Source organism: Triticum urartu, chromosome 4A (genome assembly GCF_056163025.1).
Source record: "Triticum urartu cultivar PI428250 chromosome 4A, HENAU_Tu73, whole genome shotgun sequence".
In the NCBI taxonomy this organism is placed as follows: domain Eukaryota; kingdom Viridiplantae; phylum Streptophyta; class Magnoliopsida; order Poales; family Poaceae; genus Triticum; species Triticum urartu.
In genome coordinates, this window is record NC_141876.1 from 138,598,610 (window position 1) to 138,670,698 (window position 72,089).

The 72,089-nt window shown below is 43.9% G+C and overlaps 2 protein-coding genes across 3 annotated transcripts; one reads left to right on the top strand and one right to left on the bottom strand.

Moving 5' to 3' along the window:
- The first annotated feature begins 19,685 nt into the window (after positions 1–19,685).
- LOC125551026 (uncharacterized) lies at positions 19,686–22,572 on the top strand. 2 transcript variants are annotated; one of them, XR_015600563.1, is made up of 3 exons: positions 19,686–21,327; positions 21,417–21,527; positions 21,596–22,572. XR_015600563.1 is itself a non-coding variant. In XM_087518018.1 (2 exons), the coding sequence occupies exons 1-2, from the start codon at positions 20,010–20,012 to the stop codon at positions 21,470–21,472; spliced, it is 1,374 nt and encodes a 457-aa protein (XP_087374144.1). In that variant the 5' UTR covers positions 19,862–20,009; the 3' UTR covers positions 21,473–22,572. The 2 variants fall into 2 exon arrangements, 1 of the variants encoding a protein (XP_087374144.1); XM_087518018.1 differs by having other exon boundaries at positions 19,862–21,327; positions 21,417–22,572.
- Positions 22,573–24,175: 1,603 nt separating this feature from the next.
- LOC125551027 (calcium-binding protein CBP) lies at positions 24,176–27,721 on the bottom strand. Its single transcript, XM_048714176.2, has 5 exons — positions 26,915–27,721; positions 25,136–25,182; positions 24,853–25,028; positions 24,588–24,606; positions 24,176–24,497 (listed from the first exon to the last, which is right to left on the bottom strand). The coding sequence occupies exons 1-5, from the start codon at positions 27,543–27,545 to the stop codon at positions 24,393–24,395; spliced, it is 978 nt and encodes a 325-aa protein (XP_048570133.2). The 5' UTR covers positions 27,546–27,721; the 3' UTR covers positions 24,176–24,392.
- Between the last annotated feature and the right edge of the window lie 44,368 nt (positions 27,722–72,089).

The window sequence follows — 72,089 nt, forward strand, 5'->3', positions numbered from 1 at the left end:
TCTCAAGTATGTCATACGAATCGAGTGTCTTGAAATCAGGACGTTCTTGAATCATCAGGGCTAGGGTGTCAAACGAACTGTCAAGTGATCTTAGTAGTGTCTTGACGACTTCATGCTTGGTGATCTCAGTAGCGCCAAGGGCTTGAAGCTCATTCGTGATGTCAGTGAGTTGATCAAATGTGAGCTGGATATTCTCATTGTCATTTCTCTTGAAGCGGTTGAAGAGGTTGCGAAGGACACTGATTCTCTGATCTCTCTGGGTTGAGACGCCTTCGTTGACTTTGGAGAGCCAATCCCAGACTAGCTTAAATGTTTCCAAAGCACTCACGCGGCCATATTGTCCTTTGGTCAGATGACCGCAGATGATATTCTTGGCAGTAGAGTCCAGTTGAATGAACTTCTTGACATCAGCAGCATTGACACCTTCTCCAGCCTTGGGAACGTCGTTCTTGACGACATACCATAGGTCGATGTCAATGGCTTCAAGATGCATGCGCATCTTATTCTTCCAGTAGGGATATTCAGTTCCATCGAAGACGGGGCACGCAGCGGAGACTTTAATTATCCCTGCAGTCGACATAGCTAAAACACCAGGTGGTTAAACCGAATCACACAGAATAAGGGAGTACCTTGCTCTGATACCAATTGAAAGTGCGTTATATCGACTAGAGGGGGGGTGAATAGGCGATTTTTATGAAAGTCTTCAAAACATGGAAGTTTCGAAGACAACCAATAAAAATAAACCTATTACCATGCAGCGGAAGGTAGACTACACTAGGCAAACCATAGTCAAGTATTCAATGGAGTGAGAGCACAATGACTAATAGCAGCAATGTAGTAAGGATCAGGTGGGAAGATGTTATGAAGCCAAACAGAACACACAGTCACTCAGTGAAGACAAAAGATAGTGCAAACATATAATGACTTCACAGGGAGTAACAGTAAGTAAAGGGAAGGGAAGGATGAAACCAGTGACTCGTTGAAGACAATGATTTGTTGGACCAGTTCCAGTTGCTGTGACAACTGTACGTCTGGTTAGGGGGCTAGGTATTTAAACCTGAGGACACACAGTCCCGGACACCCAGTCCTGAACACGCAGCTCAGGACACCCAGTCCTCACCATATTCCCCTTGAGCTAAGGTCACACAGACCTCGCCCAATCACTCTGGTAAGTCTTCAAGGTAGACTCCCAAACCTTCACAGACTTCATTCACCGGCGATCCACAATGTCTCTTGGATGCTCAGAATGCGACGCCTAACCGGCTGGAGGATTCACAGTCCTCAAGTGTAATAAGTCTTCAGATCACACAGACAAGAAGACTTAAGTGATGCCTAATTCTCTTTGGCTCTGGGTGGTTAGGGCTTTATCCTCGCAAGGAATTCTCTCTCAAAGGCTTCGAGGTGGGTTGCTCTCAAATGACAAAAGCCGTACTCTAACTCTGAGCAGCCAACCGTTTATGGTTGTAGGGGGTGGGCTATTTATAGCCACTAGGCAATCCGACCTGATTTGTCTGAAATGACCCTGGGTCACTAAGGAACTGACACGTTTTCCAACGGTCAGATTTCAAACTCACACGGCAACTTTACTTGGGCTACAAGCAAAGCTGACTTGTCCGACTCTGGACAAGATTCGCTCTCATAGTCTTCACTCAAAGACATAGGTTTTGGTTAAGCATCACTTCAGTCATTCTGCCTGGTTTTCTTGGACCCCACTTAACAGTATGGTGGTTCCTATGACTCAACAAAGAAGAAAAAGAACTACGAAAGATCTAAGTCTTCGAGCTCCATAGGCTTTATGCGATGTCTTCTCTTGTCATAGTCTTCAATGTGAATATCTTCATATACCACCTTTGACATCAATGTCTTCATACATTTTTAGGGGTCATCTCTGGTAGGAAAACCGAATCAATGAGGGACTTCTACCTGTGTTATCCTGCAATTCTCACAAACACATTAGTCCCTCAACTAGGTTTGTCGTCAATTCTCCAAAACCAACTAGGGGTGGCACTAGATGCACTTACAGAGACGAGCTTTGTTTCTGACAACTTGACCATGCTCATCTTGCTTGTTGCGATATATCCATTTGGTGCCTATTATATTGTGCTTCCGAGGATCAGGACGCTTAACCAGTTCCCATACATTATTCAGCTCAAACTGTTGAAGCTCTTCTTGCATAGCTTGAATCCATTCAGGTTCCATGAAGGCTTCTTCAACCTTCTTGGGTTCTGTTATTGAGACGAATGCGAAGTGCCCATAGAAATTTGCTAGCTCTGTTGCCCTTGAACGAGTGAGTGGACCTGGTGCATTGATGCTATCAATTATTCTCTCAATTTGCACTTCATTTGCAACACGAGGATGTACAGCACGAAGATTTTGCTCTTGCTGATCATTATCATTGTTAGAGGGATTGTCTTCAGACTGGGCATTGTCTTCAGGTTGATCAGGTGCGGAGATGATAAGTTCTTCTTCAGGTTGAGCTTCAGAAGGTATGATTTCTGCAGTTCCCATAAGTTTGATTGATTGACTGGATGGAACTTCATCTAGCACATTTGGCAGTTGTTCTCTTTGTGAGCCGTTAGTTTCATCGAACCGCGCATCCACTGTTTCAACCACTTTGTAATGAAAGAGATTGAAGACTCTGTCGGAGTGCGAATCCTTTCCATATCCAAGCATAAAACCCTCATGTGCTTTTGGTGCAAATTTTGACGTGTGATGTGGATCCTTGATCCAGCACTTGGCGCCAAATACTCTGAAGTAACTGACATTTGGCTTCTTGCCAGTAAGGAGTTCATAGGATGTCTTGTTCAGAAGCTTGTGAAGATAAACATGGTTGATGATATGGCATGCAATGTCAATGGCTTCAGGCCAGAATTTTCTTGGAGTCTTGTATTCATCAAGCATCGTCCGAGCCATCTCAATAAGTGTTCTGTTCTTGCGTTCGACGACGCCATTTTGCTATGGCGTGTACGGAGCTGGGAATTCATGTGTGATGCCCAAAGTATCAAGATATGTATCAAGGCCAGTGTTCTTGAATTCAGTGCCATTGTCACTTCTGATGTGCTTTATCTTGGCGCCATAGTTGTTCATTGCTCGATTGGCGAAGCGTCTGAAGACATCCTGCACTTCAGTCTTGTAAAGGATTATATGCACCCAAGTATATCTTGAATAATCATCAACAATGACAAAGCCATAGAGACAAGCAGTAGTAGTAAGAGTTGAGTAATGAGTGGGACCGAAAAGATCCATATGTAGCAGTTCGAAGGGTTGAGTCATTGTCATGATTGTCTTCGAGGGATGCTTGGCCCTCGTCATCTTTCCTGCTTCACAGGCACCGCATAAGTGATCCTTTTTGAACTTGACGCCCTCGATGCCTATGACATGCTTCTTCCTTGCAAGGGTGTGGAGGTTCCTCATACCAGCATGCCCTAGCCTTCGATGCCAGAGCCAGCATTCAGAAGCTTTTGCTAGAAGACATACTGCAAGTTGTGGTCTTGCTGAGAAATCTACCACATACAAATCATCTTTTCGATACCCTTCAAACACTAGAGACTTGTCAGATTCCATTAGTACAAGGCAACGATATTTTCCAAACATCACAATCATGTTTAAATCGCAAAGCATTGAGACAGACATTAAGTTGAAACCAAGGGATTCAACAAGCATGACTTTATCCATGTGTTGATCCTTTGAGATTGCAACTCTACCTAGACCCAATACCTTGCTTTTACCAGTGTCAGCAAATGTGATGTGACTTTTGTCTGATGGACGTAAAGTTGAGTCCATGAGAAGGCTTCGCTTGCTAGTCATGTGATTTGTACACCCACTATCAATAATCCATTCTGAAGCAGCTGGTGTCGTACCCTACAGTGCAGTTAGGGGGATAGGCTCCACGAAGAGAATTGTGAAGCAAAAACATTTGACGAACCAGTGGATTATTAAAGCTTAGGTCGAGATTAGGACTGATAGGGCAAGTTGCAAGCGATTTAGAAACAAAGTACATAGTAAGACCATTTGGGCATTTGATCTTGCGCCCTACAAGATGTTTAAGGTCCCCAGCAATAGTGTCAGACGATTTTGGTTTTCGGCTGGAGACCTTTCCCTGCAAAAGAGAGTTAAGCTTTCTTAGCCACCCACAACTTCAGGGGTGGCTTCGAAGCAATGAGTCTAAGTGCAGCATCTGAGAACTTTGGCTTTGGAGCCCTAGCAAAAAGTCTTGCAGGTGGACAGTAGTACTCATAAGAATAAGCAGAATAGTTCTTGGTCTTATGAACATGGCGGTTTAAAGGACCGCGCTCATATTCATAGGCCTGAGTATGGCTTCCCTGCAAAACATTTGCGTTAGTTTGACTCCGGTGAGTCCCTCTGTCAGTATGAAGCCTTTGGACCGTATGAAGCCTGTGGTCTGGGGTTTGTCTTCTTCACCTGTGGTGTCATGATGACATTCACAGGAAGATTCTCCAAACACCTTTTCGGCACCCAGATCTTCTTCATAGGCGGTCCATTCTTGTAGTTAGTACCAATGTACCTGGCAAACACTTCACCATTCTGATTCTTAAACAGTTTATAGTTTGCATCAAAGGATTCATCAATAACAATGGGGTTAGCACAAGTGAAGCCATATAGAGTGGATGGATCTGCTGAAGGTTCCTTTGCAGCAACCCATGTGGTTTTGGGGTACTACTCAGGTTTCCAGTAAGAGCCATCAGCATTCATTTTCCTTACGAACCCAACACCCTCTTTCCTAGGGTTTCGGTTCAGGATCTGCCTTTTGAGGACATCACAAAGCGTCTGATGCCCTTTGAGACTTTTGTACATCCCTGTTTCAAGCAGTGTCTTCAAACTAGCATTCTCATCAGCAATAGCAGTGGTGTCCTCAGAAGAGGGGTTAGTTTCCACATAAATAATTGAAGATATTGCAACAGTAGCAGCAGTAGAGCATTCAGCAACAGAAGTAGATTTATCATGCTCAATGCATTTAAGACATGGTGGTTCAAATCCTTCCTGAGCTGAACTGATCTGTTCGGCGCGAAGTGACTTGTTTTCCTTTTGAAGATCTTCATGAGCCACTCTCAATTTCTCAAGATCTTGCTTCCTTTGAAGATAATCATAGGAAAGCCTTTCATGTGCTGTTGAGAGCGTTTCATGACGACTTTCAAGTTCCTCATACTTAACGTGAAGATTTTTTATGTCTTCAATTAAGGACTGAGATTGAGTCATTTCAGCATCTAACAGATCATCGCTTTTGTCTAATAGTTTTTGAATGTGTTCCATGGTTTTCTGTTGTTCAGTTGCAATTTTAGCAAGTGTTTTGTAGCTGGGTTTGGAACCACAATCAGAGTCATCGTCACTAGATGTTTGATAGTGAGTAGTGCGTGTGTTTACCTTGGCACCACGTGCCATGAAGCAGTAGGAAGGAGCGGAGTAGTCCTTGTCATTTGCATCGGTGTCGGTGATGAAGTCATTGTCTTCAGTGTTGAAGATGGACTTGGCAACGTATGCTGTAGCCAGACTTGCAACGCCAGAATCGGACTCCTCCTCAGACTCCACCTCCACCTCCTCAGAAGCGGACTCATCCTCAGAGTCCATTTCCTTGCCAACAAACGCACGTGCCTTGCCAGATGAGCTCTTCTTGTGTGATGAAGACTTGGAGGAAGGCTTGGAAGAAGATTTTGAGTATTTCTTCTTCTTCTTGTCGTCAGAGTCATACTCCTTGCTCTTCTTCTTCTTGTTGTTCTCATTGTCCCACTATGGACACTCAGAGATGTAGTGACCAGGTTTCTTGCACTTGTGACATGTTCTCTTCTTGTAGTCATGAGCAGAAGCTTCATCATTCCTTGAGCTTGATTGTGAAGACTTTCTGAAGCCTTTCTTCTTGGTGAATTTTTGGAACTTCTTCACAAGCATAGCAAGCTCCCTTCCAATGTCTTCAGGATCATCAGAACTACTATCAGACTCTTCTTCAGATGAGGAGACAGCCTTTGCCTTCAAGGCACGAGTTCGCCCATAGTTGGGACCGTAGATGTCTCTTTTCTCAGAAAGCTGAAACTCGTGTGTGTTGAGTCTTTCAAGTATGTCAGACGGATCGAGTGTCTTGAAATCAGGACGTTCTTGAATCATCAGGGCTAGGGTGTCAAACGAACTGTCAAGTGATCTCAGGAGTGTCTTGACGACTTCATGCTTGGTGATCTCAGTAGCGCCGAGGGCTTGAAGCTCATTTGTGATGTCAGTGAGTCGATCAAACGTGAGCTGGACATTCTCATTGTCATTTCTCTTGAAGCGGTTGAAGAGGTTGCGAAGGACACTGATTCTCTAATCTCTCTGGGTTGAGACGCCTTCGTTGACCTTGGAGAGCCAGTCCTAGACTAGCTTAGATGTTTCCAAAGCACTCACGCGGCCATACTGTCCTTTGGTCAGATGACCACAGATGATATTCTTGGCAGTAGAGTCCAGTTGAACGAACTTCTTGACATCAACAGCAGTGACACCTTCTCCAGCCTTGGGAACGCCGTTCTTGACGACATACCATAGGTCGACATCAATGGCTTCAAGATGCATGCGTATCTTATTCTTCCAGTAGGGATATTCAGTTCCATCGAAGACGGGGCACGCAGCGGAGACTTTGATTATCCCTGCAGTCGACATAGCTAAAACTCCAGGTGGTTAAACCGAATCACACAGAACAAGGGAGTACCTTGCTCTGATACCAATTGAAAGTGCTAGTGATCGACTAAAGAGGGGGGTGAATAGGCGATTTTTATAAAAGTCTTTAAAACATGGAAGTTTCGAAAACAAACGATTGAAATAAACCTATTACCATGCAGCGGAAGGTAGACTACCCTAGGCAAACCATAGTCAAGTATTCAATGAAGTGAAAGCGCAATGACTAATAGCAGCTAGGCAGTAAGGATCAGGTAGGAAGATATTGTAAAGCCAATCAGAACAAGTAATCACTCAGTGAAGCCAAATGGTGATGCAATCGTACAATGACTTCACAAGGACCAACAGTAAGTAAAGGGAAGGGAAGGATGAAACCAGTGACTCGTTGAAGACAATGATTTGTTGGACCAGTTCCAGTTGCTGTGACAACTGTACGTCTGGTTAGGGAGGCTGAGATTCAACTCAGAAGACCTCGTCTTCACCTTATTCCCCTTGAGCTAAGGACACCCAGTCCTCGCCCAATCACTCTGGTAAGTCTTCAAGGTAGACTTCTGAACCTTCACAGACTTTGTTCACCGGCGATCCACAATGACTCTTGGATGCTCAGAACGCGACGCCTAACCGGATGGAGGATTCACAGTCCTCAAGTGTAATAAGTCTTCAGATCACACAGACAAGAAGACTTAAGTGATGCCGAACACTCTTTGGCTCTAGGTGGTTAGGGCTTTATCCTCTCAAGGAATTCTCTCTCAAAGGCTTCGAGGTGGGTTGCTCTCAAATGACAAAAGCCGTACTTTAACTCTGAGCAGCCAACCGTTTATGGTTGTAGGGGGTGGGCTATTTATAGCCACTAGGCAACCCGACTTGATTTGTTCGAAATGACCCTGGGTCACTAAGGAACTGACACTTGTTCCAACGGTCAGATTTCAAACACACACGACAACTTTACTTGGGCTACAAGCAAAGCTGACTTGTCCAACTCTGAACAAGATTCGCTCTCATAGTCTTCACTCGATGTCTTCTCTTGTCATAGTCTTCAATGTGAATGTCTTCACATACCACCTTTGACTTCAATGTCTTCATACATTTTTAGGGGTCATCTCTGGTAGGAAAACCGAATCAATGAGGGACTTCTACCTGTGTTATCCTGCAATTCTCACGAACACATTAGTCCCTCAACTAGGTTTGTCGTCAATACTCCAAAACCAACTAGGGGTGGCACTAGATGCCCTTACAAAAGCATGTTCTGAATAAATGCCTGGCGTAACAGCCTACTATTCATCTACTATCAAAACCTATGAAATGATCTCTGAACCATGATCTAAAAAAAGCATGCTAAATTAGATATTGTATATACATGAAAAGAATTAAAACTACTATGTAGTGTGATGTTGCTGCATTGAATCATAACTACAAAAATCTACACCATTTCTTGACAGTAGCACCACCCCCAACCCAGCCCCCTCACCTGTCTTTGGCACACTGACAGCAGCACCAAACCCAAAAACACCCTCCAAAATCCATCCCAACCAAACTGCATCAACCATATTGATGTTTCCTATGAAGCACGAAGAAACACCAACACCGCCCCCCTACTGATGCAAATGTATCCATCAACCCACCCTCGCAGCAGATCCGGACGAGCCTCATCGCACAAATCACACACCTCCCACCTCCCCCACAACAGATCCAGCGACACATGAGCTCAATCAACCACCATCATGCCCCAGAACCAAAAAACCTCCAAAAATCCCCTCTATGAACCCTAACGCAACACTATGGAGAGGAAAAATGGAGGGGCTTCGATTGCTTACTTCGCCGGAGGAGCAGCGATGTCCATTGCTTCTGTTGGGTCTGTGCGAGGGACTTCCCTCCCTGCAACCTTCGGCGCCGCCGCCTGCCCACCTCGCACTCGGGAAGATCGTCGCATCTAGTCTGAATCTCGTCCGACGCGGAGGGAGAAGGAAAGGGAAGAAGGCCGAGAGAAGCAGACACAGATGCGAGATCGGGATGTTGCAATTATTGCTCAGGTGGGAGCCCAGGTACGACCTGGTCCACTCGCGTCCCACGCGCAACCAGAAGCGTTCGATCTGTCCCGATTGGACGGCGCGCGAGGCGGTTTTCTTTCGCCAAAAATCATCCGGTTTAAGTTAAACGTTTTCCTAAAATTTATTACATCGTGAGATCAACATATTTGGAGACAACAACTCACGGGTGATATGAAATATGAAATTTAGACAGCCTTAAATGACATACAACTATGCACTGTTGGCATTGTTGGACCAATTCTAGATCAATCTTAACTGAAGTTTGCCTTTGAGTAATTTCTCTACAAATAGACAAATATCAAGAGAAACCAGTGCGACTTCTCTGAAACAAACTACACAAACATAGACAGTACAACATCACCTTGCTCGTTGTGACCATGTGCCCTTCTATCCTGAAATCCATCGGGGAAAACAAAATCAAAATCAGAGATTATCTCACAAAATATGCACTTAATTGAATAGTTTGTGCATGGAGTTGGCTACGACGGTGGTGAGATCCTTGGCGGCACGGCGTTGCGTGCAGGACTGCGGCATCACAAGGAGGAGCTCGTCGAGGACACAAAGGAATGGCTGGACATGGACCAACGCCCTCCCCTCCCCGTCCTGGTAGAGGCCCAAGAATGGAGCACAAGGAGCTAGTCGTCAACGTGGGTGAGCAGTGGGTGCCTCTGGCTCGGCACGAAGCCATGGCGGCGTGGGGTTAGGGCATAGGAGAGAGGAGGCGACGATGGCGTGGGGTTAGGGCATAGGAGAGAGGAGGCGACGACGGCGTGGGGTTAGGGCATATGAGAGAGGAGGCGGCGGCGGCGTGGGATTAGGGCATAGGAGAGAGGAGGCGGTGACATGTGGTTGGGGCATAGGAAAGAGGTGAGGTGGATGGTGTAGTGGAGATCAAGATTTTTTTAAAGGAAAAGATAGAAAAATGTTTGATTTAGTAATGCTGATTATTTTTGGGAAATGGTAAGTTATGATATAGTTCTGTTTTTAGCCGTATAAGATTCCTTTATGTGTAGGCAAACAAATCGATCCTTGAAGGGCCACCACGAGGGTGTTAGAAAGGAATCGGGAAACAAACAGAGACAAAGCAAATGATTCCAGTGTTCTTTATTCATCATGGATGTACACTTATATACAAGGGGAACGGATGCGTCCATGGGACGCGACCGTTCACTGAGGCGCCTCCTCGAGAGGCAACTGCCAATATGGGAAGCGGGGATTATCCCTTAATAACCACTGGGTTATTATTTTCAACACTCCCTGTTGGGGAACGTAGCATAAATTCAAAAATTTCCTACGTGTCACCAAGATCAATCTATGGAGTCATCTAGCAACGAGGGAGGAGTGGATCTACATACCCTTGTAGATCGCGCGCGGAAGCGTTCAAGAGAACGGGGTTGATGGAGTCGTACTCGTCGTGATCCAAATCACCGATGATCCTAGCGCCGAACAGACGGCACCTCCGCGTTCAACACACGTACAGAGCAGCGATGTCTCCTCCTTCTTGATCCAGCAAGGGGGAAGGAGAGGTTGATGGAGATCCAACAGCACGACGGCGTGGTGGTGGAAGTAGCGGGATTCCAACAGGGCTTCGACAAGCGCTGCGGGAGGAGGGAGATGTGTCATGGGAGGGAGAGGGAGGCGCCAGGGCTTATGTGGTGCTGCCCTCCCTTCCCCCACTATATATAGGGCCAAGGGAGAGGGGGGAGTAGCTTTGGCCCTTCCTCCAAGGAAGGGTGCGGCCAGGGAGGAGTCCCTCCTCCCCAAGGCACCTCGGAGGTGCCTTCCCCCTTTAGGACTCTTCCTTTCCCTCTTCTCTTGGCGCATGGGCCTCTTGGGGCTGGTGCCCTTGGCCCATATAGGCCAAGGCGCACCCCCTACAGCCCATGTGGCCCCCCGGGGCAGGTGGCCCCACCCGGTGGACCCCCGGGACCCTTCCGGTGGTCCCGGTACAATACCGATGACCCCGAAACTTGTCCCGATGGCCGAAATAGCACTTCCTATATATAATTCTTTACCTCCGGACCATTCCGGAACTCCTCGTGACGTTCGGGACCTCATCCGGGACTCCGAACAACTTTCGGGTTACTGCATACTAATATCTCTATAACCCTAGCGTCACCGAACCTTAAGTGTGTAGACCCTACGGGTTCGGGAGACATGCAGACATGACCGAGATGACTCTCCGGTCAATAACCAACAGCGGGATCTGGATACCCATGTTGGCTCCCACATGTTCCATGATGATCTCATCGGATGAACCACGATGTCAAGGACTTAATCAATCCCGTATACAATTCCCTTTGTCTATCGGTACGACACTTGCCCGAGATTCGATCGTCGGTATCCCGATACCTTGTTCAATCTCGTTACCGGCAAGTCTCTTTTACTCGTTCCGTAACACATCATCCCGTGATCAACTCCTTGATCACATTGTGCACATTATGATGATGTCCTACCGAGTGGGCCCAGAGATACCTCTCTGTTTTCAGGAGTGACAAATCCCAGTCTCAATTCGTGCAAACCAACAGACACTTTCAGAGATACCCGTAGTGTACCTTTATAGCCACCCAGTTACGTTGTGACGTTTGGAACACCCAAAGCACTCCTACGGTATCCGGGAGTTGCACAATCTCATGGTCTAAGGAAATGATACTTGACATTAGAAAAGCTTTAGCATACGAACTACATGATCTTGTGCTAGGCTTAGGTTTGGGTCTTGTCCATCACATCATTCTCCTAATGATGTGATCCCATTGTTCAATGACATCCAATGTCCATGGTCAGGAAACCGTAACCATCTATTGATCAACGAGCTAGTCAACTAGAGGCTTACTAGGGACATGGTGTTGTCTATGTATCCACACATGTATCTGAGTTTCCTATCAATACAATTCTAGCATGGATAATAAACGATTATCATGAACAAGGAAATATAATAATAACTAATTTATTATTGCCTCTAGGGCATATTTCCAACACTCCCCCTAATCACCGCTTGACATAAGAATCCATTATCTTGATTAAGTCTCCTCCAAAAACCCTGTGGGAAAAATATGAGGAGTATAGAGTTTGATATGTTGCTAAAACTCCTTTAAACCCAGTGGGAAAAATAAGGAGAAAATGATGCAACATATAATGGTTATTGTCTCTTTTAACTCAATACAAGAAAACCAATAGAGTTCAGAGGACAATAAATATGTCGTATATACTTTCCCAAAAACCCCGGTGGGGAAAACAGAAAGTATGACATATGATCTCATGTTGATATTACCTCATTAAAACCTTTATGAGAACCTGTATAGTAAACTCATGAAGGGAAAAGGAGTATAATATGATGCTTTTAACAGGAACAATTTAGGAAGATACTCCCCCTGATTCTTGCATATTTCGAAGTCGTCATATACCAATTCCATGTACACATTCCTGGAATGTAAAAGTTGGTAGAGACTTGGTGAACAAATCAGTTGCATGATTTGACTTGCAAGATATGCAATATAGTGATATTGCTTATTATGTAACCTGTTTGCATCCGGGCAACACAAGAAACATTATCCTTGAGATAATGGTTGGTGGATGTAGTCATGAGGTCTGTTTCGAAGACTCTTCATGAGAGAGCTACCACACCTAGTAGGAACACTAAGCCTGTCTACGATCTGACATAGTGGGCATATGATCGATGTATCCAATGATATCGGTGTTCACATTTTTGTGAAACTAAAAAACCAGGACAAGATGTTTGATGCCTTGGAGATATCGAAAGATATTCTTGAGTACCAACCAATTGTGTTTGGTGGATCCAATGGCATTATGGAACGTTGAGTCCCGATATCTCATTTCCATCATCTCTTGGTCTAAATAGATCTTTCTCTACGTCTAGGGAATGAACCACCATGAGAGTTATGGATGTATAAGACTTGTCCACAATGAATTTCTCCAATATATTTTGAATATAGACAACATAGTGTACCAAAATGTATGAGTAAAGGTGCTCAAGTTGTAGTAACGAGCGGTATCTTGGTTTTACCCAAATCCTTCATTTAAACTCCGTCGTTTAGATGATTACATGTATCGTCATTGCAGGAGTAATCACTGTGTATGACAGACAAACATGGATAACCATCATTGTAGAAGTAATCCTTGTGTAAAGGAACTCACTAAGTCGGTTGTACCAAATGTACTGACAACAATAAGTCATATGGTGACTTACTGATTTTTACACAATGTATGTTGCATTTTGTATTTCGATTCAGAATTGAGATTCCATTGGAAATCAATCATATATGTCTGAATCTAGTGAGCCACATGGATATGTGATCACTACATCTATCAACTGCAGAGATAGATGATTTTGAACTGCCAATGATATAAATTATCGGAAAGAGATTCCACCTCTGGAGAATAGTTGGGTATCTGCGTGAACCCTTGTGCTACAATACTTGCTCTATGTTTCACCACCTCGTTGTTCTCAATTCTGTTTCCAGAAGAAAATTGATGTAGGTATTGCTTATGAATACCTTCCCATTATTGAGCAAGATCATTTCTACCTAGATTATAACCTTTGCTTGAGTTCAGTCCGAGTGTTGTTCACACTTTGCCATGGCCATGGTCTTTGGATCTGAATCACTTGAAAGGTTTTTCAATCTAGTTGAGAAATGTATGTCGACAATTGTAGACTTCGGGTTATATGTTTCTCCAGAATCTGTATATCAATATATAGTTGATGGAAATATCGTTACCCATAGTGACTGCTCGCGATTTCCCAATGTGATTGAGTCGGGTATTCCGATGTCCCGGTCATTGTGTGCACTATGACCTGGATTGGCGGGGGTTTCCCGTCCACTGGGTGTATACTACCCATTAGGTGTCTGTCAACGTGAAGTTGACTTGCATTTACTGAGTCACGGGCCTTGATATCCTTGCTTGCAAGAAGCTGAATCCTGATGTACTTTTCTCATACATCTCCCCCTGTTGCTTTGAACGGGGAGTGGAGTGAATTTTGTTTCTACCTCCACTCTTTCAGGCGTACTTTTGTGGGATTGTAGGATTGTGTGACACCTTTATAGTCAGTAAATGAATCTGGCAGGTTATTTGCAATGTGTTACAAATCTTCTGAACGCATGGTTCAGATCTTTGAGTACGTGGATTTGAGGCAGAAATGTGTTGAACATTCCACTAATTTCCTGGCATTCTTTATGGTACTTGAAATCTCCCCCTAATGCCTGGAAATGTTCCTCATTGAATTAGCATACTGGCCTTGAATAACTCCCCATGCGAGGGGCTTGAGGTATTGACGGAAATACAGTTATTCCTCACATAGATCCCAACTATATGTTGAGGGGCCAATGATGTATGCCGGGTGGTGATATCGGTATGCAACCGAATTACCGCGGATAGGAAATACTTGGTAGATTTCCACGTATCAAAGATAGTGGGGAATAATATAATGCAGTTATGTCATGAGCGTGTAAAACTGCATGACTCCAACGTAAAGTTGGTAAGTTGCAATTCCAAAGTAAAGATAATGCAATGAGCTTAACTCTTTGGATAGGATTCTACCAAACCATTTTGAGTCTAGACATTAGGAAAAATTGCTAAACTTCAATCCAAAGGCCATAGAGAAGGCCCTCAAGGAGAATTCTGCAATGTTATCCATTCGATTTGCTTGAAATCGATGTCAGGATAATGAGCCAATGGTTTCGTGTGAATAAAGCACACACTTAAGACCATCATATAGATATGTCTTTTAGAACCATGGAATCCCTGAATAGTCTACTCAATGGCTGGGAAGAGCCACTTACCTCGACTTGATGCATTCAAGGAGTCTGAGTGGTTCAGCTTAGACTTTAAGGTGTGCGAGCCTTAAAATTAGCTTTCCAGTGTCACTTGTAGTGCACATAAAATCCAAATGTTATTAGAATTTAGCATCATAATAATCATAAACTATTGAATTGCGCATAGTTCCGGTTTCAACCCAATGTCTCGATGACCATGGCGTGTATGCCAAGTTTGTCATGTACAAGACATTTTGCAAACTATCTTGGGCGCAACATGTGCTACGGGTTTTGTAGTATGTGTAGTACAATCCAGATGATACATAGAGAATGTGCTTGCCATATCTATTGCATATGGTAAAGAGAAGTTATTTCTCTTTCTTGTCAGCATAAGTTTCGCTATGGAAACCATTTTGACGAATATCTCTATAGCTTAGTAGGGTACGAGTTAAACTTGGGAAGCAATGAAGCATCCCGACGTTACTGGAGTACCCACAGGGATAGTAAATATGATTCGAGTTGAGCCAACAAATACCTCCTCGCGTCTAGCGATTTTAAAATAGCTCATTTCTCTCAATGAGAGTGGAAACATTGAACTTCCCTGAGTATAGAGCTTGTGGTGCGTATGTCCACAAGGCACATATCATCTTTCATCGGATTGACTCCCGTAGAAATCTATATATAGACATGCAGATCCTCAATATGAAAATCGCTGTCAGATATTTAGAATACATACAAATGTATTTGTACCAAAGTACTGATACAATATATTGTGATATACAATATATGATGACAACAATAATTATGTTCTTATTAGAACATCATAAATGGACGTAAATAAATAGATCACTAAGGAGACTAAGGGACTAAATGTATAGTCTCCAAACATGTCAGTTGATGCATATTCAACCATCATGCTCTCCATGCTCATAGGGTCTCGTGACAGCTTGATGGTGTCATGTTGAGGGTTTGAAGTGAGTTTCAAACAATTACCCTTGAGGTCCTTTGCGTCCCGATGGCATGGCTTGGATCGCACGCGTTATCCCATGGGATGCAAGACTGATCTTGATGTCCATGACCCGCTTAAGTAAGTTGTGGCCATTGAGGGCAAGAGCCTCAAATTGTTAGCCATTGATTACTTATAGGGGCAAGCCAGAGATAATTAATTTACAAGAAGTAAATTAAAAACCATCATGGTTTTATAATAAGAATGCAAAAATTTGACTCAAGTGTATAACTTGAAAATGCTCAATCTCAATTATGGGAACATAACACATTGAAGATCATACAGATCTCACAGTAATAGAGAGTCTGCACATGGGCAGAAGATCCAACTCATTACCTTATGTTTTCCTAATATAATGAGGGAGATGTTATTGTCAAAAATTTACAAGTTTGTTGTGCGGGAGAAATCAATCTCGAACGCTGTATGTATTTGCAAGAAATTGAAAATCTCAATTGCAAATAGATGTATTATTCTCGACATGTGTTTAACATGGAACTAGATACATCATAGAAATATTCCGAAATACTGTGTACTCAACAGAGAAACAGTACTGCAGAGGTACTGAATTTATCTTTGCAAGAGATTAAAAATCTCTATTGCAAATGGACATAATTAACCTCAATACGTGATAAGCGTGGAAATGTATTACATCAACTTAAGATCTGGAATACATCTCGGTACTCAACAGAAAAACACTACTATTGTAATGAATAGTAATGATGTTGCAAACTTGATGTTCAAGTGAAAAACTTGAATTGTATTGACCTCAAATTAAATGAGATGATCTTGTATCAAGTTGCAAGATAATTCAGCAAAGTGAATTAATATTTTGTGAGAGAAAATTAATCTCAATCGCAATAAGATTGTTTTGCGAGAAAATAATAATTCTCAATCGCAAATATATATTGTTGTACGAAAAAATTTAATCTCAATCGCGGGAAACATGTTCTAAAGAATCTGATATGTAGTAAACACATTGAACATGTCAAGTATCAACATACGCATATTTCCGGAATTTTAAAACTCAACAGAAAAAGGGTTGAGAATGCAAAGTCCAAGTTGCCAGATGGCTCGATTGTAAAATACAGTAAAGCGTAGAGCTAAACTGAAAAGATTCATAAGCCTGAGAATCGAATCAGAATTTACTTGGACGTATTTAGCATTAAGATAAAGTCAGAGGGCTAAATCCAGAAATGGTTGAAAGGATAAGATTTCCTTTCTTCCTCCTGTGCGGATATGAAATTCCCAATGGGGAATTTTCTACGCCACAGCCATTCGAGATGGGCTCCGCCGGCCGGAGGGGCCGCTGCTTCCGTCGCGGGAGGGGCCGCTGCTATGGGCGCACCGTCGTCTCCGCTTCCAGGAACCATGCCGGAGGAAGCCTCGCGACGGGCTCGGGCCTGGCCAGCGCCGGGTGCAGGCTGCACTCTGCCAGGCGGAGGGAGAGCCTGCTCCATCTCCGCCACGGCTGGCCGCACCTGGAGGAGTGGGGTCAGCGGATAGCGCCGCACCCCAGGGCAGAGGTCCACCACGTCGTCGAGTAGGAGCCGCGGGAGCGAACTGCGCCGAAGGCGCCGCTGCAATCTCCACCGCGAGTCGTGATGGGGAGGGCGCATCACATTTGACAGAGCGCGGGAACGCCGCGTGTCTCCGTCGTAGTGGCCGGCGAGTACGCCGAGGGTGGGTTCTCCACCGCGCCTGCTACTGCATGCGTCCTCGACGAGCAAGTTGCTTCTGCATTGATGGCGAGAGGGTTAGACTACCCACAATGGGAGTAACATGGGTGATAACATCACACTTATCTATGCAAAATAGATGATGTGGCATGTAATTAATAAAGTATGAGAGACATGTGATAACATAGCTAGTTACCGTAACATCACACATATCAAAAAAAGATGAGTCTACAATTTAATAAATAAAGTAATGCATGACACAACACATATTTTATTAGCCATTGTGAAGGTAATAAAATAGACTAATAACATATTCATGTTACTGCTTTAAGTTTACTCCGCACTGTGACTAGTCTTAGCGGCACCGGCCGCTAGTTACAACGTAATGGAGATTAGGAAATTATACAAGGTAGTTACTTCCCTTTGCATCATTGGTTGTTTTCGTTGATGTGCCTGAACCGAGGAAATGCTCCAGAAATCACTCATTGAATCAACAGATCATGACGCCCACGCGCGCAACCGGGCGGCCGGGCACGGAGGCCGAGGTCTGGGGCGCGGAGGGCGCGAGTCCGTTGGCGCGGACGGGCGCGGCGCAACAGGGTGGCGGCCGAGCGGACGGGCGCGACCGAGGCGCGGGGCGGCCGGCGCGATCAGACGGCGATGGCGCGAGGCGCGGTGTGGCCGGGCGGAGCCGACCACGGCCTGGCTCGGGCGGGCGCGGCCGCGGAGGCTGGGGAGCGGTGCCGACGCGGCCAGGGACGGCCACGGCGCTGGCGGGCGTTGCCACGGAGGGATCTACAGGCTCATACCTTTATCTGTTCTTGATTCTCCAATGCTCTTGGACTTGACTCCTAATCCAATCGCTCCAAGGCAGCGATGCACCTGTAGATGGAGATCGCCGGAGTTGCTCCACGACGTTGCCGCTTTCCTGTTTCTTCGTTCTCGCTGTTGAGCGCCGATGGAATCGCTCCGCGGGAGCGTGCTGATAACGTGTTAGAAAGGAATCGGGAAACAAACAGAGACAAAGCAAATGATTCCAGTGTTCTTTATTCACCATGGATATACACTTATATACAAGGTTGGATCATATGCCCCAATTTACTTGGGCATTTGATAATTTGCCTCACTTTACATAGGATTAGATGATTTGCCCTGCTTTTCTTTTCTCTTTAGATAATATGTCTTTTTTATTTACTGTAATCATTTTTGACTTTTTATCCCTATTTTCACGACACGAAATGACTCTACTGCTCCTGTAGCAAATTTGCAATTCTTCTTCTTATCTTCTCTCCCTACGTTGCTATACCCAACCAAACAAACAGATCAAGATATCATAGATTGATTTTGTTATTAGTTTTTATCTCCATGTCCGCGCCCAGCAGAGAGGTGGATGCACCGCCAGCCACCAAGCCATCAACTCCAGCGCCTCCCGGACAGGGAGGGCTCACACAGGCCGGCGGCGAGGTGATTCCTCAAACTACCGGTCGGGCAGACGACTCCTGCATCCATGGATCATCACGAGATGCAACAGATTGGTTAGTATCTGATCAACCCACACCCTCCTCTCCCATGGCTGTTGCGGCGAGCACTAACACCTTGAGGATCATGATCCTAGATCCCACTTCCCAGTACAACACAAGCAGACCACGCATTTCACAACATCATCAGTCACGTACATCTAATCCCATTGAACTCGCTTCATGGTGTACATGTGTGCGCCTGTACATGGATCCTGGCTTTGATTAACCTAGGATCCCATTTCCCATGGTTATTGCAGCTAGCACAACACTTCTCTGGCGTTAATGAACCTGTACAGAAAGTAGAGTAAACTAAGATGAAGCATGAAAAAACAAACCTTCAGATCTAGCATGGTTTTGTTATTTGATAAAATGTTCTCTAACTAATTGGATGATGCCCTTATGTTAAAATGTTTATTTGTTCTCCAAGTAGGCCAACGGTGGTTGCAAGAAATGATATACATGTATCAACAATGGAAGGAGGCATTGATTGGTCCCAGATTGAGATAGTACCAATGAATGATGACGAAATTGATGCTCCTATAACAGAGGAGAACATGTGCACGGTTCTTGGCATCAATGACGAACCTGAGCATCGGAAAATTGTATCTGAAGCAGCTATGAAAGCCTCCATTGCACATGTTGATGCATGTGTGGCTGATATTGATGAGGATTTACTTGCTGATGCGGCTCTTCCTGTGCCTGACCATATGCCTGAAGAGAATCACTTCTGGTATGATAAGGAACATCCTGTGATAGAGGAAGGATCTTTGTTTCGTTCAATGAAAGAGTTCAGGATGCTCATGAGAACATTTGCTATTAGAGGTAAGTTTGACATCAAGATCAAGGATAGTGACACTACTAGATTTTTGGGTCACTGTAAAGGGAATGGATGTCCTTGGAGAATAACTGCTAGGACAATAGAAGATGGAAAAACAGTCAGGGTACAAACTTATCCAACATGAATCATTTTTTATGTTGAAACCATTTTACTTGTAACTGATGGTTGGTGTTATGTTTTGTGCAGGTTAACAAGATAGCAAAGCCTCATAAGTGTTCATCAACCGCTGCAGTGATTACAAGCATGGCAGACCAAGTATGGGTGGCAGAAAAGGCAATGGGGTATCTTCAAACTGAACCAAATATTGGTGCCAGGGAGCTCCAAAAAAAGCTACAAGCCGAGTACAAATGTACTATTGGGTATCATACTGTTAACAAGGGAAAAGAAAGGGCCAAGAATAGTTTATATGGGACCTGGGGAAAAAGCTTTCAGTCTTTATTGAACTTCAAAGCTGAGATTGATAAAAGATCTCCTGGTAGCATTGTCGAGGTTGATGTCAAGAGGGAAGGAGGTGAACTGCATTTCCGCAGATTTTTTTATGGCACTTAAGCCGTGCATTGATGGCTTCTTGGCTGGTTGTAGACCATATGTCAGTATAGACTCCACATTTTTGACTGGAAAGTGGAATGGTCAATTAGCAGCATGTACAACACTAGATGGGCAAAATTGGATGTTTCCTTTAGCATTTGGTTTCTTTGGTACAGAGACCGAGGATAATTGGATTTGGTTTATGCAACAACTGCATAGGGCAATAGGACATCTTCAAACTCTAGCTGTTTGTACTGATGCATGCAAAGGGTTAGAGAATGCAGTTAAAATTGTGTTTCCCCAAGCTGAGCAAAGAGAATGCTTTAGGCATCTGATGGCAAACTTCAAAAAAAAATTCCATGGAGATGTTTTTGGTCGCATGTGGCCAGCAGCCAAGGCTTACCGTCTGGAAACATTTAACTATCATATGAGCAAGATATTTGAAGCTGAACCTGCAGTGAGTGCCTACTTGTGTACCTATCATAACTTAAAGTGGACGAGATGTGACTTCAACACAGAAATCAAATGTGATTACATTCACAATAATATGGCCGAGTGCTTCAATAGTTGGATCAAAGGAACAAAGGAGCTGCCCATGGATGAGCTAGCCGATACAATAAGAGAGAAAATTATGATACTTGTTTATAGAAGGAGAAGAATTGCGGAAATGCTCCAGGGAAAGATGTTGCCTGCCATCATTCAACAAATAAATAATAGAACTAGGCAACTTGACCATTTGGTTGTTGGAAGATCAACCGGAGAAAGTTGTGAGGTCAAGGACACTAGCAAGAATAATCTTAGGCATGTTGTGAAGATAGGCAGCCGTGAGTGCACTTGCCTAGAATGGCAACACACTGGAAAGCCCTGTAAGCATGCACTTGCATTCGTTATAGAGACAGCAGATGTAAACTTTGAACCATATGTACATGAGTACTACTCCGTGAGTAGGTTCCGGGCTGCCTATGCTGGAGAGATTGAACCAATCACAGACAAGTCTCAATGGCCTCATGTTAATCTAGATATTGAGATGGTGCCACCGGTTTTAAAGAGCTCTGTTGGGAGACGGAGGAAGCAGAGAATCAGAAGTTGCCTTGAAGACGGTGGTCGTGGTGGCAGCAAACGGAAGAAGAAAGATGATAATGGCAAAAAACAAATGACCAACAAGGAGGTGACAAAGAGAAGGAAAAAGAAAAGAAGAGATTTGGCAGCAAAAATAGGTGCAAAGAATGTGGGATATTGGGGCACAGGAAAGCAACTTGCAAACAAAATGAAGCTAAAGAGAGGTAACCCATGCACTAGTATCTCATCTATATTAATATCAAATTAGTACTATTATACCATCTGTAACATCCGGTGTGATTGAACTTTCTAGTGACGTGTCTACTCACGAGCTCGCTCCAGCTGTTGTTGCGACACTTACACACATAACAACAATCACACTACCTCCCAGCCTTCATAACAGCCCTGGGCCTATCACAAGGAGGTAACAATTATATTTCTCATATGCACATTTGATTCCTACTTTTATAACATTGGTGTGTAAACATGTAGGAGGCTTGCTATGGCCATAGCTGGAGACGATGTATCACAACCATCTGGGACAACTATTAATTCTGTAGCATCACCTACCTCTCACTTCCCTTCAAGCTCTACGACATGCAAGAAAAAATTGACCCCAAAAAGGAAGAAGCTCCAATTTTAGTGCATTAAATTTCTATTTTAAATTCTGAGAGATGTTCACATCTGTCAGTTTCAAAGATATGGAGTCGGAAGAATTATTATTTTGCTTGATGTAAACTCGGATTAATTTGTCATGTCATTTGAACCGAGCAACCTTTTTGTGACATTACTTTTGTAATTTCGGTGTGATATATTCTGCCAATTCCATGTGCTAAGTGAACATATGTTGTCACTTTATTTTTAAAATCTATGAAATTGTTATATGCTGCCAAATTCCAACGAAGTGCATATGCGAGGATGCACAACATATATACAGACCCCTGACCTGTGACTAGAGGAGATCCAGCAAGAGATGAACTCAAAACCATTTGTGATTTAGTTAGAAAGTACTCTTCAGCATCTACGCATTTTTTAGTGTGTGATACAATTTAAGTCTCAAGCATCTGGAGGAGATCACTCAGCGAAGTATTTTAAACAACCTACCCAGCTTGATGACTGAAGCAGGACCAGCAACTGCTAGGGTATTTATTAGTACTATATATAAACACTGTAGTCCAGCCATGGCTATTACCGGCGAAGCAACGAACTCTCACACAAAAAATCTGTAAATCCATCAATCACTTAAAAAGTTAGCTTTTATCAGCAACGAGGGCGCCATCCGCAGCTCCGAGTTGCAGCCGATGCCCCGGGACCCGCCGGTCCGCCGAGCTGCCTACATGCAGCGGGAATCGCCGTGGCGGGCCGCCGACCTGCAGCCGGAGCAAGACGCCGCGGGCCGTCGACCTGCAGCGGCAGCCACCGCGCTGGGCCGAGGAGCTGCAGTGGGAGCCGCCGCCGCGGGGCGCCGAGCTGCAGCGGGAGCCACCGCGCCGAGCCGAGGAGCTGCACCGGGAGCCGCCACGCTGAGCTGCTGCTGCCGGGGGCCAAGGTGCCGTTGTCGGCATCCTCCAGTAGGTTGGGGAAAGAAGAACAGAGTAAAGGCGTTGAACTGGGGAAAAGGTGAGCTGGTCGATGGAACTCACACACAGCAGAGAAGATAAGAAGAAGAATTGCAAATTTGCCACAGGGGCAGTAGAGTCATTTCGCGTCGTGAAAATAGGGATAAAAAGTCAAAAATGATTACAGTAAATAAAAAGGGCATATTATCTAAAGAGAAAAGAAAAGTAGGGCAAATCATCTAATCCTATGTAAAATGGGGCAAATTATCAAATGCCCAAATAAACTGGGGCATATGATCCAATCTGCGTCCATGGGACGCGACCGTTCACTGAGGCGCCTCCTCGAGAGGCAACTGCCAATATGGGAAGCGGGGATTATCCCTTAATAATCATTGGGTTATTATTTTCAACAGAGGGAAGGCATAAAAACACTACGTGCAGGAAAAACTGTGGGAAGAGTTTTGAAAGAAAATTTGATAAAATCAATAGGTAAAACTGATGGGAGGAGACGTCTGTGATGAAAGTGGATTAACGGGAGTGAAGGCGCTAAAACCAAAGCTGCCAATGGTGGGAGAGATCGTCTCGAGTCCAATTCATGTAAGAACTTGGCTCCAGAGGATGGTAGATACCAACCAAGCCCACAAGACGATGATCAACATCTTCTCGATCAAATAAAGCAAAAAACACATTTCTCGGAGTATTTTGTGAAAAAAGATTTAAATCTATTACCAGAGTTCATCAAAAGTATAAAGCATCTAAAATTATATCGAGATTCTGAGACCATCGAACGACCACTATCGTCGCCAGAATGAGCCGTCAAAGCACTGTTGTCGCCACTCTCTATCAGAGTCAGCTTGACTTTATTGATGACAACCGAAAGTCTTCATGCACATGCCCCTAAGGACCAACGTCCCGAGGTCACAGTGGTCGCCGTTGAATAAATCAAAAGCACCTGACATCAAATCTCGCCACACAATGAAAAGCCCTAACCTCACCGCCCTAACAAGACAACCAGGATCTCACTGAAGCTCTGTCAAGTACATCCAGATGGACGAACTTGAGAAGGAATGGAACCCGAAAGACAAACTTAAAAAAAAAACACCGTCATTCGCCTGAGGGCTGTACCTGCGAGGACTAAAAAACACTAACCTAACATAAACTACTAACCAGGCAGAGGCACCTTGATCCTCCTTCCCGCAAGGGGGGGGGGGGGGGGGGGGTGGTGAATCCACAGGCTCACTGGTGAAGTTCAGAGGGCAGAGTTTACCCTAGCTGTGGCGAGGCGATCAACCGTCCAAATTATTCTCCGGATCACGAGGACATGAAAACATCGAGCTCGCCCGGCGGCTGGTCAGCGATCCAGGGGTTGTTGAGGACTAGCTCCTCCGGTGACGGTGAGGGGTTGAGTTAAGTGAGGACGAGCTAGTGCACATGATTTCCACTGGCAATCGAACTAGTGCACCACTTTTCATCAGAGTTCCAAATGCATCGATGAGCAGATAAGCTCTACCAGTATAGGAGTACCATAACTTGTTCGAATCCTCCAAAAGACTTGTCTGGTCAGCAAAGCAGTACTAATAACAACACCGAAGTGCCAGTATTATACAGCCGGTAACAGAGCTAGTGGCAAAACAACTCTAGCAACCGTTTCGATACAGCTGGGACGATACATCTTTTCGAAAAAAAGCTGGGACGATACATACGCTGAGCCCTGAAGCACTGCAGCGCCATCATGCGATGAGGAAAGGGAGCACGGTCAGCATGAACGCCTCGTAGCCGAAAGTCGCAGACCCCGAGTACGCCGTGTCCTTCTCCTTGAACTTCTCGGTCAGGCCCTGCCAAAATAATTCAGGAAAATTATAAAGGTAATTCAGCCAAATGAACACCGTGAAATGAAAAAAACTTAGTTTATTTGGTGGAATTACCTTCACTGTAAGGCAGCATCTGCATACATAAAGAACAAACAGTCAGGAATGTGTATATAGTGCAGTTCAAATTGTGCTACTGCTAAGCTTTATAAGGGAACCCAGCGTTTTTCTGCCAATTCTGATTTTGACATAAAAATAATATTGACAAACGAAAAAAATTTGATCTATCCATGTTTCAGTACATTAGATGCTGCAGAATCTTGTGCAGTTTAGTGGGAAAAGCAATCAGCCAAGTCGAAACTAATTGAAGGAATAATCTTACTCAATGAAGTTGTCATATTCAACCGCTTTGTTCTTGCCCCCAGTCTTGTCAAATTTAGACACAAGCAAGTCTAGCACAGTAGGAGAAACGGAATATCCAAGATCTAGAAGAGCATCACGCAGTTCTGGTGCATCAATTCTACCACTTCGGTCACGGTCAAACCTCTCAAATATGCCCTGCACAATAAACATGGGAAATGTAACACATGGAATGTTAAGTCAGTTGATTGGTTCCCTCACAACGAAGCAAGGGAACTTGAAGCTGTACTGCTGTAGCATCTCACCCTCCAATTCTGAAGACTGTAAAACACAGAAGTGAACTCCTTTGGCCCTGAAAGAATCACAGGTAATGTATTTACAGTTAGGAGGTTAAAGAAAAAAGGTATAGAGGATGAAAATGTCAAATGTTGAAAACAGTGTGGGCCTTTTTGATTCGAAGGATTTCAAAAATACAGGAATAGGATACGATTGCATGTGTAAAGCAGAGAACTATGAAAACGCAGGAATCTGCAAAATTGGATGTTTGATTCACAAGAATAGGAAAAACAACAGGAATCCTAAAAGGCACGGTCAAATTAAGGTCAAATCATATGAAAAGATAAGATGGGAAGTTAATATTATGCTATTTCTGGCCTTTGTCTCGCTCTTTGTGCATAGGAATGTAAAAAAGAGGTTAAGTGGATTGTAAAAAACCCTTTGTTTTTCCTATGAAAATCAATCCAAAGGAAAAATTCCTCTGTTTTTATATGGTTAATTCCTTTGAATCAAACGGATGAAGAGTGTCACCATATGAAAATTTCCAATTCCTATGATTGTCCTCTACTTTTCCTATGAATTAAAGAGGCCCTATATGTATACTTCACACTTTAAAACAAATAAAGACAAAATATAAATGGCAGATAATTCTACATAGCACGCTACAAATGAGAAGTGTGTGGCAGATTAAGATCAATTCATGCTTGTACTGTGATGGATTACACAACAAAGAACTTACATACTCCCTCTGTCCGAAAAAGTTTGTCCCTCAAATGGATGTATCTTTTTTTTAGAAAAGGAGGATGACCCCAGCCTCTGCATCTGGGAGATGCATGCGGCCATTTTATTGATTATTCTCGAGGACCTTACAAAGTTAGTGCTAGATACATCCATTTGAGAGACAAGCTTGGGACAAGCTTTTTCGGACGGAGGGAGTACTAGTTGGTTTTATCCTGCAAACCATAGTTTCATCACGACAGAAACAACCTTCAGTTGTGGCGAAGGACAGTTAGGAAAAGTATCTCAGGCTTTCAAGGATAAACTTCTGCCAAAAAAAGCTTTGGTAGAAGTAGAACTAACTCAAAGCAGTTCCAACTTTGAAGCTTGGATAAGCATCAATTAAACTCACGTTTCCGTAATGGACCAGGTTAAACTGAAAGTAAAAAAATGTGCATAGCTTGTATTAGGAAATGCAGATCTGATAAAGCAATCCACACTTCCCATCCAATCTTTCACATTGGGGAGAAAAGAAAATACAACAATCGCCAGTGGCAAGTGAGTTGCTAAGATGTCCATAACAACAGAACAACTCGTGGGTCTTGCAGTAACCTTATTGAAGTACTCCCTCTAGTACAAATTTATACTAAGCTCAAGACACTTATTTTGGGACGGAGGGATATTAAGTAAGGGTCTAATACTTTCCAACATGACTACTTGGCATGTGCTCCAGCTGTATCTAACGTTAGTCTATAGACTGAGAGTCTGAAATCCAGTCAAGCTGAACTAAAAAATTGTGCGGCTTCCTCGGGATCCTTCCCCAGAAATGAAAAGGGTTGATTTGTGACCTCTGGCTCAAACAATTCACCACTAAGTGCCCTCACGTCGCGTGCTACAAAGACCAGAGGAACATCAACACTAAGTCGTGTGCATGCCGAGACGCGGCGCAGTGGACCAGGGAGACGCACGATTGCCTCCTGGAAACCAAGAGTCAAAGACAATGACGCAAAGGATCCCCCATTCATCCTAGCACGATCGTGGATAAGACTTGAGAGATAGTACGACATATGGAGGAGGGAGGGAGGACTCGCCGATCTTGCGGACGTTGGTGTTGGTGAAGAGGTACATGAGGAGGTGGACGGTGCGGAGGCTGAAGCTCTGGCTGCTGAACCCAGAGAGCGCGGACTGCAGCTCCTTGTCGTCGATCATCCCGCTGCCGTCGCGGTCCGCCGCCTGGAAGCACGCCACCACGTTGGGGTCCGTCCCCGGCGGGAACGTGGACGGCACCAGTGCCGCGAACGGGCTCCCGTACCCACCGGCGCCGCCTCCTGCGTAGGGCTGCGCGGCGGGCGGGCCCCCGTACGGCGCGGCGGACGAAGGCGGCTGGGCGCCGTAGGGCTGCTGCCCGTAGCCGCCTCCGCCGCCCCCGCCGTAAGGCTGCTGCGGGGGTGGAGCGCCGTGGTAGGGGTCGGAGCCGGAGGAGTAGGAGGTCTTGCCTTCCTTGGGAGGCTTCTGGCCGTAGGACGGTGGGGCTCCGTAGCCGCCGCCGCCTCCGCCGTAAGGCTGCTGCGGGGGCGGAGCACCGTGGTAGGGGTCGGGGCCGGAGGAGGAAGAGGTCTTGCCTTCTTTGGGGGGCTTCTGGCCGGAGGGCGGTGGGGCTCCGTAGCCGCCAGCGGCGCCGTAGGGGTAGCCGGAGCCGGGGGGTGGGGGGTAGCCGGCCATGGGGTTAAGCTTGGGGAATTGGAGTTGTGTGCTCGATCACGGGGACGGGGATGGAATTGGAATGGAACAGGTGGGAAGGGGGCGAAGCAGAACGTGGTTTGGTTTGGCGACGCGGAGGGGAGGGGAGCAGATCGAAAGCACCGACAACGCGGACGGCGATGAATGACGACGCGACGGCACGGCAAACGTGTTGACTAACGGGTGAAATTAAATTTCATAAAAATAAAAGTAAATTCCATATTTGATAATTTACACCAACTTGCTACCGCGTAACGCAAAACTCCCGGAACTTAAAAATGCTCCAATACGGCTCCCAAAGGCATCGATGCGTAACATGCATGCTCTCGGGCGCCACGGTACTGCTACGCGTCCTCGCAACGAAGCAGGCGAAGTGCATTGAGGGGAAGGGAAGGGAAAAGAAGCATCATGCATAGGTTTTTCGTGGCCCCTTGGCGGCAATTAGAGTTTCGAGCGGAGTTGGCGGGCATACGTCGGATCTTGCCGGCGAGGGCGTCCTTTGATTCCGGTGGAGGATGGCTACATCATCCGGAGGCAAGCAGAAAGAGTCGGGGTCCTGACTCATCGCGGTCGGCAAGGGCTCGGCTAGAAGAGGCGTGAAGAAAACTATGAATCATGGACGAGGAGGTGATTCCCCAGGTAATCAATGATAGGGAAGGAAAGGTGAAGAAGTGGCTCTTTGCTGGTAGGATTTTGCACTGGAATATTTTTCACATCCAAACTATTGCCAGTGCGCTTCGACGGGGTGAGTCCCCCAGGGCCCCAATCCAGACAATCCAAATTAATTGTGAGGACGGTATAAGGCGTTATGTGGTCCTATTTGACTGGCTCCATCTTTGGGCTAGGGTTTCGAATCTTCTGTATAATCTCAAAGATGATACTTGGGGAAAACTTATTGCACAACAAATTGACAAGGATGCTACTTCGATCCATTTTGATCATGTTGGCGGATATCTATGATCAAGAGTCTCACATGATGTTAGTAAACCATTAAGAAGATGGATTCTGGTTGATTTGGTTAAGAGAAAAAAAGACAGACTTGTATGACATACAATATGAACAAGTGCCACACTTCTGTTTCTCATGTGGGTGGCTTGGTCATTCTGACATGTTTTGCACAATCCTTGGCCCTCGTAATGAGAATGACAATTTTACCTTTTGGGCCAAAGTTGAGGGCGCCATATGAGACAAAGAAGACTTCTTCTGGGGACAATTCGAGCAAGGAACAATATTCAAATCCAAGTAGTCAGAGGGAGTCTAGAAATTCTAGTAATGCTGGTAAAGAGGGTGTTAAAGTTACTTCTCCGACAAGAACATACCTCATAATAAGAGGAAAGAAGCACCCAAGCAAGTGTACTGGCGCGTGGATCATACACCACTTCTTTTAACCGATGGTACAGGAGCTGCTACTGAGCTTGTGAGTGGTTTGAAGGATGCATGTGATGACCAAAAGAGACTGGTGACGAGAATGAGTTGGAGAGGAACTGAAAGAAGAAGAACCTGACACCTGAAAACTCGTTAGCGACTGCAGAGCAACGCTTCCCGTCCCAATGATTTGCATGAGCTAGAATTGCCGGGGGATTGAGAACCCCGAGGCAGTTCACGAGCTTTTGCTGCACAGTGAAGCAAGAAGCTCGTGCCCTGCTATTCATCATGGAAACAAAAATGAGGGCTAAAAGGGTGGAAGACCCGTGATACCAGCTTGGTTTTGCGGGTTGCTTTGTCGTGGATAGTGAAGGCCTTAGTGGCGACATGGGTCTTTATTGGTCTAATAAAGATGTTGAGGTTGAACTGAAAAGCTACAGTACCAGCCATATCGATATATTGGTGAGGATGAGGGATCAAAGTTCGGCGACGTGGCGATTTATTGGTTTTTATGGTGCTCCGAGAGCCGAAAACAGACATCTCAACTGTCGTTTTCTTTGGAAGTTGTATGCACTGCCACATTCAGCATGGTTATGCATGGGTAATTTTAATGAGACTCTCTATGGCGAGGAACACTTCAGTCGGTCGGTTCGACCAGAGTCGCAAATGAAGGCATTTAGAGAGGTCACATATGAGATTTCCTTCCAAGACTTAGGACGGACTAGGTTGGCATATACTTGGGTTGGTCGCCAAGCGGATAATGCTAATATCTAAGCTCGGTTAGACTGTGCTTTACTAACGAGGCTTTTCGACAGAAATATGAACATATTTGTGTGCGCCATGTAAGTTCAGTTGAGTCTGCTCATTATTTTGTAGTGACTGAAATCAATGAAAATTGCACTCTCAAGGTGTACGACATGCAAAAACATTTTAGGTGTGAGAATGTTTGGAAAAAACACACAAAATATGAGAAGTTAGTCAAGGATTCGTGGCAATGGCAGAACCACACTCCAGGTCTACACGGGATAGTGGAGTTCCTTGGAGCCTACCGCGAGAGTTTGAGACAAGGGGTATACATGAGTTTGGGTGCCTAACAAGGTCATTTCGAGAACTTAAGTAAAAGCTAGACAAATTCAAAAAAAAAACTAGACAAATTGGGGCGGCAATCTATAGGGTGTGGCCCTTTTGACGAAGAGAAAAGCACGCCTGCCAGATTGCATGATATGCTCCGTTAAGAGGAGGTGTGGCTACGATAGCACTCAAAGGTCTGGCTATGAGCAAGAGATTGTACTACATGATACTTTCAAGCACAAGCTAAGCAGAGGCAGCAAATGAATAAAATCAGCGGGCTACAGAGGGCTGAGGACTCGGTTTGTGCTGATGAAGGCGAGATAAAGATAAAATTCAGTCGTTTTATCAAAATGTGTAGACATCCCAAGGACTGTATGATACATGCGATGGAACATGTGCCCGTGAAAGTTACAATGGAGATGAATGAGTTAATGATCCAACCATTCGAGTCAAAGGAAGGATAGACGCCATGTTTTAGATGGCCCCATCAAAAGCTCCATGTGTCGCTGGTTTTGACAGCAGGATTTTTCCAGCGACATTGGCACTTGCTGAAAGATGATGTTACTAAAGCCGTGCTTGGATTCCTCAATGGTGGTGATCTACCGTTGGGCCCTAATGACACTTCCATCAGCTGAATTCCAAAGGTACACCATCCACAGTTGATTTCCCAATATCACCCTATTGCCTTATGCCCGGTTTTATACAAATTAGCTGTTAAGTCAATTACAAAATCGCATGAGGGGGTTTATGGAATATATTATCAGCGAGGGGCAAAGTGTGTTTGTTCCTGGTCGCTTGATTACGAACAATGTTCTTGTGGCCTTTGAGTGTCCACACTTTGTGCAGATGGAAGACAAGGAAAGATTATGCATGTGCAGTCAAGTTAGATATGATAAAAGCATATGATCGAGTGGAGTGACACTATATGTAGGCCATTCTTTGGAGACTTGGCTTCAGCATCAACTTAATCAGATTAATAATGAATTATGTCTCATTTGTTCGCTTCTTGGTTCGGGTTAATGGGGAATTACAACCCTATCTTACCCATTTAAGAGGGCAGGCAGGGTGACCCTTTGTCACCATTCTTATTTCTATCACGTGCAAAAGGATTCTCATCTTTACTAAAAAATTTTGGAGGACATATTGATAGGGTATAAGGATGAGCATCCGAGCACCATGGATGAGTCATTTGCTTTTTGTGGATGATAGTATGATATTTTTAAATGCAAATTCTCAGAGTGCAGAAAGGCTAAATAATATACTATGGTTCTATGGGAAAGCTTCAGGCCAATGTGTAAAGAGAGACAAAAGTGTTATCTTTTTCAGCCCGAAGACCCCATATTCTTCCAGGCAAGCTATGAAGGGAACCCTGGGTGTTTATGTTGAAGTAATCAATGAAAGGTATCTTTGGATCCCTACCATTGTTGGCCAAAACACTAGTGGCACATTCGACCATATCGGTGAACAACTGAAGGAAATATGCCCCAAAGGCAATAGTAAAGTTGTTATTTATATTTCCTTATATCATGATAAATGTTTATTATTCATGCTAGAATTGTATTAACCGGAAACTTAGTACATGTGTGAATACATAGACAAACAGAGTGTCCCTAGTATGCCTCTACTTGACTAGCTCGTTAATCAAAGATGGTTAAGTTTCCTAGCCATGGACATGTGTTGTCATTTGATGAACGGGGTCACATCATTAGAGAATGATGTGATGGACTATACCCATCCGTTAGCTTAGCACTATGATCTTTTAGTTTATTGCTATTGCTTTCTTCATGACTTATACATGTTCCTATGATTATGAGATTATGCAACTCCCGAATACCGGAGGAACACCTTGTGTGCTATCAAACGTCACAACATAACTGGGTGATTATAAAGATGCTCTACAGGTGTCTCTGATGGTGTTTGTTGAGTTGGCATAGATCGAGATTAGGATTTGTCACTCCGATTGTCGGAGAGGTATCTCTGGCCCTCTCGGTAATGCACATCACTATAAGCGTTGCAAGCAATGTGACTAATGAGTTAGTTGTGGGATGATGCTGAAGGAAATATGTCCTAGAGGCAATAATAAAGTTGTTATTTATATTTCCTTATATCATGATAAATGTTTATTATTCATGCTAGAATTGTATTAACCGGAAACTTAGTACATGTGTGAATACATAGACAAACAGAGTGTCACTAGTTTGCCTCTACTTGACTAGCTCGTTGAATCAACGATGGTTATGTTTCCTAACCATAGACATGAGTTGTCATTTGATTAACGGGATCACATCATTAGAGAATGATGTGATTGACTTGACCCATCCGTTAGCTTAGCACGATGATCGTTTAGTTTTTTGCTATTGCTTTCTCTATAACTTATACATGTTCCTATGACTATGAGATCATGCAACTCCCGAATACTAGAGGAACACTTTGTCTGCTACCAAACGTCACAACGTAACCGGGTGATTATAAAGGTGCTCTACAGGTGTCTCTGATGGTGTTTGTTGAGTTGGAATAGATCGGGATTAGGATTTTTCACTCCGATTGTCGGAGAGGTTGCTACCTCTTGAGCACTGCGTTGGTTTTCCCTTGAAGAGGAAAGAGTGATGCAGCAAAGTAGCGTAAGTATTTCCCTCAGTTTTTGAGAACCAAGGTATCAATCTAGTAGGAGACTACATGCAAGTCCCTCGTATCTACACAAACAAGTAAGAACCTCGCAATCAACACGATAAAGGGGTTGTCAATCCCTTGACGGTCACTTAAGAGAGTGAGATCTGATAGAGATAATAATAATAAGATAAATATTTTTGGTATTTTTATGATATAGATTGAAAGTAAAGATTGCAAAATAAAATAGATCGGAAACTTATATGATAAAAGATAGACCCGGGAGCCATATGTTTCACTAGTGGCTTCTCTCAAGATAGCATAAGTATTACGGTGGGTGAACAAATTACTGTCGAGCAATTGATAGAAAAGTGCATAATTATGAGAATATCTAGGCATGATCGTGTATATAGGCATCACGTCGGCGACAAAGTAGACCGAAACGATTCTGCAACTACTACTATTACTCCACACATCGACCGCTATCCAGCATGCATCTAGAGTATTAAGTTCATAAGAACAGAGTAACGCATTAGGCAAGATGACATGATGTAGAGGGATAAACTCAAGCAATATGATACAAACACCATCTTTTTATCCTCGATGGCAACAATACAATACGTGTCGTGCTGCCCCTGCTATCACTGGGAAAGCACACCGCAAGATTGAACCCAATGCTAAGCACTTCTCCCATTGCAAGAAAGATCAATATAGTAGGCCAAACCAAACTGATAATTCAAATAGACTTTCAAAGATAACCAATCATACATAAAAAGATTTCAGAGAAGAATCAAATATTGTTCATAGATAAACTTGATCATAAACCCACAATTCATTGAATCTCGACAAACACACCGCAAAAAGAGTTACATCAAATAGATCTCCAAGAAGATCGAGGAGAACATTGCATTGAGATCCAAAGAGAGAGAAGAAGCCATCTAGCTAATAACTATGGACCCGAAGGTCTGTGGTAAACTACTCACACATCATCGGAGAGGCTATGGTGTTGATGTAGAAGCCCTCCGTGATCGATTCCCCCTCCGGCGGAGCTCCGGAAAAGGCCCCAAGATGGGATCTCTTGGGTACAGAAGGTTGCGGCGGTGGAAATAGGGTTTCGTGGTGCTCCTGGATGTTTTCGAGGTATGTGGACATATATAGGAGGAAGAAATAGGTCGGTGGAGCCACGAGGGGCCCACGAGGGTGGGGGGCGCGCCTCCCTGCCTCGTGGCCTCCTCGTTGATTTCTTGACATCCACTCCAAGTCCTCTAGATCACGTTTGTTCCAAAAATAACTCTCCCGAAGGTTTCATTCCGTTTGATATTCCTTTTTTGCGAAACACTGAAATGGGCAAAAAACAGCAATTTGCGCTGAGCCTTGGGTTAGTAGGTTATTCCCAAAAATAATATAGAAGTGTATAAATAAGCCCATTAACATCCAAAACAGATAATAAAATAGCATGCAACAATAAAAAATTATAGATACGTTGGAGATGTATCAAGCATCCCCAAGTTTAATTCCTGCTCGTCCTCGAGTAGGTAAATGATAAAAACGGAATTTTTGATGTGGAATGCTACCTAGTATAATTCTCAATGTAATTTTCTTTATTGTGGCATGAATGTTCAAATCCGAAAGATTCAAGACAAAAGTTTAATATTGACATAAAATAATGATACTTCAAGCATACTAACAAAGCAATCATGTCTTCTCAAAATATCATGGCCAAAGAAAGTTATCCCTACAAAATCATATAGTCTGGCTATGCTCTATCTTCACCACACAAAGTATTTAAATCATGCACAACGCCGATGACAAGCCAAGCAATTGTTTCATACTTTTGATGTTCTCAAAAAATTTCAATCTTCGTGCAATACATGAGCGTGAGCCATGGACATAGCACTATAGGTGGAATAGAATGGTGGTTGTGGAGAAGACAAAAAGGAGAAGATAGTCTCGCATCAACTAGGCGTGTCAACGGGCTATGGAGATGCCCATCAATAGATATCAATGTGAGTGAGTAGGGATTGCCATGCAACGGATGCACTAGAGTTATAAGTGTATGAAAGCTCAACAAAAGAAACTAAGTGGGTATGCATCCAACTTTCTTGCTCACGAAGACCTAGGGCATTTTGAGGAAACCCATAATTGGAATATACAAGCCAAGTTCTATAATGTTAAATTCCCACTAGTATATGGAAGTGACAACATAGGAGACTCTCTATCATGAAGATCATGGTGCTACTTTGAAGCACAAGTGTGGTAAAATGATAGTAACATTGTCCCTTCTCTCTTTTTCTCTCATTTTTTTATATTTGGGCCTTCTCTTTTTTTATGGCCTCTTTTTTCTTTTTCTTTTTTTATTTCGTCCAGAGTCTCATCCCGACTTGTGGGGGAATCATATTCTCCATCATCCTTTCCTCACTTGGGACAATGCTCTAATAATGATGATCATCACACTTTTATTTTCTTACAAGTCAAAAATTACAACTCAATTCTTGGAACAAAATTGACTCTATGTGAATGCCTCCGGCGATGTACCGGGATGTGCAATGACTCATGCGCGACATGTATGAAAGAATTATGAACGGTGGCTTTGCGACAAATACGATGTCAACTACATGATCATGCAAAGCAATATGACAATGATGTAACATGTCATAAAAAACGGAACGGTGGTAAGTTGCATGGAAATATATCTCGGAATGGCTATGGAAATGCCATAATAGGTAGGTATGGTGGCTGTTTTGAGGAAGGTATATGGTGGATTTATGGCACCGGCGAAAGTTGTGCGGTACTAGAGAGGCTAGCAATGGTGGAAGGGTGAGAGTGCGTATAATCCATGGACTCAACATTAGTCATAAAGAACTCACATACTTATCGCAAAAATCTATTAGTCATCGAAACAAAGTACTACGTGCATGCTCCTAGGGGGATAGATTGGTAGGAAAAGACCATCGCTCGTCCCCGACCGCCACTCATAAGGCAGACAATCAACAAATAAATCATGCTCCAACTTCATCACATAACGGTTCACCATACGTGCATGGCACGGGAATCACAAACTTTAGGACAAGTATTTCTCAAATTCACAACTACTCAACTAGCATGACTCTAATATCTGTTGGGGAACGTAGCAATAATTCAAAAAATTTCCTACGTGTCACCAAGATCAATCTATGGAGTCATCTAGCAACGAGGGAGGAGTGGATCTACATACCCTTGTAGATCGCATGCGGAAGCGTTCAAGAGAACGGGGTTGATGGAGTCGTACTCGTCGTGATCCAAATCACCGATGATCCTAGCGCCGAACGGACGGCACCTCCGCGTTCAACACACGTACGGAGCAGCAACGTCTCCTCCTTCTTGATCTAGCAAGGGGGAAGGAGAGGTTGATGGAGATCCAACAGCACAACGGCATGGTGGTGGAAGTAGCAGGATTTCAACAGGGCTTCGCTAAGCGCTGCGGGAGGAGGGAGATGTGTCACGGGAGGGAGAGGGAGGCGCCAGGCCTTAGGTTTTGTTTGCCCTCCCTTCCCCCCACTATATATAGGGCCAAGGGAGAGGGGAGGGCGCAGCCTTGCCCCTTCCTCCAAGGAAGGGTGCGGCCAAGGGGGGGAGGAGTCCATCCTCCCCAAGGCACCTTGGAGGTGCCTTCCCCCTTTAGGACTCTCCCCTCCTCTTGTCCCTTTGGCGCATGGGCCTCTAGGGGCTGGTGCCCTTGGCCCATGTAGGCCAAGGCGCACCCCCTACAGCCCATGTGGCCCCCCGGGGCAGGTGGCCCCACCCGGTGGACCCCCGGGACCCTTCCGGTGGTCCCGGTACAGTACCGGTGACCCCGAAACTTGTCCCGATGGCCGAAATAGCACTTCCTATATATAATTCTTTACCTCCGGACCATTCCGGAACTCCTTGTGACGTCCAGGATCTCATCCGGGACTCCGAAGAACTTTCGGGTTACCGCATACTAATATCTCTATAACCCTAGCGTCACCGAACCTTAAGTGTGTAGACCCTACGGGTTCGGGAGACATGCAGACATGACCGAGACGTTCTCCGGTCAATAACCAACAGCGGGATCTGGATACCCATGTTGGCTCCCACATGTTCCACGATGATCTCATCGGATGAACCACGATGTCAAGGACTTAATCAATCCCGTATACAATTCCCTTTGTCTATCGGTACGACACTTGCCCGAGATTCGATCGTCGGTATCCCGATACCTTGTTCAATCTCGTTACCGGCAAGTATCTTTTACTCGTTCCGTAACACATCATCCCGTGATCAACTCCTTGATCACATTGTGCACATTATGATGATGTCCTACCGAGTGGGCCCAGAGATACCTCTCTGTTTTCACGGAGTGACAAATCCCAGTCTCGATTCGTGCCAACCCAACAGACACTTTCGGAGATACCCGTAGTGTACCTTTATAGCCACCCAGTTACGTTGTGACGTTTGGCACACCCAAAGCACTCCTACGGTATCCGGGAGTTGCACAATCTCATGGTCTAAGGAAATGATACTTGACATTAGAAAAGCTTTAGCATACGAACTACACGATCTAGTGCTATGCTTAGGATTGGGTCTTGTCCATCACATCATTCTCCTAATGATGTGATCCCGTTATCAATGACATCCAATGTCCATGGTCAGGAAACCGTAACCATCTATTGATCAACGAGCTAGTCAAACTAGAGGCTTACTAGGGACATGGTGTTGTCTATGTATCCACACATGTATCTGAGTTTCCTATCAATACAATTATAGCATGGATAATAAACGATTATCATGAACAAGGAAATATAATAATAATCAATTTATTATTGCCTCTAGGGCATATTTCCAACAGTCTCCCACTTGCACTAGAGTCAATAATCTAGTTCACATCGCCATGTGATTAACACTCACAGGTCACATCCCCATGTGACTAACGCCCAAAGAGTTTACTAGAGTCAATAATCTAGTTCACATTTACCATGTGATTAACACTCGATGAGTTCTGGGTTTGATCATGTTATGCTTGTGAGAGAGGTTATAGTCAACGGGTCTGAACCTTTCAGATCCGTGTGTGCTTTACAAATCTCTATGTCATCTCCTAGATGCAGCTACCACGTTCTATTTGGAGCTATTCCAAATAACTGTTTCTACTTGGAGCTATTCTAAATTGTTGCTCCATTATACGTATCCGGTATCTCTACTCAGAGCTATCCGGATAGGTGTTAAGCTTGCATCGACGTAACTCTTTACGTCGAACTCTTTATCACCTCCATAATCGAGAAAATTCCTTAGTCCACTAGTTACTAAGGATAACTTTGACCGCTGTCCTGTGATCCATTCTTGGATCACTCTTGTACCCCTTGACTGACTCATGGCAAGGCACATTTCAGGTGCGGTACACAGCATAGCATACTGTAGAGCCTATGTCTTAAGCATAGGGGACGACCTTCGTCCTTTCTCTCTATTCTGCCGTGGTCGAGCTTTAAGTCTTAACTTCATACCTTACAACTCAGGCAAGAACTCCTTCTTTGACTGATCCATCTTGAACACCTTCAAGATCATGTCAAGGTATGTGCTCATTTGAAAGTACTATTAAGCGTTTTGATCTATCCTTATAGATCTTGATGCTCAATGTTCAAGTAGCTTAATCCAGGCTTTCCATTGAAAAACACCTTTCAAATAACCCTATATGCTTTCCAGAAATTCTACGTCATTTCCGATCAACAACATATACTCATCGGAAATTCTATAATGCTCCCACTCACTTCTTTGGAAATACAAGTTTCTCATAAACTTTGTATAAACCCAAAACCTTTGATCATCATCAAAGCGTATATTCCAACTCCGAGATGCTTACTCCAGTCCTTAGAAGGATTGCTAGAGCTTTGCATACTTGTTAGCATCTTTCAGGATTGTTAAAACCTTCTGGTTGTATCACATACAACCTTTCCTCAAGAAAATCACGAGGAAACAATATTTTTGACATCCTATCTGCAAGATTTCATAAATAATGCAGTAATCGCTAATATAATTCCAACAGACTCTTAGCATCGCTACGAGTGAGAAAGTCTCATCGTAGTCAACTCCTTGAACTTGTCGGAAAACATCTTAACGACAAGTCGAGCTTTCTTAATGGTGACATTTACCATCATTGTCCGTCTTCCTTTTAAAATCCATATGTACCTAACAGCCTTACGACCATCAAGTAGTTCTCCCAAAGTCTACACTTTGTTTTCATATATGGATCCTCTCTCGGATTATATGGCCTCGAGCCATTTATCGGAATCCAGGCCCACCATCGCTTCTCCATAGCTCGTAGGTTCATTGTTGTCTAGCAACATGACTTCCAAGACAGGATTACGTACCACTCTAAAGTAGTACGCATCCTTGTCATCCCACGAGGTTTGGTAGTGACTTGATCTGAAGTTTCATGATCACTATCATAAGCTTCCACTTCAATTGGTGTAGGTGCCACAGGAACAACTCCCTGTGCTCTGCCACACACTAGTTGAAGAGACGGTTCAATAACCTCATCAAGTCTCCACCATCCTCCCACTCAATTCTTTCGAGAGAAACTTTTCCTCGTGAAAGGACTCGATTCTAGAAACAATCCCTTATTTCTTTCGGATCTGAGACAGGAGGTATACCCAACTGTTTTGGGTGTCCTATGAAGATGCATTTATCCACTTTGGGTTCGAGCTTATCAGCCTGAAACTTTTTCACATAAGCGTCGCAGCCCCAAACTTTTAAGAAATGACAGCTTAGGTTTCTCTAAACCATAGTTCATACGGTGTCATCTCATCGAAATTACGTGGTGCCCTATTTAAAGTGAATGTGGTTGTCTCTAATGCCTAACCCATAAACTATCGTGGTAATTCGATAAGAGACATCATGGTATGCATCATATCCAATAGGGTGCAGTTATGATGTTCGGACACCCCATCACACTATGATGTTCCAGGCTGTATTAGTTGTGAAAAAATTTCCACAATGTCTTAATTCTATGCCAAACTCGTAATTCAGATATTCATCTCTATGATCATATCATAGATATTTTATCCTCTTGTCACGACGATCTTTCAACTTCACCCTGAAATTACTTGAACCTTTCAATAATTCAGACTCGTGATTCATCAAGTAAATATACTCAACATCTACTCAAATCATCTGTGAAGTAAGAACATAACGATATCCACTACATGCCTCAGCACTCATTGGACTGCACACATCAAAATGTATTACTTCCAACAAGTTGCTTTCTAGTTCCATTTTACTGAAAACGAGGCTTTCAGTCATCTTGCCCATGTGGTATGATTTGCATGTCTCAAGTGATTCAAAATCAAGTGAGTCCAAACGGTCCATTTGCATGGAGTTTCTTCATGCATATACACCAATAGACATGGTTCGCATGTCTCAAACCTTTTAAAAAACGAGTGAGCCCAAAGATCCATCAACATGGAGCTTCTTCATGCGTTTTATACCGATATGACTTAAGTGGCAGTGCCACAAGTAGGTGGTACTATCATTACTATCTTTTGGCATGAACATGTGTATCACTACGAGCGAGATTCAATAAACCATTCATTTCAGGTGTAAGACCATTTGAAGGTATTATTCAAAAAAACAGAGCAACCATTATTCTCCTTAAATGAATAACCGTATTGCGATAGACATAATCCAGTCATGTCTATGCTCAACGCAAACACCAAATAACAATTATTTAGGTTTTAATACCAATCTCGATGGTAGAGGGAGCGTACGATATTTGATCAACCTTGGAAATACTTCCAACACATATCGTCATCTCACCTTTAGCTAGTCTCCGTTTATTCCGTAGCTTTTATTTTGAGTTACTAACACTTAGCAACTGAACCGGTATCTAATACCTTGGTGCTACTAGGAGTACTAGTAAAGTACACATCAACACAATGTATATCCAATATACTTCTATCGACCTTGCCAGCCTTCTCATCTACCAAGTATCTAGGGTAATTCTGCTCCAGTGGCTGTTCCCCTTATTACAGAAGCACTCAGTCTCGGGTTTGGGTTCAACCTTGGGTTTCTTCACTAGAGCAGCAGCTGAATTGCCGTTTCATGAAGTGTCCCTTTGTTCCCTTGCCCTTGTTGAAACTAGTGGTTTCACCAACCATCAACAATTGATGCTCCTTCTTGATCTCTACTTTTGTGGTGTCAAACATCGCGAATATCTCAAGGATCATCATATATGTCCCTGATATATTATAGTTCATCACGAAGCTCAAGCAGCTTGGTGGTAATGACTTTGGAGAACCATCACTATTTCATCTGGAAGATCAACTCCCACTCGATTCAAGCGATTGTTGTACTCAGACAATCTGATCACAAGCACAACAATTGAGCTTTTCTCCTTAGTTTGTAGGCTAAGAAAATCATCGGAGGTCTTATACCTCTTGACGTGGGCACGAGCCTGAAATCCCAATTTCAGCCCTCGAAACATCTCATATGTTTCGCGACGTTTCAAAACGTCTTCGGTGCCTCAAGTCTAAGCCGTTTAACTAAACTATCACGTAGTTATCAAAATGTGTATGTCAGATGTTCGCAACATCCACAGACAACGTTCGAGGTTCAGCACACTGAGCGGTGCATTAAGGACATAAGCCTTCTATGAAGCAATGAGGACAATCCTCAGTTTACGGACCTAGTCCGCATAACTGCTACTATCAACTTTCAACTAAATTTTCTCTAGGAACATATCTAAACAGTAGAACTGAAGCGCGAGCTACGACATAATTTGCGAAGACCTTTTGACTATGTTCAGGATAATTAAGTTCATCTTATGAACTCCCACTCAGATAGACATCCCTCTAGTCATCTAAGTGATTACATGATCCGAGTCAACTAGGCCGTGTCCGATCATCACGTGAGACGGACTAGTCAACGTCGGTGAACATCTTCATGTTGATCGTATCTTCTATACGACTCATGCTCGACCTTTCGGTCTTCTGTGTTCCGAGGCCATGTCTGTACATGCTAGGCTCGTCAAGTCAACCTAAGTGTTTTGCGTGTGTAAATCTGTCTTACACCCGTTGTATGTGAACGTTAGAATCTATCACACCCGATCATCACGTGGTGCTTCGAAACGACGAACTTTCGCAACGGTGCACAGTTAGGGGGAACACTTTCTTGAAATTTTAATGAGGGATCATCTTATTTACTACGGTCGTTCTAAGCAAATAAGATGTATAAACATGATAAACATCACATGCAATCAAATAGTGACATGATATGGCCATCATCACTTTGCTCCTCTAGATCTCCATCTTCGGGGCTCCATGATCATCATCGTCACCGGCATGACACCATGATCTCCATCATCATGATCTCCATCATCGTGTCTTCATGAAGTTGTCTCGTCAACTATTACTTCTACTACTATAGCTAACGGTTAGCAATAAAGTAAAGTAATTACATGACGTTTATGTTGACACGCAGGTCATAAATAAATTAAGACAACTCCTATGGCTCCTGCCGGTTGTCATACTCATCGACATGCAAGTCGTGATTCCAATTACAAGAACATGATCAATCTCATACATCACATATATCATTCATCACATCCTTTTGGCCATATCACATCACATAGCATACCCTGCAAAAACAAGTTAGACGTCCTCTAATTGTTGTTTGCATGTTTTACGTGGCTGCTATGGGTTTCTAGCAAGAACGTTTCTTACCTACGCAAAAACCACAACGTGATATGCCAATTGCTATTTACCCTTCATAAGGACCCTTTTCATCGAATCCGATCCGACTAAAGTGGGAGAGACAGACACCCGCTAGCCACCTTATGCAACTAGTGCATGTCAGTCGGTGGAACCAGTCTCACGTAAGAGTACGTGTAAGGTCGGTCCGGGCCGCTTCATCCCACGATGCCGCCGAATCAAGATAAGCCTAGTAACGGCAAGCATATTGAACAAAATCAACGCCCACAACTACTTTGTGTTCTACTCGTGCATAGAAACTACGCATAGACCTAGCTCATGATGCCACTGTTGGGGAACGTAGCAGAAATTCAAAAAATTTCCTACATGTCACCAAGATCAATCTATGGAGTCATCTAGCAACGAGGGAGGAGTGGATCTACATACCCTTGTATATCGCGCGCGGAAGCGTTCAAGAAAACGGGGTTGATGGAGTCGTACTCGTCGTGATCCAAATCACCGATGATCCTAGCGCCGAACGGACGGCACCTCCGCGTTCAACACACGTACGGAGCAGCGACGTCTCCTCCTTCTTGATCCAGCAAGGGGGAAGGAGAGGTTGATGGAGATCCAACAGCACAACGGCGTGGTGGTGGAAGTAGCGGGATTCCAACAGGGCTTCGCTAAGCGCTGCGGGAGGAGGGAGATGTGTCACGGGAGGGAGAGGGAGGCGCCAGGCCTTAGGTTTTGTTTGCCCTCCCTTCCCCCCACTATATATAGGGCCAAGGGAGAGGGGAGGGCGCAGCCTTGCCCCTTCCTCCAAGGAAGGGTGCGACCAAGGGGGGGAGGAGTCCATCCTCCCCAAGGCACCTCGGAGGTGCCTTCCCCCTTTAGGACTCTCCCCTCCTCTTGTCCCTTTGGCGCATGGGCCTCTAGGGGCTGGTGCCCTTGGCCCATGTAGGCCAAGGCGCACCCCCTACAGCCCATGTGGCCCCCCGGGGCAGGTGGCCCCACCCGGTGGACCCCCGGGACCCTTCCGGTGGTCCCGGTACAATACCGGTGACCCCGAAACTTGTCCCGATGGCCGAAATAGCACTTCCTATATATAATTCTTTACCTCCGGACCATTCCGGAACTCCTCGTGACGTCCGGGATCTCATCTAGGACTCCAAACAACTTTCGGGTTACCGCATACTAATATCTCTATAACCCTAGCGTCACCGAACCTTAAGTGTGTAGACCCTACGGGTTCGGGAGACATGCAAACATGACCGAGACGTTCTCCGGTCAATAACCAACAGCGGGATCTGGATACCCATGTTGGCTCCCACATGTTCCACGATGATCTCATCGGATGAACCACGATGTCAAGGACTTAATCAATCCCGTATACAATTCCCTTTGTCTATCGGTACGACACTTGCCCGAGATTCGATCGTCGGTATCCCGATACCTTGTTCAATCTCGTTACCGGCAAGTCTCTTTTACTCGTTCCGTAACACATCATCCCGTGATCAACTCCTTGATCACATTGTGCACATTATGATGATGTCCTACCGAGTGGGCCCAGAGATACCTCTCTGTTTTCAGGAGTGACAAATCCCAGTCTCGATTCGTGCAAACCAACAGACACTTTCGGAGATACCCGTAGTGTACCTTTATAGCCACCCAGTTACGTTGTGACGTTTGGAACACCCAAAGCACTCCTACGGTATCCGGGAGTTGCACAATCTCATGGTCTAAGGAAATGATACTTGACATTAGAAAAGCTTTAGCATACGAACTACACGATCTAGTGCTATGCTTAGGATTGGGTCTTGTCCATCACATCATTCTCCTAATGATGTGATCCCGTTATCAACGACATCCAATGTCCATGGTCAGGAAACCGTAACCATCTATTGATCAACGAGCTAGTCAAACTAGAGGCTTACTAGGGACATGGTGTTGTCTATGTATCCACACATGTATCTGAGTTTCCTATCAATACAATTATAGCATGGATAATAAACGATTATCATGAACAAGGAAATATAATAATAATCAATTTATTATTGCCTCTAGGGCATATTTCCAACAATATCACCATCTTCATATCTCAAAACAATCATCAAGTACCAAACTTCTCATAGTATTCAATGCACTTTTTATGATAGTTTTTATTATACCCATCTTGGATGCCTATCATATTAGGACTAATTTTATAACCAAGGCAAATTACCATGCTGTTCTAAAAGACTCTCGAAATAATATAAGTGATGCATGATAGATCAATAATTTCTATAAAATAAAACCACCAATGTGCTCTAAAAGATATAAGTGAAGCACTAGAGCAAAAATTATCTAGCTGAAAAGATATAAGTGAAGCACATAGAGTATTCTAATAAATTCCAATTCATGTGTGTCTCTCCCAAAAGATGTGCACAGCAAGGATGATTGTGGCAAACTAAAAAGCAAAAAATCAAATCATACAAGACGCTCCAAGAAAAACACATATCATGTGGTGAATAAAAATATAGCCTAGTAAAGTTACCGATAGAAGAAGACAAAAAAGGGGATGCCTTCCGAGGCATCCCCAAGCTTAGGTTTTTGGTTGTCCTTGAATTTTACCTTGGGGTGCCTTGGGCATCCTGATGTCTACTACACAACCTTCTTCTTGTAGACGTTGTTGGGCCTCCAAGTGCAGAGGTTTGTAGGACAGTAGCAAATTCCCTCAAGTGGATGACCTAAGGTTTATCAATCCCTAGGAGGCGTAGGATGAAGATGGTCTCTCTCAATTAACCCTGCAACCAAATAACAAAGATTCTCTTGTGTCCCCAACACACCCAATACAATGGTAAATTGTATAGGTGTACTAGTTCAGCGAAGAGATGGTGATACAAGTGGTATATGGATGGTAGATAAAGGTTTTTGTAATCTGAAAATATAAAAACAGCAAGGTAACTAATGATAAAAGTGAGCACAAACGGTATTGCAATGTGTATAAACCAGGCCTAGGGTTCATACTTTCACTAGTGCAAGTTCTCTCAACAATAATAACATAATTGGATCATATAACTATCCCTCAACATGCAACAAAGAGTCACTCCAAAGTCACTAATAGCGGAGAACAAATGAAGAGATTATGGTAGGGTACGAAACCACCTCAAAGTTATCCTTTCTGATCGATCTATTCAAGAGTCCGTAGTAAAATAACATGAAGCTATTCTTTCCGTTCAATCTATCATAGAGTTCGTACTAGAATAACACCTTAAGACACAAATCAACCACAACCCTAATGTCACCTAGATACTCCAATGTCACCTCAAGTATCCGTGGGTATGATTATACGATATGCATCACACAATCTCAGATTCATCTATTCGAACCAACACAAAGTACTTCAAAGAGTGCCCCGAAGATTCTACCGGAGAGTCAAGACGAAAACGTGTGCCAACCCCTATTGATACGTCCATTTGGCATCATGCTTTTATATCGATATTTATTGCATTATGGGCTGTTATTACACATTATGTCAAAATACTTATGCCTATTCTCTCTTATTTTACAAGGTTGACATAAAGAGGGAGAATGCTGGCAGCTGGGATTCTGGGCTGGAAAAGGAGCAAATCTTAGAGACCTATTCTGCACAGCTCCAAAAGTCCTGAAACTTCACGGAAGACGTTTTCAGAATATATAAAAAATACTGAGCGCAAGAAGTTCACCAGGGGGCCACACCCTGCCCATGAGGGTGGGGACGCGCCCTACCCCCCTGGGCGCGCCCCCTACCTCGTGGGCCCCCTGGTGGCCCTCTGATGGCCATCTTCTGCTATATGGAGTCTTTCGATGAGGAAAATCATAAGCCATCTTTCCGGACGAGACTCTGCCGCCACGAGGTGGAACCTTGGCGGAACCAATCTAGGGCTTTGGCGGAGCTGTTCTGCCAGGGAAACTTCCCTGCGGGTGGGGGAAATCATCGCCATCGTCATCACCAACACTCCTCTCATCGGGAGAGGGTAATCTCCATCAACATCTTCACCAGCACCATCTCCTCTCAAAACCCTAGTTCATCTCTTGTATCCAATTCTTGTCTCTAAGCCCGGGATTGGTACCTGTGGGTTGCTAGTAGTGTTAATTACTCCTTGTAGTTGATGCTAGTTGGTTTAATTGGTGGAAGATCATATGTTCAGATCCTATTGCTACCTCTTGAGCACTGCATTGGTTTTCCCTGAAGAGGAAGGGATGATGCAGCAAAGTAGCGTAAGTATTTCCCTCAGTTTTTGAGAACCAAGGTATCAATCCAGTAGGAGGCTACGCGCGAGTCCCTCGTACCTGCACAAAACAAACAAATCCTCGCAACCAACGCAAATAGGGGTTGTCAATCCCTATAAGGCCACTTACGACAGTGAGATCTGATAGATATGATAAGATAATTTTTTTGGTATTTTTATGATAAAGATGCAAAGTAAAATAAAGGCAAAGTAAATAGCAAAGGAAATAACTAAGTAGTAGGAGATTAATACGATGAAGATAGACCCGGGGGCCATAGATTTCACTAGTGGCTTCTCTCGAGAGCATAAGTATTCTACGGTGGGTGAACAAATTACTGTTGAGCAATTGACAGAATTGAGCATAGTTATGAGAATATCTAGGTATGATAATGTATATAGGCATCACGTCCGAGACAAGTAGACCGACTCCTGCCTCCATCTACTACTATTACTCCACTCATTGACCGCTATCCATCATGCATCTAGAGTATTAAGTTAAAAACAGAGTAACGCCTTAAGCAAGATGACATGATGTAGAGGGATAGACTCATGCAATATGAAGAAAACCCCATCTTGTTATCCTCGATGGCAACAATACAATATGTGCCTTGCCGCCCCTACTGTCACTGGGAAAGGACACCGCAAGATTGAACCAAAAGCTAAGCACTTCTCCCATTGCAAGAAAGATCAATCTAGTAGGCCAAACCAAACTGATAATTCAAAGAGACTTGCAAAGATAACCAATCATACATAAAAGTATTTAGAGAAGATTCAAATATTATTCATAGATAGACTTGATCATAAACCCACAATTCATCGGTCTCAACAAACACACCGCAAAAAGAAAATTACATCGAATAGTTCTCCACTAGAGAGGGGGAGGAACACTGTATTGAGATCCAAAAAGAGAGAAGAATCCATCTAGCTACTAACTATGGACCCGTAGGTCTGAGGTAAACTACTCACACTTCATCGGAGGGGCTATGGTGTTGATGTAGAAGCCCTCCGTAATCGATGCCCCCTCCGGCGGAGCTCCGAAACAGGCCCCAAGATGGGATCTCGTGGATACAGAAAGTTGCGGCGGTGGAATTAGGTTTTTGGCTCTGTATCTGATCGTTTGGGGGGTACGTAGGTATATATAGGAGGAAGGAGTATGTCGGTGGAGCAACAGGGGGCCCACGAGGGTGGAGGGCGCGCCCCCTACCTCATGGCATCCTCTTTTCTTTCTTGACGTAGGGTCCAAGCCTCCCGGGTCTTGTTCATTGAGAAAATCACGTTCCCGAAGGTTTCATTCCGTTTGGACTCCGTTTTATATTCCTTTTCTTCGAAACCCTAAAACATGCAAAAAACAACAATTCTGGGCTGGGCCTCCGGTTAATAGGTTAGTCCCGAAAATAATATAAAAGTGGATAATAAAGCCCAATAATGTCCAAAACAGTAGATAATATAGCATGGAGCAATCAAAAATTATAGATACGTTGGAGACGTATCAAGCATCCCCAAGCTTAATTCTTGCTCGTCCTCGAGTAGGTAAAGGATAAAAACAGAATTTTTAATGCGGAGTGCTACTTGGCATAATTTTAATGTAATTCTTCTTAATTGTGGTATGAGTATTCAGATCCGAAAGATTCAAGACAAAAGTTCATATTGACATAAAAATAATAATACTTCAAGCATACTAACAAAGAAATTATGTCTTCTCAAAATAACATGGCTAAAGAAAGTTATCCCTACAAAATCATATAGTCTGTCTATGCTCTATCTTCACCACACAAAATATTTAAATCATGCACAACTCCGATGACAAGCCAAGCAATTGTTTCATACTTTTGACATTCTCAAAACTTTTTCAATCTTCACGCAATACATGAGCGTGAGCCATGGATATAACACTATAGGTGGAATATTGTGGTGGTTGTGGAGAAGACAAAAAGGGAGAAGATAGTCTCACATCAACTAGGCATATCAACGGGCTATGGAGATGCCCATCAATGGATATCAATGTGAGTGAGTAGGGATTGCCATGCAATGAATGCACTAGAGCTATAAGTATATGAAAGCTCAAAAAGAAACTAAGTGGGTGTGCATCCAACTTGCTTGCTCATGAAGACCTAGGGCATTTTGAGGAAGCCCATCATTAGAATATACAAGCCAAGTTCTATAATGAAAAATTCCCACTAGTATATGAAAGTGATAACATGAGAGACTCTCTACTATGAAGATCATGGTGCTACTTTGAAGCACGAGTGTGGTAAAAGGATAGTAACATTGTCCCTTCTCTCTTTTTCTCTCATTTTTTATTTGGGCCTTTTTTATGGCCTCTTTTATTTCTCATTTTTTTTATTTGGGCTTCTTTGGCCTCTTTTTATTTTTCGTCTGGAGTCTCATCCCGACTTGTGGGGGAATCATAGTCTCCATCATCCTTTCCTCACTGGGACAATGCTCTAATAATGATGATCATCACACTTTTATTTTTCTTACAACTCAAGAATTACAACTTGATACTTAGAACAAAATATGACTCTATATGAATGCTTCCGGCGGTGTACCAGGATATGCAATGACTCATGAGTGACATGTATGAAATAATTATGAATGGTGGCTTTGCCACAAATACGATGTCGACTACATGATCTTGCTAAGAAATATGACAATAATGGAGTGTGTCATAATAAACGGAACGGTGGAAAGTTGCATGGCAATATATCTCGGAATGGCTATGGAAATGCCATAATAGGTAGGTATGATGGCTGTTTTGAGGAAGGTATATGGTGGGTGTATGATACTGGCGAAAGGTGCGCGGTATTAGAGAGGCTAGCAAAGGTGGAAGGGTGAGAGTGCGTATAATCCATGGACTCAACATTAGTCATAAATAACTCATATACTTATTGAAAAACTCTACAAGTTATCAAAGCAAAGTATTACGCGCATGCTCCTAGGGGGATAGATTAGTAGGAAAAGACCATCGCTCGTCCCCGACCGCCACTCATAAGGAAGACAATCAATAAATAAATCATGCTCCGACTTCATCACATAACGGTTCATCATACGTGCATGCTACGGGAATCACAAGCTTCAACACAAGTATTTCTCAAATTCACAACTACTCAACTAGCATGACTTTAATATCACCATCTTCATATATCAAAACAATCATCAAGTATAAAACTTATCATAGTATTCAACACACTCATAAGAGATTTTTTTATTCTTGAATACCTAGCATATTAGTATTTTAAGAAAATTACCATGCTATTAAGACTCTCAAAATAATCTAAGTGAAGCATTAGAGATCAATAGTTTCTATAAAATAAATCCACCACCGTGCTCTAAAAGATATAAGTGAAGTACTAGAGCAAAATTATATAACTCAAAAGATATAAGCGAAGCACATAGAGTATTCTAACAAATTCTAAATCATGTATGGCTCTCTCAAAAGGTGTGTACATCAAGGATGATTGTGGTAAACTAAAAATCAAAGACTCAAATAATACAAGACGCTCCAAACAAAACACATATCATGTGGCGAATAAAAATATAGCTCCAAGTAAAGTTACCGATAGAAGTAGACGAAAGAGGGGATGCCTTCCGGGGCATCCCCAAGATTTGGATTTTAGGTGTCCTTATATTATCTTGGGGGTGCCATGGGCATCCCCAAGCTTAGGCTCTTTCTACTCCTTGTTCCATAATTCATCAAATCTTTACCTAAAACTTAAAAACTTCACAACACAAAACTTAAAGTAGAAAATCTCGTGAGCTCCGTTAGCGAAAGAAAATAAAATAGCACTTCAAGGTACTGTAATGAACTCATTATTTATTTATATTGGTGTTATACCTACTGTATTCCAACTTCTCTATGGTTTATAAACTATTTTACTAGTCATAGATTCATCAAAATAAGCAAACAACACACGAAAAACAGAATCTGTCAAAAACAGAACAGTCTGTAGTAATCTGTAGCTAGCGCAAGATATGGAATCCCAAAAATTATAAAATAAATTTCTGGACGTCAGGAATTTATCTATTAATCATCTGCAAAAAGAATTAACTAAATATCACTTTCCAAATAAAAATTACAGCAGTTCTCGTGAGCGCTAAAGTTTCTGTTTATTACAGCAAATTTAACAGGACTTTCCCCAAGTCTTCCCAACGGTTCTACTTGGCAAAAACACTAATTAAACACAAAAAACACAACCAAAACAGAGGCTAGATAAATTATTTATTACTAAGTAGGAGCAAAAAGCAAGGAATAAAAATAAAATTGGGTTGCCTCCCAACAAGCGCTATCGTTTAACGCCCCTAGCTAGGCATAACAAGCAAGAATAGATCTAGGTATTTCCATCTTTGGTAGGGAATTCTTCAATTAGGCATCTACCATCTTTAGGAATTTCTTTCTTTTTATTAATTATCAAACTTTTAGGCACAAGATCTAAAAATTCATTTGTAACAAATGGTTCCTTAATGATAGCAAAAAGATTGGGATGAATACTTATAGATTTGAGATCCGCATCCTTACTAGAGGATTCACTGATACGTCTCCGTCGTATCTATAATTTTTGATTGTTCCATGCCAATATTATTCGACTTTCATATACTTTTTGGCAAATTTTTATATTATTTTTGAGATTAATATATTGATCCAGTGCCCAGTGCCAGTTCCTGTCTGTTGCATGTTTTATGTTTCGCAGAATATCCATACCAAACGGAATCCAAACGGGATAAAAACGGACGAAGCTTATTTTTGGGATATTTGGAAAATTCTGGAAGAAAAATCCACACGAGACGGTGCCCGAGGTGGTCACGAGGTAGGGGGCACGCCCCCTACCCTCGTGAGTCACCCGTAAGGCGGTTGACGCTCTTCTTTTGCCGCAAGAAAGCTAATTTTCAGGAAAAAAATCACAGCGAAGGTTTCAGGACAATCGGAGTTACGGATCTCCATATATATATATATACGAAACGGTGAAACAGAGCCAGAACAGAACGCAGAAACAGAGAGATACAGAGAGACAGATCCAATCTCGGAGGGGCTCTCGCCCCTCCCATGCCATGGAGGCCAAGGACCAAAGGGGAAACCCTTCTCCCATCTAGGGAGGAGGTCAAGGAAGAAGAAGACGAAGGGGCCCCCTCTCCCCTTCTCTTCTGTTGGCGCTGGAATGCTTCCGTGGCCATCATCATCATCACCGTGATCTACACCAACACCTCCGCCGTCTTCACCAACATCTCCATCACCTTCCCCCCTCTATCTACAGCGGCCCACTCTTCCGCAACCCGCTGTACCCTCTACTTGAACATGGTGCTTTATGCTTCATATTATTATCCAATGATGTGTTGCCATCCTATGATGTCTGAGTAGATTTTCGTTGTCCTATCGGTGGTTGATGAATTGCTATGATTGATTTAATTTGCTTGTGGTTATGTTGCTGTCCTTTGGTGCCCATCATATGAGCGCGCGCGTGGATCACACCATAGCAACAATACAATACGTGCCTTGCTGCCCTCACTATCACTGGGAAAGGACACTGCAAGATTGAACCCAAAGCTAAGCACTTATCCCATTGCAAGAAAGATCAATCTAGTAGGCCAAACCAAACTGATAATTCTAAGAGACTTGCAAAGGTAACCAATCAAACATAAAAGATTTCAGAGAAGAATCAAATATTGTTCATAGATAAACTTGATCATAAACCCACAATTCATCGGATCTCTACAAACACACCGCAAAAAGAGTTACATCAAATAGATCTCCAAGAAAATTGAGGAGAACAATGTATTGAGATCCAAAGAGGGAGAAGAAGCCATCTAGCTAATAACTATGGACCCGAAGGTCTGTGGTAAACTACTCACACATCATCGGAGAGGCTATGGTGTTGATGTAGAAGCCCTCCATGATCAATTCCCCCTCCGGCGGAGCTCCGGAAAAGGCCCCAAGATGGGATCCCTTGGGTACAAAAGGTTGCGGCGGTGGAAATAGGGTTTCGTGGTGCTCCTGGATGTTTTCGGGGTATGTAGACATATATAGGAGGAAGAAGTAGGTCGGTGGAGCCATGAGGGGCCCACGAGGGTGGGGGCACGCCTCCCTGCCTCGTGGCCTCCTCGTTGATTTCTTGACGTCCACTCCAAGTCCTCTGGATCATGTTTGTTCCAAAAATAACTCTCCCGAAGGTTTCATTCCGTTTGATATCCTTTTCTGCGAAACACTAAAATAGGAAAAAACAGCAATTTGTGTTGGGCCTTGGGTTAGTAGGTTAGTCCCAAAAATAATATAAAAGTGTATAAATAAGCCCATTAACATCCAAAACAGATAATAAAATAGCATGGAACAATCAAAAATTATAGATATGTTGGAGATGTATCAGAGGTATCTCTGGGCCCTCTCGGTAATGCACATCAATATAAGCCTTGCAAGCAATGTGACTAATGAGTTAGTTGCGGGATGATGCATTACGGAACGAGTAAAGAGACTTGCCGGTAACGAGATTGAACTAGGTATTGAGATACCAACGATCGAATCTCGGGCAAGTAACATACCGATGACAAAGGGAACAACGTATGTTGTTATGCGGTTTGACCGATAAAGATCTTCATAGAATATGTAGGAGCCAATATGAGCATCCAGGTTCCACTATTGGTTATTGACCGGAGACATGTCTCGGTCATGTCTACATAGTTCTCGAACCCGTAGGGTCCGCACGCTTAACGTTCGGTGACGATCGATATTATGAGTTTATGTGTTTTGATGTACCGAAGGTAGTTCGGAGTCCCGGATTTGATCACGGACATGACGAGGAGTCTCAAAATGGTTGAGACATAAAGATTGATATATTGGACGGCTATATTCGGACACCGGAAGTGTTCCGGGTGATTTCGGAGAAAACTGGAGTGCCGAAGGGTTACCGGACCCCCCCGGGGGGGGGAACGTTGGGCCTTCATGGTCCATAGGGAAGAGGGGAGGCAGTCCACAAGGGGCAGCCGCGCCCCCTCCCTATAGGGAGTCCGAATTGGACTAGGGAGGGGGGCGCCCCCTTTCCTTCTCCTCTTCCTCTCCCTTTCCTTCCTTCCCCTTCTCCTCCTAGTAGGACTAGGAAAGGAGGAATCCTACTCCTACTAGGAGGAGGATTCCTCCTCCCTTGCCGCGCCACTAGGGTCGGCCTACCTCCCCCTTGCTCCTTTATATACGGGGGCAGGGGGCACCCTAGAACACACAAATTGATTGTTTCCAGCCGTGGGCGATGCCCCCTCCACCATAATCCACCTCGGTCATATCGTAGCAGTGCTTAGGCAAAGCCCTGTTCCAGTAGCATCATCATCACCGTCATCACGCCATCATGCTGACAAAGCTCTCCCTCGAAGCTCTACTGGATCGTGAGTTCATGGGACGTCACCGAGCCGAACGTGCAGATCGCGGAGGTGTCGTACCTTCGGTGCTAGGATCGGTCGATCGTGAAGACGTACGACTACATCAATCGCGTTGTCATAATGCTTCCTCTTAGAGTCTACGAGGATACTAGACAACACTCTTCCCTCTCGTTGCTATGCATCACCATGATCTTGCGTGTGCGCAGGATTTTTTTTGAAATTACTGCGTTCCCCAACAGTGGCATCCGAGCCAGGTTTATGCATAGATGTTATATGCATGAGTAGAACACAAAGGAGTTGTGGGCGTGGGTATATACATATTGCTTGCCGTCACTAGTTGATTCTTGATTCGGCGGTATTGTTGGATGAAGCGGCTCAGACCGACATTATGCGTATGCTTACGCGAGACTCGTTCTACCGACGTGCTTCGCACACAGGTGGCTGGTGGGTGTCAGTTTCTCCAACTTTAGTTGAATCGGATTCAATGAACAGGGTTCTTTCTGAAGATCAAAAAGCAATCACTATATCACTTTGTAGTTTTTTGATGCGTAGGTAAGAACGGTTCTTGCTCAGCCCATAGCAGCCACGTAAAACTTGCAACAACAAAGTAGAGGATGTCTAACTTGTTTTTGCAGGGCTTGTTGTGATGTGATATGGTCAAGACATGATGCTAAATTTTATTGTATGAGATGATCATGTTTTGTAACACAGTTATCGGCAACTGGCAGGAGCCATATGGTTGCCGCTTTATTGTATGAAATGCAATCACCATGTAATTGCTTTACTTTATCACTAAGCGGTAGCGATAGTCGTAGAAGCAATAGTTGGTGAGACGACAACGATGCTTCGATGGAGATCAAGGTGTCAAGCCGGTGATGATGGTGATCATGACGATGCTTTGGTTCAAAGGCACAAGATGATGATGGCCATATATATCACTTATATTGATTGCATGTGATGTTTATCCTTTATGCATCTTATTTTTCTTAGTTCGGCGGTAGCATTATAAGATGATCTCTCACTAAATTTCAAGGTATAAGTGTTCTCCCTGAGTATGCACCGTCGCGCTGAGACACCACGTGATGATCGGGTGTGATAAGCTCTACGTTCACATACAACGGGTGCAAGAAAGTTTTGCACACGCAGAATACTCAGGTTAAACTTGATGAGCCTAGCATATGCAGATATGGCCTCGGTACACTAAGACCGAAAGGTCGAGCGTGAATCATATAGTAGATATGATCAACATAGTGACGTTCACCATTGAAAACTACTCCATCTCACGTGATGATCGGACATGGTTTAGTTGATAGGGATCACGTGATCACTTAGATGATTAGAGAGATGTCTATCTAAGTAGGAGTTCTTAAGTAATTTGATTAATTGAACTTTAATTTATCATGAACTTAGTACCTGATAGTATTTTGCATGTCTATGTTGGTGTAGATAGATGGCCCGTGTTGTTGTTCCGTTGAATTTTAATGTGTTCCTAGAGAAAGGTAAGTTGAAAGATGATGGTAGCAATTACACGGACTGGGTCCGTAACTTGAGGATTATCCTCATTGCTGCACAGAAGAATTACGTCCTGGAAGCACCACTAGGTGACAAACCCGCTGCAGGAGCAATGCCAGATGTTGTGAACACCTGGCAGAGCAAAGCTGATAACTACTCGATAGTTCAGTGTGCCATGCTTTACGGCTTAGAACCGGGACTTCAACGATGTTTTGAACGTCATGGAGCATATGAGATGTTCCAGGAGTTGAAGTTAATATTTCAAGAAAATGCCCGGATTGAGAGATATGAAGTCTCCAATAAGTTCTACATCTGCAAGATGGAGGAGAGTAGTTCTGTCAGTGAACATATACTCAGAATGTCTGGGTACCACAACCACTTGACTCAACTGGGAGTTAATCTTCCTGATGATAGTGTCATTGACAGAGTTCTTCAATCACTACCACCAATCTACAAGAGCTTCGTGATGAACTATAATATGCAAGGGATGGATAAGACGATTCCTGAGCTCTTCGCAATGCTAAAGGCTGCGGAGGTAGAAATCAAGAAGGAGCATCAAGTGTTGATGGTCAACAAGACCACCAATTTCAAGAAAAAAGGTAAAGGGAAGAAGGAGAACTTCAAGAAGAACAACAAGCCAGTTGCTGCTCAAGTGAAGAAACCCAAGTCTGGACCTAAGCCTGAGACTGAGTGCTTCTACTGCAAAGAAACTGGTCATTGGAAGCGGAACTGCCCCAAGTATTTGGCGGAGAAGAATGATGGCAAAGTGAAAGGTATATTTGATATACATGTTATTGATGTGTACCTTACTAATGCTCGTAGTAGTGCCTGGGTATTTGATGCTGGTTCAGTTGCTAACATTTGCAACTCGAAACAGGGGCTACGGATTAAGCGAAGATTGGCTAAGGACGAGGTGACGATGCGCATGGGAAATGGTTCCAAAGTCGATGTGATCGCCGTTGGCACGCTGCCTCTACATCTACCTTCGGGATTAGTTTTAGACCTAAATAATTGTTATTTGGTGCCAGTGTTGAGCATGAACATTATATCTGGATCTTGTTTGATGCGAAATGGTTATTCATTTAAACCAGAGAATAATGGTTGTTCTATTTATATGAGTAATATCTTTTATGGTCATGCACCCTTGATGAGTGTTCTATTTTTACTAAATCTTGATAGTAGTGATACACATGTTCATAGTATTGAAGCCAAAAGATGCAGAGTGATAATGATAGTGCAACTTATTTGTGGCACTGCTGTTTAGGTCATATTGGTGTAAAGTGCATGAAGAAACTCCATTCTGATGGACTTCTGGAATCACTTGATTATGAATCACTTGGTACTTGCGAACCATGCCTCATGGGCAAGATGACTAAAACTCCGTTCTCCGGAACAATGGAGCAAGCAACAGAGTTATTGGAAATCATACAGACTGATGTATGTGGTCCAATGAACATTAAAGCTCGTGGTGGATATCGTTATTTTCTCACCTTCACAGATGATTTGAGCAGATATGAGTATATCTACTTAATGAAACATAAGTCTGAAACATTTGAAAAGTTCAAAGAATTTCAGAGTGAAGTGGAAAATCATCGTAACAAGAAAATCAAGTTTCTACGATCTGATCGTGGAGGTGAATATTTGAGTTATGAGTTTGGACTTCATTTGAAACAATGCGGAATAGTTTCGCAACTCACGCCACCTGGAACACCACAACGTAATGATGTGTCTGAACGTCGTAATCGCACTTTATTAGATATGGTGCGATCTATGATGTCTCTCACTGATTTACCGCTATCGTTTTGGGGTTATGCTTTAGAGACGGCTGCATTCACGTTAAATAGGGCACCATCTAAATCCATTGAGACAACACCTTATGAACTGTGGTTTGGCAAGAAACCCAAGTTGGCGTTTCTTAAAGTTTGGGGATGTGATGCTTATGTGAAAAATCTTCAACCTGATAAGCTGAAACCCAAATCGGAGCAATGTGTCTTCATAGGATACCCAAAGGATACTGTTGGGTACACCTTCTATCACAGATCCGAAGGCAAGATATTTGTTGCTAAGAATGGATCCTTTCTAGAGAAGGAGTTTCTCTCGAAAGAAATGAGTGGGAGGAAAGTAGAACTTGATGAGGTAATTGTACCTTCTCCCTTATTGGAAAGCAGTTCATCACTGAAATCAGTTCCAGTGATTCCTACACCAGTAAGTGAGGAAGCTAATGATGATGATCATAAAACTTCTGATCAAGTTACTACCGAACCTCGTAGGTCAACCAGAGTAAGATCCGCACCAGAGTGGTTCGGCAATCCTGTTCTGGAAGTCATGTTACTTGACCATCACGAACCTACGAACTATGAGTAAGCGATGATGAGCCCAGATTCCGCAAAATGGCTTGAGGCCATGAAATCTGAGATGGGATCCATGTATGAGAACAAAGTGTGGACTTTGGTTGACTTGCCCAATGATCGACAAGCCATAGAGAATATATGGATCTTCAAGAAGAAGACTGACACTGACGGTAATATTACTGTCTACAAAGCTCGACTTGTTGCAAAAGGTTTTTGACAAGTTCAAGGAGTTGACTACGATGAGAGCTTCTCACCCGCAGCGATGCCTAAGTCCGTCTGAATCATGTTAGCAATTGACGCATTTTATGATTATTAAATTTGGCAAATGGATGTCAAAACTGCATTCCTTAATGGATATCTTAAAGAAGAGTTATATATGATGCAACCAGAAGGTTTTGTCGATCCAAAAGGTGCTAACAAAGTGTGCAAGCTCCAGTGATCCATTTATGGACTGGTGCAAGCCTCTCGGAGTTGGAATATACGCTTTGATAGTGTGATCAAAGCATACGGTTTCATACAGACTTTTGGAGAAGTCTGTATTTACAAGAAAGTGAGTGGGAGCTCCGTAGCATTTCTGATATTATATGTGGATGACATATTGTTGATCGGAAATTATACCGAATTTATGAATAGCATAAAAGGATACTTGAATAAGAATTTTCCAATGAAAGACCTCAGTGAAGCTGCTTATATATTGGGCATCAAGATCTATAGAGATAGATCAAGACGCTTAATTGGACTTTCACAAAGGACATACGTTGATAAAGTTTTGAAAAAGTTCAAAATGGATCAGGCAAAGAAAGGGTTCTTGCCTGTATTACAAGGTGTGAAGTTGAGTCAGACTCAATGTCCGACCACTACAGAAGATAGAGAGAAAATGAAAGGTGTTCCCTATGCTTCAGCCATAGGCTCTATCATGTATGCAATGTTGTGTACCAGACCTGATGTGTGCCTTGCTATCAGTTTAGCAGGGAGGTACCAAAGTAATCCAGGAGTGGATCACTGGACAACGGTCAATAATATCCTAAAATACCTGAAAAGGACTAATGATATGTTTCTCGTATATGGAGGTGACAAAGAGCTCGTCGTAAACGGTTACGTCGATGCAAGCTTTGACACTGATCCGGATGACTCTAAGTCACAAACCGGATACGTGTTTTTATTAAACGGTGGAGCTGTCAGTTGGTGCAGTTCCAAGCAGAGCATCGTGCTGGGATCTACGTGTGAAGCAGAATACATAGCTGCTTCGGAAGCAGCAAATAAAGGAGTCTAGATGAAGGTGTTCATATCCGATCTAGGTGTCATACCTAGTGCATTGGGTCCAGTGAAAATCTTTTGTGACAATACTGGTGCAATTGCCTTGGCAAAGGAATCCAGATTTCGCAAGAGAATCAAGCACATAAAGAGACGCTTCAATTCCATCCGCGATCAAGTCAAGGAGGGAGACATAGAGATTTGCAAGATACATACGAATCTGAATGTTGCAAACCCGTTGACTAAGCCTCTCTCACGAGCAAAACATGATCAACACCAAGACTCCATGGGCGTTAGAATCATTACAATGTAATCTAGATTATTGACTCTAGTGCAAGTGGGAGACTGAAGGAAATATGCCCTAGAGGCAATAATAAAGTTGTTACTTATATTTCCTTATATCATGATAAATATTTATTATTCATGCTAGAATTGTATTAACCGGAAACTTAGTACATGTGTGAATACATAGACAAACAGAGTGTCACTAGTTTGCCTCTAGTTGACTAGCTCGTTGAATCAAAGATGGTTATGTTTCCTAGCCATAGACATGAGTTTTCATTTGATTAACGGGTTCACATCATTAGAGAATGATGTGATTGACTTGACCCATCCGTTAGCTTAGCACGATGATCGTTTTGTTTTTTGCTATTGCTTTCTCCATAATTTATACATGTTCCTATGACTATGAGATCATGCAACTCCTGAATACCGGAGGAACACTTTGTGTGCTACCAAACGTCACAATGTAACTGAGTGATTATAAAGGTGCTCTACAGGTGTCTCCGATGGTGTTTGTTGAGTTGGCATAGATCGAGACTAGGATTTTTCACTCCGATTGTCGGAGAGGTATCTCTGGGCCCTCTCGGTAATGCACATCACTATAAGCCTTTCAAGAAATGTGACTAATGAGTTAGTCACGGGATGATGTGTTGGGGATCGTAGCAGAAATTTAAAATTTTCTACGCATCACCAAGATCAATCTATGGAGTAATCTAGCAACGAGGGGAAGGGGAGTGCATCTACATACCCTTGTAGATCGCTAAGCGGAAGCGTTGCAAGAACGCGGATGAAGGAGTCGTACTCGTAGCGATTCAGATCGCGGTTGATTCTGATCTAAGCGCCGAACCACGGCGCCTTCGTGTTCAACACACGTGCAGCCCGGTGACGTCTCCCACGCCTTGATCCAGAAAGGGGAGAAGGAGAGGTTGGGGAAGACTCCGTCCAGCAGCTGCACGACGGTGTGGTGGTGGTGGAGGAGCGCGGAACTCCAGCAGAGCTTCGCCAAGCACTATGAGAGACGAGGAGGGAGAGAGGTAGGGCTGCGCCAAGAGGGAGATGATCTCATGTGTCTTGCAGCCCCCAATACCTCAAGTATATATAGGGGAAGGGGAGGGGCTGCGCCCCCATCTAGGGTTCCCTCCCTAGGGGTGGCGGCAGCCCCAAAACCCATCTAGGGTGGCGGCCAAGGGGGGGAGAGAGGGGGCGCACCTAGGGTGGGCCTTAAGGCCCATCTGGACCTAGGGTTTGCCCCCTCCCACTCTCCCTTGCGCCTTGGGCTTTGGTGGGGGGCGCACCAGCCCACCTGGGGCTGGTCCCCTCCCACACTTGGCCCACTCAGCCTTCTAGGGCTGGTGGCCCCACCTGGTGGACCCCTGGGACCCTCCCGGTGGTCCCGGTACGTTACCGATAGCACCCGAAACTTTTCCGGTGACCAAAACGGGACTTCCCATATATAAATCTTTACCTCCAGACCATTCCGGAACTCCTCGTGGCGTCCAGGATCTCATCCGGGACTCCGAACAACATTCGGTAACCGCATACATACTTTCCCTATAACCCTAGCGTCATCGAACCTTAAGTGTGAAGACCCTACGGGCTCGGGAGTCATGCAGACATGGCCGAGACAACTCTCCGATCAATAACCAACATCGGGATCTGGATACCCATGTTGGTTCCCACATGCTCCACCATGATCTCATCGGATGAACCACGATGTCAAGGATTCAATCAATCCCGTATACAATTCCCTTTGTCTATCGGTACGATACTTGCCCGAGATTCGATCGTCGGTATCCCGATACCTTGTTCAATCTCGTTACCGGCAAGTCTCTTTACTCATTCTGTAACACATCATCCCGTGATCAACTCCTTGGTCACATTGTGCACATTATGATGATGTCCTACCGAGTGGACCCAGAGATACCTCTCCGTTTACACGGAGTGACAAATCCCAGTCTCGATTCGTGCCAACCCAACAGACACTTTCAGAGATACCCGTAGTGAACCTTTATAGCCACCCAGTTACGTTGTGACGTTTGGCACACCCAAAGCACTCCTACGGTATCCGGGAGTTGCACAATCTCATGGTCTAAGGAAGTGATACTTGACATTAGAAAAGCTTTAGCATACGAACTACACGATCTTGTGCTAGGCTTAGGATTGGGTCTTGTCCATCACATCATTCTCCTAATGATGTGATCTCGTTATCAACGACATCCAATGTCCATGGTCAGTAAACCGTAACCATCTATTGATCAACGCGCTAGTCAACTAGAGGCTTACTACGGACATGGTGTTGTCTATGTATCCACACATGTATCTGAGTTTCCTATCAATACAATTCTAGCATGGATAATAAACGATTATCATGAACAATGAAATATAATATAATAATAACTAATTTATTACTGCCTCTAGGGCATATTTCCAACAGTCTCCCACTTGCACTAGAGTCAATAATCTAGTTCACATCGCCATGTGATTAACACTCACAGTCACATCGCCATGTGACCAACATCCAAAGAGTTTACTAGAGTCACTAATCTAGTTCACATCACTATGTGATTAACACTCAATGAGTTCTGGGTTTGATCATGTTATGCTTGTGAGAGAGGTTGCAGTCAACGGGTCTGCAATATTCAGATCCCTATGTATTTCGCAAAACTTTATGTCATATCGTAGATGCTGCTACCACGTTCCACTTGGAGCTATTCCAAATTATTGCTCCATTATACATATCCGGTATCTCTACTCAGAGCTATCTGGATAGGTGTTAAGCTTGCATCGACGTAACTCTTTACGTCGAACTCTTTATCACCTCCATAACCGAGAAACATTTCCTTATTCCTCTAAGGATAATTTTGACCGCTATCTGGTGATCCACTCCTAGATCACCTTTGTACCCTCTTGCTAGACATGTGGCAAGGCACACATCTGGTGTGGTACTCAGCACGGCATACCGTATAGAGCCTATGAAAAAAGCATAGGGGACGACCTTCGTCCTTCCTCTTTCTTCTGCCGTGGTCAATCTTCGAGTCTTACTCAACTTCACACCTTACAACTCATGTAAGAACCCCTTCTTTGACTGATCTATTTTGAACTCCTTCAAAAACATGTCAAGGTGTGCGTTCTTTGAAAGTATCATCAGGCGTTTTGATCTATCTCTATAGATCTTGATGCCCAATATGTAAGCAGCTTTATCCAGGTCTTCCTTTGAAAATCACTCTTCAAACAACCGTTTATGCTTTCCAGAAATTCTACATTATTTCGAATCAACAATATGTCATCCACATATACTTATCAGAAATGTTGTAGTGCTCCTACTCACTTTCTTGTAAATACAAGTTTCTAGCAAACATTATATAAACCTAAAAGCTTTGATCACTCCATCAAAGCATATATTCTGACTCCGAGATGCTTGCTCTAGTCCATAGAAGGATCGCTGGAGCCAGCATACCTTTTAGCATCCCTAGGGTCGACAAAACTTTGATTGTATCACATACAACTCTTTCTTACGAAAACTGGTAAGAAAACTTGTTTTTGACATCCATCTGTCAGATTTCATAATCGAAAAATACAGCTAATGCTAACATGATTCCGACGGACTTAAGCATCGCTACGGGTGAGAAATTCTCATCGTAGTCAACTCCTTGAACTTGTGAAAAGACTCTTTCCCACAAGTCGAGCTTCATAGACGGTAACATTACCGCCCACGTTCGTCTTCTTCTTAAAGATCCATTTATCTCAATGGCTTGCCGATCATCGTGCAAGTCCACCAAAGTCCATACTTTGTTCTGATACATGGATCCTATCTCGGATTTCATGGCTTCTAACCATTTGTCGGAATACGGGCCCACCATCGCTTCTTCATAGCTCATAGGTTCATTGTTGTCTAACAACATGATATCTAAGATAGGATTGCCGTACCACTTAGGAGTAGTCCATATCCTTGTCGATCTACGAGGTTCGATAGCAACTTGATCTGAAGCTTCATGATCACTATCATTAACTTCCTCTTCAATAGATGTAGGCGCCACAGAAAACATCTTTCTGTGTTGCATCACTCTCTGGTTGAAGTAAAGGTTTGACAACCTCATCAAGTTCTATCTTCCTCCCACTCAATTCTTTCGAGAGAAACTCCTTCTCAAGAAAGGACCCTTTCTTAGCGACAAACAATTTGCCCTCGGATCTGAGATAGAAGGTATACCCAACTGTTACCTTTGGGTATCCTATGAAGATGTATTTGTCCGTTTTTGGGTTCGAGCCTTTCCGGCTGAAGCCTTAAGCATCGCAGCCCCAAACATTAAGAAACGACAACTTTGGTTTCTTGCCAAACCATATTCAAACGACGTCGTCTCAACGGACTTAGATGGTGTCCTATCTAAAGTGAATGCAGCTGTCACTAACGCATATCCTCAAAATGAAAACGGTAGATCGGTAAGAGACATCATAGATCGCACCATATCTCATAGGGTTCGATCACGACGTCCGGACACACCATTACCCTGTGGTGTTCCAGGTGGCTTCAACTGTGAAACAATTCCACAATGTCTTAAGTGGTTGCCAAACTCATAACTCAGAAATTCTCATCGATCAGATCGTAGGAATTTGATATTCTTGTTATGATGGTTCTTAACTTCACTCTGAAATCGCTTGAACTTTTCAAACGTTTCAGACTTGTGCTTCATTAAGTAAATATACCTATATCTACTCAAATCGTCAGTGAAGATGAGAAAATAGCGATATCCACCGCACGCTTCAATTCTCATTGGATCACACGCATCAGCATGTATGATTTCCAACAAGTCACTTGCTCGTTTCATTGTACATGAAAACAGGGTCTTAGTCATCCTGCCCATGAGGCATGGCTCGCATGTGTCAAGCGATTCAAAATCAAGTGACTCCAAACATCCATCGACACGGAGTTTCTTCATGCATCTTACGCCAATATGACCTAAGCGGCAGTGCCACAAGAAAGTGGTACTATCTACATCTTTTGGCGTGAACATGTGTATTACCACGACCGAGATTCACTGAACCATTCACATAGGGTGCATGACCATGAAAGGTATTATTCATGTAAACAGAATAACCATTATTCTCTAACTTAAATGAATAATCGTATTGCAATGAACATGATCTAATCATATTCATGCTCAACGTAGATACCTGATAACATTTATCTAGGTTCAATACTAATCCCGAAGGCAGATGGAGCGTGCGATGGTGATCTCATCAACTTTGGAAACACTTCCAACACACATCGTCACCTCGCCCTTAGCCAGTCTCTGTTTAGTCCGTAGCTTTTGCTTCAAGTCACCAATAATAGCAACTGAACCGGTATCCAATACCCAGGTGCTACCAGGAGTACTAGTGAGGTACACTTAATAACACGTATATACTTTGTTGAAGTTGCCAGCCTTCTTATCTACCATGCATTTGGGGTAGTTCCGCTACTAGTGACCGTTCCCCTTACAATAGAGGCACTTAGTCTCGGGTTTGGGTTCAACCTTGGGTTCCTTCACTGGAGCGGCAACTGGTTTGCCATCCATGAAATTTCCCTTCTAGCCCTTGCCCTTCTTGAAACCAGTGGTCTTGTTAAACCATCAACACTTGATGCTCCTTCTTGACTTCTACCTTTTGCGGTCTTAAGCACCGCGAATAGCTCCGGGATCATCTCCATCCCTTGCATGTCATAGTTCATCACAAAGATCTAGTAGCTTAGTGATAGTGACTAGAGAACTCTATCAATCACTATCTTATCTGGAAGTTTAACTCCCACTTGATTTAAGTGATTGTAGCACCCAGACATTCTGAGCACATGCTCACTAGCTGAGCTATTCTCCTCCATCTTGTTGGAAAAAGAACTTGTCAGAGGTCTCATACCTCTCAACACGGGCATGAGCCTGAAATCCCAATTTCATCTCTTGGAACATCTCATATGTCTTATGGCGTTCAAAACGTCATTGGAATCCCGATTCTAAGCCGTAAAGTATGGTGCACAAAACTATCAAGTAGTCATCAGGATGTGTCTGTCAGGTGTTCACAACATCCACAGACGACGTTGTAGGGGTTTGCACATCGAGTGGTGCATCAAAGACGTAAGCCTTCTGTGTAGCAGTGAGGACACTCCTCGGACTACGGACCCAGTCCGCATCATTGCTTACAATATCTTTCAACTTAGTCTTTCTCTAGGAACATATTGAAACATGGAGCTACAACGTGAGCTATTTATCTACAACATATTTGCAAAGACAATTTAGACTATATTCATGATAATTAAATTCATCTAATCAAATTATTTAATGAACTCCCACTCAGATAGACATCCCTCTAGTCATCTAAGTGAAACATGATCCGAGTCAACTAGGCTGTGTCCGATCATCACGTGAGACGGACTAGTCAACATCGGTGAACATCTTCATGTTGATCGTATCTTCTATACGACTCATGTTCGACCTTTCGGTCTTCCTTGTTCCGAGGCCATGTCCGTACATGCTAGGATCGTCAAGTCAACCTAAGTGTATTGCGTGTGTAAATCTGGCTTACACCCGTTGTATTCGAACGTTAGAATCTATCACACCCGATCATCACGTGGTGCTTCGAAACAACGAACCTTCGCAACGGTGCACAGTTAGGGGGAACACTTTCTTGAAATTATTGCGAGGGATCATCTTATTTAAGCTACCGTCGTTCTAAGAAAATAAGATGTAAAACATGATAAACATCACATGCAATCAAATAGTGACATGATATGGCCAATATCATTTTGCTCCTTTTGATCTCCATCTTCGGGGCGCCATGATCATCATCGTCACCGGAATTACACCATGATCTCCATCATCATGATCTCCATCATCGTGTCTTCATGAAGTCGTCTCGTCAACTATTACTTCTTTTACTATGGCTAACGGTTTAGCAATAAAGTAAAGTAATTACATGATGTTTAAGTTGACACGCAGGTCATAAATAAATTAAGACAACTCCTATGGCTCCTGTCGGTTGTCATACTCATCGACATGCAAGTCGTGATTCCTATTACAAGAACATGATCAATCTCATACATCACATATACCATTCATCACATCCTTTTGGCCATATCACATCACACGGCATATGCTGCAAAAACAAGTTAGACGTCCTCTAATTGTTGTTGCAAGTTTTTACGTGGCTGCTATAGGTATCTAGCAAGAACGTTTCTTACCTACGCCAAAACCACAACGTGATATGCCAATTTCTATTTACCCTTCATAAGGACCCTTTTCATCGAATCCGATCCGACTAAAGTGGGAGAGACAGACACCCTCTAGCCACCGTATGCAACTAGTGCATGTCAGTCGGTGGAACCTGTCTCATGTAAGAGTACGTGTAAGGTCGGTCCGGCCTGCTTCATCCCATGATGCCACCGAATCAAGATAAGACTAGTAACGACAAGTAAATTGACAAAATCGACGCCCACAACAACTTGTGTTCTACTCGTGCATAGAACGCGGATCGCTAAGCGGAAGGGGAGTGCATCTACATACCCTTGTAGATCGCTAAGAGGAAGCGTTGCAAGAACGCGGATGAAGGAGTCGTACTCGTAGCGATTCAGATCGCGGTTGATTCCGATCTAAGCGCCGAACCACGGCGCCTCCGCGTTCAACACACGTGCAGCCCGGTGACGTCTCCCACGCCTTGATCCAGCAAGGGGAGAAGGAGAGGTTGGGGAAGACTCTGTCCAGCAGCAGCACGACGGCGTGGTGGTGGTGGAGGAGCGCGGAACTCCAGCAGGGCTTCGCCAAGCACTACGAGAGACGAGGAGGGAGAGAGGTAGGGCTGCGCCAAGAGGGAGATGATCTCGTGTGTCTTGCAGCCCCCAATACCTCAAGTATATATAGGGGAAGGGGAGGGGCTGTGCCCCCATCTAGGGTTCCCTCCCTAGGGGTGGCGGCAGCCCCAAAACCCATCTAGGGTGGCGGCCAAGGGGGGAGAGAGGGGGGCGCACCTAGGGTGGGCCTTAAGGCCCATCTGGACCTAGGGTTTGCCCCCTCCCACTCTCCCTTGCGCCTTGGGCTTTGGTGGGGGGGCACCAGCCCACCTGGGGCTGGTCCCCTCCCACACTTGGCCCACGCAGCCTTCTAGGGCTGGTGGCCCCACCTGGTGGACCCCCGGGACCCTCCCGGTGGTCCCGGTACGTTACCGATAGCACCCCAAACTTTTCCGGTGACCAAAACGGGACTTCCCATATATAAATATTTACCTCCAGACCATTCCGGAACTCCTCGTGACGTCCAGGATCTCATCCAGGACTCCGAACAACATTCGGTAACCACGTACATACTTTCCCTATAACCCTAGCGTCATCGAACCTTAAGTGTGTAGACCCTACGGGCCCAGGAGTCATGCAGACATGACTGAGACAACTCTCCGGTCAATAACCAACACCGGGATCTGGATACCCATGTTGGTTCCCACATGCTCCACGATGATCTCATCGGATGAACCACGATGTCAAGGATTCAATCAATCCCGTATACAATTCCCTTTGTCTATCGGTACGATACTTGCCCGAGATTCGATCGTCGGTATCCCGATACCTTGTTCAATCTCGTTACCGGCAAGTCTCTTTACTCGTTCCGTAACACATCATCCCGTGATCAACTCCTTGGTAACATTGTGCACATTATGATGATGTCCTACCGAGTGGGCCCAGAGATACCTCTCCGTTTACACGGTGTGAAAAATCCCAGTCTCGATTCGTGCCAAACCAACAGACACTTTCAGAGATACCCATAGTGCACCTTTATAGCCACCCAGTTACGTTGTGACATTTGGCACACCCAAAGCACTCCTACGGTATCCGGGAGTTGCACAATCTCATGGTCTAAGGAAGTGATACTTGACATTAGAAAAGCTTTAGCATACAAACTACACGATCTTGTGCTAGGCTTAGGATTGGGTCTTGTCCATCACATCATTCTCCTAATGATGTGATCCCGGTATCAACGACATCCAATGTCCATGGTCAGGAAACCGTAACCATCTATTGATCAACGAGCTAGTCAAATAGAGGCTTACTAGGGACATGGTGTTGTCTATGTATCCACACATGTATCTGAGTTTCCTATCAATACAATTCTAGCATGGATAATAAACGATTATCATGAACAATGAAATATAATATAATAATAACTAATTTATTATTGCCTCTAGGGAATATTTCCAACATGATGCATTACGGAATGAGTAAAGAGACTTCCCGGTAACGAGATTGAACTAGGTATTGAGATACCGACGATCGAATCTCGGGCAAGTAACATACCGATGACAAAGGGAACAACGTATGTTGTTATGCAGTTTGACCGATAAAGATCTTCGTAGAATATGTAGGACCCAATATGAGCATCCAGGTTTCGCTATTGGTTATTGACCGGAGACATATCTCGGTCATGTCCACATAGTTCTCGAACCCGTAGGGTCCGCACGCTTAACGTTCGGTGACGATCGGTATCATGAGTTTATGTGTTTTGATGTATCGAAGGTAGTTCGGAGTCCCGGATTTGATCATGGACATGTCGAGGAGTCTCGAAATGGTCGAGACATAAAGATTGATATATTGGACGGCTATATTCGGACACCGGAAGTGTTCCGGGTGATTTCAGAGAAAACCGGAGTGCCGGAGGGTTACCGGACCCCCCCCCCCGGGGGGGGGGGAAAGTTGGGCCTTCATGGGCCATAGGGAAGAGGGGAGGCAGCCTACAAGGGGCAGCCGTGCCCCTCCCTATAGGGAGTCCGAATTGGACTAGGGAGGGGGCGCCCTCCTTTCCTTCTCCTCTTCCTCTCCCTTTTCTTCCTTCCCCTTCTCCTCCTAGTAGGACTAGGAAAGGAGGAATCCTACTCCTACTAGGAGGAGGATTCCTCCTCCCTTGGCGTGCCACTAGGGCCGGCCGGCCTCCCCCTTGCTCCTTTATATACGGGGCAGGGGCACCCTAGAACACACAAGTTGATTGTTTCCAGCCGTGTGCGGTGCCCCCCTCCATCATAATCTACCTCGGTCATATCGTAGCGGTGCTTAGGCAAAGCCCTGTTCCGGTAGCAGCAGCATCACCGTCATCACGCCGTCGTGCTGACAAAGCTCTCCCTCGAAGCTCTACTGGATCATGAGTTCGTGGGATGTCACCGAGCCGAACGTGTGCAGATCACGGAGGTGCCGTACCTTCGGTGCTAGGATCGGTCGATCGTGAAGGCGTACGACTACATCAATCGCGTTGTCATAATGCTTCCGCTTACGGTCTACGAGGATACGTAGACAACACTCTTCCCTCTCGTTTCCATGCATCACCATGGTCTTGCGTGTGCGTAGGATTTTTTTTGAAATTACTGCGTTCCCCAATAGATGCATTACGGAACAGGTAAAGAGACTTGCCGGTAACACTAGTGCAGAACCGGGCAATAGCACCGGTTCGTAAGGCCCTTTAGTGCCGGTTCCATAACCGGCACTAAAGTGTGGTCACTAAAGGCCCCCCCCTTTAGTACCGGTTCAGCATGAACCGGTGCTAAAGGGCAACCACGTGGCACGAGCCAGCTCCGGGGGCCGGGAGCCCTTTAGTACCGGTTGGTAACACCAACCGGTACTAAAATGTTTGGGTTTTTTTTGGTTTTATGATTTCTTTTTCATTTAATTTTGTTTTTTCCATTTTAATTCTTTTTCGTTTGCTGGTATTTTACGATATACACATTGTACACGTTATGCATATATATATATAAATAGAATTTCTAGTAGAACCAATCATATATATATCATCAATGTTTCACAAACCACCATATTAATTCACACATACACACATGTATAGCTATATACAATTTCTCCTACATATGCATGTTGCCTTCGGAGCCAGTGGCATTAGCCTAATTGGTGCCTTCGGAGCACGATGACAATTGGAAGTGGTTCATGACCTGGTCGATGGGGGCGGTAGCGGGTAATAGTATTCTCCCTTCGGATTTATGACCTGGTCGAGCAAAAATCCCGCTATTTCCTCTTGAAGTGCTTCTACGCGCTCCGTTTCTGGGAGCTTGTCCCGCACCTCTTTGAACTATTAAGAAGAAGATCAATATGTATTAGTTGTGTGACTAGATATCGATAATGGTGTAAAAATTATGAATAGTGTTTTGACAAGCGTACCCATTCCTGTCTTTGAGATTTGCTCCTTTCGGACGCCATCATGCGAATGTTCTCGCAAACGCAGAATGCACACAGATCAGTCCCCTGCGCCTGCTTCAAGGCCTTTATTATGAGAATGGAATTTAATTTGATCAGATAATAATTAATCAAGCATGATAATTAAAGAGATGGTAGCTAGCTAGCTAGCTAGTACTACTTAATTACTTACCTTGGGTCGAAACCATTTCAGCTATCGTTTCCATTCGCCTTCCGTGACACTGATGAACCTTGCCCAAGCCCTGCCCGCCGACAAAGAAAATGAATAAAGGGGTTATTAAATAGTTCATATCATGAAATGACGAACTAAATAGGTCGAGATATATAGTTAATAATGATTGAAATTACCTGTTGACTATCCCAAACAAGATGTTATAGTCACTATTTGCTTTGAGTAGTGAGTCCAGTATTTGAACTGTTCCGGCGTCAACTTTAATGATACACAAGATCCAGTGAAATCTGCATGCACACACGTTTGCATGTCTTAATTAAGCGGGCATATGTAAGCAAAAACATGTAGCTAGCTAGTAGGCAAAAATAGAGAATTTGTAGTACAAGAAAGTGTGACTCACTGGAAGTTGTAAGGAAGTAGTATATCTTCATTGTATTTGAGGCGCTTCAAGAACTCTAGCATGCTATCCTCTACCTGCTTTTCATAATGCTTGTTTATTTTCCATGTGTATTCATTAACGGTGTTTGGGTCAATGAACCCAATGCCATAGCGTCCACCTTTTCTCATTTCATACATCTTCATCCTGCATAATACCACAGAAAAGAATATAGTGAGGATAATTACAGGTAATGATTGATCAAAAGGATCACTACAGCTAGCTTGAGACTTAAATTACAGAAAGAAATCACTTACAGACAATAGCAACTGACAATAGATTTGTCGAGTGCGTCTTGATTGTATAACTGAAACAGTTCAGAATACTCAACGGTCACAGCATTCTCATGGTAGTAATGATCCTTCTTGACTTGCGCCATGAGGGACTCTCGATCGGATCTCTTGGTAATGTCCATGTACCATTGATGCAATTCATACATTCTCGTTGGGAGCTTCTTGACCTCTTCTGGCTTGACCAAAGGTTGGCCCCGGGCATATTTCCGTTTTATTTCCTCCTCTGTAAGCACAGGCATGTCCTCGATCTCAAGGAGTTGTCCAACAGTGATGTTGAGAGTTTCAGCCTGCATTATATGCTCCTGGGTTATTACCACATCGCCCACCTCGGGAATGTAAACTGTTTGCCCACAATAATATTGGGCGCGCGTACTGTCACGTGTTGTTCGCGGCACAACAAGCGGGGGGATCAATTGCGCCGCCTGTTCTCCCAGTTGGGCAACGGTTTTCCCGCATTTTTTGACAGCTGCTTATTGTTTGCTCGAGCTCGAGCTCGCCTTCTTCTGTAGACATTGTCGATGTAACTTCCTGATGTGGCGCTCATAGTCTGTGTCAACAGGCTTAGGAGCTGGTGGTTGAGCCATACGAATGAAGTGGTCAACTACTTCCACAGGCACTTCTCCCTTGGCGGCGGTGACGGTTTCGGTCCAAAATGGGCGTCGACTTCTGCTCGCACTATGGCATTGGTTTGCTCCTCGGT

What these genes read in the sequence shown, in the direction of transcription:
- LOC125551026 (XM_087518018.1), top strand. Translation starts at nt 20,010, where the DNA reads ATGTCAAGAGGGAAGGAGGTGAACTGCATTTCCGCAGATTTTTTTATG. An exon ending in CAAAATGAAGCTAAAGAGAG is followed by an intron (nt 21,328 to 21,416) that starts GTAACCCATGCA and finishes TGAACTTTCTAG; the next exon opens with TGACGTGTCTACTCACGAGC.
- LOC125551027 (XM_048714176.2), bottom strand. Translation starts at nt 27,545, where the DNA reads ATGGCCGGCTACCCCCCACCCCCCGGCTCCGGCTACCCCTACGGCGCC. An exon ending in CACCAACGTCCGCAAGATCG is followed by an intron (nt 25,183 to 26,914) that starts GCGAGTCCTCCC and finishes TGATTCTTTCAG; the next exon opens with GGCCAAAGGAGTTCACTTCT. An exon ending in ACAGTCTTCAGAATTGGAGG is followed by an intron (nt 25,029 to 25,135) that starts GTGAGATGCTAC and finishes TTTATTGTGCAG; the next exon opens with GGCATATTTGAGAGGTTTGA.